The 71219-nt window shown below is 45.5% G+C and overlaps 2 protein-coding genes across 6 annotated transcripts; one reads left to right on the top strand and one right to left on the bottom strand.

Moving 5' to 3' along the window:
* Positions 1–21641: 21641 nt before the first annotated feature.
* Positions 21642–28334, top strand: PRKAG3 (protein kinase AMP-activated non-catalytic subunit gamma 3; the record flags this gene model as incomplete). 3 transcript variants are annotated; one of them, XM_079782553.1, is made up of 13 exons in its annotated part: positions 21733–21765; positions 22183–22222; positions 22624–22779; positions 23140–23492; positions 24454–24535; positions 24947–25005; positions 25124–25169; positions 25379–25433; positions 25625–25751; positions 25848–26013; positions 27511–27548; positions 27728–27874; positions 28218–28334. In XM_079782553.1, 13 exons carry the CDS (start codon positions 21733–21735, stop codon positions 28332–28334), a joined length of 1419 nt encoding a protein of 472 aa, XP_079638679.1. The 3 variants fall into 3 exon arrangements, with proteins under 3 accessions (XP_079638678.1, XP_079638679.1, XP_079638680.1); XM_079782552.1 differs by lacking the exon at positions 22183–22222 and having other exon boundaries at positions 21642–21765; XM_079782554.1 differs by lacking the exon at positions 21733–21765 and having other exon boundaries at positions 22146–22222; positions 22605–22779.
* Positions 28335–34655: 6321 nt separating this feature from the next.
* On the bottom strand, positions 34656–69165 carry CYP27A1 (cytochrome P450 family 27 subfamily A member 1). 3 transcript variants are annotated; one of them, XM_079782543.1, is made up of 10 exons: positions 68525–68640; positions 43297–43403; positions 41151–41341; positions 37168–37367; positions 36843–37040; positions 36505–36677; positions 35754–35920; positions 35468–35549; positions 35175–35387; positions 34656–35020 (listed from the first exon to the last, which is right to left on the bottom strand). In XM_079782543.1, exons 3-10 carry the CDS (start codon positions 41312–41314, stop codon positions 34901–34903), a joined length of 1317 nt encoding a protein of 438 aa, XP_079638669.1. In that variant the 5' UTR covers positions 41315–41341; positions 43297–43403; positions 68525–68640; the 3' UTR covers positions 34656–34900. The 3 variants fall into 3 exon arrangements, with proteins under 3 accessions (XP_079638669.1, XP_079638668.1, XP_079638670.1); XM_079782542.1 differs by lacking the exon at positions 43297–43403 and having other exon boundaries at positions 68525–69165; XM_079782544.1 differs by lacking the exons at positions 43297–43403; positions 68525–68640 and adding an exon at positions 68937–69165.
* Between the last annotated feature and the right edge of the window lie 2054 nt (positions 69166–71219).

Raw genomic sequence — 71219 nt, 5'->3', positions numbered from 1 at the left:
CCAAACCACCATTTTCTATCTAGAGTGGCCATCAACCTTTAGGAATGTATTGGGGTGGGGAGGGCAGATCTCGGACTTCAAGCCCGAGGTGCAGACACCTCAGGCTCCCACAGCAAGACTCCTGGTGGTTTGAGTGGGGGAGCCCCTGAACTTGGAGAGTTAAGCCACTTCCAAGAAAAACACCCGTGGTGAACAGAGAAGGCAAGATTCCGAGTTCCTCAGAGAGCAGAGACAAGTGGATCACGATGAGACTGGCGATGTGACAGAAGACCATGGGTGCCTACCCCACAGGAGGAGGCAGATCTGGGAAAGGAAAGGATGGGTGAGAAGTGTGAAAAGGAAATGGAGAAATGTTCACCTAGGCACCTAGGGAAGCCTCTGAGTTTGCTGGGAGCTCCACCCCAGGGCCCTGGTGTCTGGGCTGTGTTGGTCTAATTCCTGGGTACAGAGAGTTCTGGTGAGGGGCTGGGATACTCTCGAAGGGGAGGGGGCCCTGTGGGAGGAGCTGGTGGCTGAGGGAGTTAGTGAGGAGGACATGGTCCTAGTGCCGCCCTTTCCCATTTTAACCCTCCATAGCACCCAGATGCCACGCACAGCCTTGCACCCATTAATTCTGTACACGGTTGCTGTTTCTGCAAGGCAATGCCAACTCTGGGCGCTGCACACTTAAAGACATGCCCAGGTTAGGCACACACTCAGGCCAGATGGTGCCCGAACAGACTGTTGGGGGCTCTGTGGGGGTCCCTGGAGGCTGCAGGTGGCCAATGATCAGCCCCCCCTCCCATCCACTGCCTGGGTTCTGAACCCCCTGCCCCCACCCTGCTACTGTTATTGCAGATTATGAAATGCTCTCCCTATCCTGCATTCTTCTTGAAGGCAAGAATTTTAATGTATTTGTCTTTGTCATCAGGGGACCAGGGCTCTGGGACCGCCCTGCCTCTGCCTGAGGAGGGAGCGCCCCAAATCTGGTCCCAGCTGCCTCCAGACCCCAGCCTCTCTCCATTACCACCCCCTCATGCCCTAGCCCTGCCCCTCGCCTCCCCCTTCTAAGACACAGTCTCTCTGTGGGGTGGATAAAAATGATGTTATTGAAACAACAGAATTGGGAGCAGTGGCAGGGAGCAGGGATCAGCTCAGGAAACTGGGGTGTTTGCCAAGAAGCCTTCTCCCCCGCAGGCGGCCTTTCTGCCCCCCCCCCCACCTTTCCTACAAACACACACAGATAGCCCCACCCCTCCTGCAGTACTCTGTCTGGTCAGATCTTGCAGAATAGTTGGCCATCCCTGGACTCCCCAATTCCTTGTCCTCTCCTCCCACCCCAGAGTCCCATTCCAGAATCTATTGGCTCAGTGGTGCCTGCAGAAGCACTGGGGCAGTGCAGGTGTGGGCTGTAGTCTGTGATGGACAGGCTCCCAAAGCCTCAATTACCAGGGCCTGGGTTCCCAGGGAAACCTTGCCTCTGCTCACTTCCTTTTGCCTTCTCTGCATTCTCATCTAGGAGTTGGCTGGCATCTGGGCAGAGCCAGAGCAATGATTTCTGCCCTTATGCCCTCCAAACCTTCATGTAGATGAATTCAGAAGTTACTAAGACTTCAATCCATCACTATCACCCTGGAAGACTTTCCACAGAGAAGGACCAGGACATAGAGACAGAGACACACCAAGACAGATCAAGATGCATGCACCCCCCCCCACACACACACACACACATAAGTTGGCACAGACTTTCAGAGAACTCCACAGAAACCACAGGGCAGCCTCCCCTCCCCCAGACAATGCTGGATAACCCACACATATGGATGGACACACAGATGGGCTGGCTCAGGATGAGACTCATACCTGCTTCTCTGGAGATCAAATGTGTACACACACACACACACACACACCCCACCTCTGCACAGACATGCATGTAGAGAAAGGGTCACAAGAGATTGGAATGGGAACACAGCAGCCCAGACGTGAGCAACATGAATGGAATGGTGCCCCACTAATCCCCCTCTCTCTGTCCTCTGGGCACTGGGCACCCTCTACTCTTCCCCCCACTGCTCTGCCTTAAGTCCCAAGAACCTGTTCATTCCAAGTCTAGGCCCTGATGCAAAAGAGAGATGGGAAGGAGAGACACGGGTGTCTGGCTGTGGGTTTGGAGAGGAAGGAGGGGTAGAGTTGGGGACTGCAGAGGGGGAGAGAGGCACCTGGAGAAAGATAACATCAGAATTGCTGCAGGCACAAGCAGAGCCCTCTGTCTCTGTCGGATTCTCTCTCTCTTTCCGTGTCTTTTCACGTTTCTCCTGTCTCCATGATTCGGTCTCTATTTGTGTCTGTCTCTAAATCACTTTCTCTGTTTCTTTGTTTCTCAAAAGGACTGAAGCTGCAGGAGCCCAGGAATTTGGGCCTGTGACCCTTCCCCTCCCAATAACCTCTCTCTCTTCCTCCCTCCCCACAGCCCTCCCTCCCTTCTTTCCCAGCAATGGGACCTAACTCTCATTCCTTTAGGATGGTGGCAGGGCTTCAGAATTCCTCAGGGCCCTGGGTCTCCGGGTCCCAGGAGAACAGAGGAAAGGCCAACTCTCTAGAGAGATGGAGGGAAGGAAACAGATAGAAAAAAGAGTCACTTTCCTCTCCCTTCTGTACCCCAAATCCCTCCACTCCAGCTTTTCCCAGCCCACCTGAAGTCATCAGAATGCACCTTCCCAGCTGAGAGGGTGGGAATTCAAAAGTCCAAGCTTTAGCCAGGCTTGTCGCTGCCTTGCAGGCCAAGTTTCCTCTGAGACTCCCTCTGGGCCTTTGTCCAAGGGAACCCCCACTCCAGGCCCAGGTTCCCCACAGAGCCCACCTGCCTCCCATCTTCCACATCTCTCAACCCTATCCATGTCCCCAACCTTCCTATCACCCCATCAGTCAAAGGGAGAAAGAAGCGGGGGGGGGGGGGGGGGGCGGCGGGGGGGACGAGGGAGCAGGGGATGAGAGGGAGGGGCTGCTGGCCCACCAGGACTGGGCTAGGAAAAGCCAAGGAACATTTGTTTCCACTTAGCTCGGCCTCAGTGGCCCTGAGTGGGAGTGGTAGGACCCAGGAGCTTCTCCAGCCATCCCAGTCCAGGCCCAGCTCCTGCTTTATGGATAGTGGAGTGGGCAGGAGGACCCTGGGTATTCTAGGGGGAGCCCCTACCCTCTTCTCACTGCTCCATTCTTTTCCAAGTGACACCAGTTACCCGGCTGTGTCAGCTCTCACCTCTGAGGAAACCCGGGCTCCTCAATCAGTTCTTCAGACCCAGACTCTCTCCTAATTGTATTGGTGTCTGCTGGTTATCATCTCTCCCTGGGCAGCAGTCAGCAAACATTTAATCGAACACCTACTATGTACCAAACACCCAGCTAGATAGTGGAGAAACAATGGTGAGCAAAAGCAGACATAACACCTACCCTCAGGGAGCCGACAGTCATTAATCATAGCATCTCACAAACAATTGGAAAACCACAACCTTGACCTGTGAAGGAGAAAGGAGGGGGCTGTGAGAGGCTCTGGATGGGGGACTGGCCAAGTTGGGAAGGTGAAGAAGGCTTTTCTGAGAAGGGAGTGCTCCAATTGAGATACAAAAATAAGTTAAGGTTAACTGGGAGACACAACAGAGGGTAGAACATTCCAGGCAGAGGGAACAGCCTCTGCAAAAGCCCTGTGGGGCCCTGGCTAGTTTTGCTCAGTTGGTAGAATGTTGGCCCACAGACCAAAAGGTCATGGGTTTGATTCCTGGTCAAGGGCATGTACCTAGGTTGCAGGTTTAATCCCTCAGAAACCCTCCTTTCCCTCCTTCCCCTGCCAGCGAGCAGGAGGCGAGCAAGAGGCAACCAATCAAAGTGTCTCTCTCACATCAATGTTTCTTTCTCTCCTCTCTCTATCTCCCCCTCCCCCCTCCCTTCCACTCTCCCTAAAAATTAATGAAAGAAATATCCTCACTCCTGGGGTGAGGATTTTTTTTTAAGCCATGTGGGGATATGGAGAAGGTATGTGGGCACTGAATCAAGGTTGGCACTGAATCACAGGGTGGGAAAGAGTGAAAGGCAGCCTGGTGGGAGATGAGGCTGGAGGTATTTGGATGATCAGACCAAGTAAAGCCTTACAGGCATGGAAGGAAATTTTTTTCTTATTTTGAAAGCAATGGGAATTCTACAAGACAAATAAATACATTACAAGAGGGAAGAAAAAGAGATGGAAGGGGACCTCTAGTTTAAAGGAGAACTACAGACATCCTATATAATAAAGAGCTAATATGCTAATTAGACCAAACAGCAGAAGACCGTCCAGACGACCTTCTGGACGAAGCTGGGGTTGCAAGGTCCTAGCCCCTTGCACGAATTTCGTGCATCAGGCCTCTAGTATAAATTAAAAAACAAAACAAAGGTGAGCTATAGTATTTAGAAATGCATGCTTGATGGCAAAAATAAGTTGTCATAAAATTCAGGATAGTACTTGCTCTGGGGTTGAGGGAAGGAGGCAGTTCTATTTTGAGGGGTATGGCTGGCAAGATTCTGTCTCCTTTCATGGCAGTTGGTTTCAAATCTCTTCAATTTTACATTTGATCTGCGCTCTTTTCTGCATAATCTTAATCAAAGGGTTAAAGGTAAAAAGCAACAGGAAGCCCTGTGAAGATTTCACTGGGACAGTGAGTGACAGGGCTAGTTCTACATTTTGAAAAGATGGCTCTGGCCACAGTGTGGAGAGTGGATTGGAGCCAGAGTGGAAGCAGGAAGACCAGTTTGGAGGCTCTGTGTGGCCAAGGTGAAAAGCCCTTGAACCTTGGGCCCGGGTCAGTGGTGGAGGAGATGGAAAAAAAAGCCAGCAGTTCTGACTGGTATTGGGGAAGTAGAGGTGAGTGGACTTGGGGAGGGGGTGGAAATGGGGGTGAGGAAGAGAGAAGTGGCAAGGATGCCTCTGGACATTTAACTGGCCTAACAGGATGAATGGTGGTGTGTCTACTCAGCTAAGAACACTGGAAGGGGACCAGCATTAGGTGAGGTCGGATGGGGGAGTTTGGGACATGAATTAAAGATGCTTCCGAAACATTAGCAAGAGCTGTCGAGTAGGCAGTAGGATATATGGGTCTGCAGCTCCTAGGGGAGGCCTCGGCGAGTCATCTTGATGTAAGGTGTAATTAAGCCAGAGCAGAGCTGAGATGGCCCAGGGGAGAGTGAAGAGTGAGAAGAGCCATGATGAAGTGCGGTGTTTAATGGCTGCATGGGGAGGAAGAGGCTGCAAAGGGGGCGAAGGAGGGGCTCCAGAGGCAGGAGGGGAAAGAGCGCTGTGGTTCACAGGAAAGACAGCACTTGGAGAAGAAGAGAGCATGGAAAACCATCCCAACCACTTCTGAGATGGGAAGGAAAATGTATCTACAGAATACACGAGGAAAACCACTGAATCAGTTCAACCACAGCCTAAAGTTGCCAAAGCACAAATACCACCCCACCATTTTCTTGCTGTAAAACGTCCATGAGCATACCTTCACTTACAAAATCAAGTCCATGCTTCTTAGCTTGGCATTCAGGCCCCACCACACAGTTTGTCTCTTTGTCATCCCAGCCTCATCTTCCTTGTTGTTTCCACCTGCGCTCCAGGCTTACAGTGGCTCTTGGTCAGGCCTCCATATCCTGCCCCCACACTCTGCTGGCCCAGCTCAACCCCCACATCCTCCAAGACCCCACATACCTAAAGTTGGAGGCAATCACTCAGATTCCCAATAACTCATAGCACTTTGAACCTTTATAGGAAGTACAGCCTTTATACTTGATTTTGTTTGTATATTTTCTTCCACTTGTCTAGGAGTTTTTTGGAGGGTGAGAACTATGTCTGGCCTGCAGTGGACATTTCATAACCTTGGGTTCTGTTGAACTTCGAGAGAGTGAAAGATATGCTGGCTGGCAGGGCAAGGCCAACTCAGCAGGCGTGGTCTCAGCTCCTCACCAAAACCAAGTCTTCTGAACTCAGGTTGGAAACTGGGGCTTCAGAGGAGACCAGGAGATTTTTTAACATCCCCTCTCCTGCTGCATACATACAACCCACCCTGACCTCAGGGCTTCTTCTCAGGGAGCCTAAGCACAGGGTCACAGCGCCATCTCCTGCCAAGATGGGGCACTGTTCCTTAAGAAAGGTTATCTCCAAAGCAGAGAAATACAAATTAAAAATGAGAACCAGGAAGAACACCAACCTGTTAAATTACCAACAAAATTTTAGAAGGTGTAAAAGTCAAAATTGGAAGAGGTGAGGAGAAATTTCCGTGTGTTGCTGCTGGCACTATAAACTCGACCATGCTTTCTGGGGGTCACGTTGGCAAAACTGCTAATATACTTTGCATGATTTTACTTCTGGGGTGATAACCAGTGTAAGTTACTTAAGAGAAATAGCCCTAGCTGGTTTGGCTCACTGGATAGAGCGTTAGCCTGCAGACTGAAGGGTCCCGGGTTCGAGTCTGGTCAAGTACCTTGGTTGCAGGCTCATCCCTGGCTCGAGCCCTGGTCGAGGCTCTTGCAGCAACCAATTGATGTATTTCTCTCACATCAATGTTTCTCTCTGTCTTTCCTTCTCTCTTGCACTCTCCCTAAGAGTCAATGGGAAAATATCCTTGGGTGAGATTTAACAGAGAGAGAAGGAGGAGGAGCAGCTACTCAATGCATGCAAATGTAATTATTTATATTTTCTATATTAGCGGAGAGCTAGAAGCTTATATATGCCTAGCCAACAACAGGGTACAGCTAAAGTAGATATGATTTGAAACGAAGAATAATCTCTATAAAATAATTTCAAGTGACAAAAAGAGTACCCCAAATGTTATTTTTATAGTAAAGACTGTAAAATAGAAACAGTGCATGCAGCAATGGGGATCAGAAGAGGATTAAAAACCTTAGAAGCAGTTGATGTTCTTCAATACTGAAGACGAATTTTGAATTGTTTTTTGTTTTGCTTTGTTTTGGTTTTGCCTACTTATTTACTCTTCAGTTGAAGCTTGTTTTTTATTATCAAGGCTTCAGCTATTCAGTGAAAAGAAATCAAATAAGGAGGGAACCGATTAGGAAAATGTCCGAAACTCTTGGGGCTGAGGAGTCTCCCTTAAGGGCAATCAGGGTCAGAGACCCTCCCTGAGTCTTTTCTCCAAAACTGCCCACCTCCTAGCACAAGGTTGTGCACAAAGCATGTGCTCAATAAATGTCTGTGGAGCCACTAAATCAGGGGTGGGGAACCTTTTTTCTGCCAAGGGCCATTTGGAAATTTAAAACATCATTCATGGGCCATATAAAGTTATCCACTTAAAAATTAGCCTGCTATGGAAAAAAAAGGAGGGGGGGATTAGCATGCTATATTTGGTCAAACACTTAATTAACTCACCTCTAATGCCTTGTCAGGGCCAGACCAAATGATTTATCTGGCCTTATTAGCCTGTGGGCCGGACGTTCCCCACCCCTGCTCTAAATGAAAACGATTAACTGCCTGAAATATTGACCATCTTCCTCCTTGTCCTTCTTCTCTCAACAGCTCTGGAGGGAGGATTACCCACCAGAATGCCCCTGGCTGGATTGAAGTGGCTGGGCCTTTACACCCCTACCTCACTTGGTCACCAGAGAGGTGGGCAGCCACAAGAAAGGCAGAGTGTGTTCTCTGACGCTGACCCTGAAGAAGCTGTCAGCTGGAGACTGTTTGCTGTCCCCACTCCCTATAGCTGGGCAGCAAGTGCTTCCATGAAGGGGAACCTGGGCGGTGCAGCTCCGTGTTTACTATGGAACTTTTGACAAATGAGGAAACTGAGGCCAAGGTCAGAGTCATTGAGTAATAGAGCTAGGAATCCAGCTTGTACTTCTGCCTTATCCCCATCCTCCTCTGTCTGTCCACCAGTCACCCAACTCTACCCCAGGAGAAGGCCCAGGTGGAGTCACCCATTAGGAAGGTTCCCATGGAGCCAATGTTACAGACAGCATGTAAGTGATCAGAAGAGGCCACAGGGTACCCAGCAGCGTCAGTGACATCCCCCGGGGCATCAGAAAGGCAGGTCCTGGAATGCCCCTCAAATCCACTCCATCTCCTCTCTCTGTCTCTACTCCCAGGACTGGTGGCCCACCTGTCTCTGATCTTCCTATATTCCTATAGGCCAGGATATCACACCTCCTCATGCCTCTAGGACAGTGGTTCTCAACCTTTCTAATGCCGCGACACTTTAATACAGTTCCTCATGTTGTGGTGACCCCAACCATAAAATTATTTTCGTTGCTACTTCATAACTGTAATTTTGCTACTGTTAATGAATCGTAATGTAAATATCTGTGTTTTCTGATGGTCTTAGGCAACTCTGCTAGCGGTTCTCAACCTGTGGGTCGTGACTCTAGAGCCTAATGTTTACATTACGATTCATTAACAGTAGCAAAATTACAGTTATGAGGTAGCAACAAAAATAATTTTATGGTTGGGGGTCACCACAACATGAGGAACTGTATTAAAGCATCGCGGCATTAGAAAGGTTGAGAACCACTGCTCTAGGACAACACTCATATGTGCACCATCTGACTTCCTCCTGCACAACAAATCTCTCCATAGCACAGATGCTTCCCCAGTCATTATCTCATAACTACAGCTTTGCATAATTTTACCTTCTTTTCTTAATCCTCACCCGAGGATATTTTTCCATTGATTTTTAGAGAGAGAATGGGAGAGAGAAACATCGATGTAAGAGAAGCACATCAATCCGTTGCCTCTTACATTAGCCCTGGTCAGGGCTGGGGATGGAGCCTGCAACAGAGGTACGTGCCCTTGACTGGAATTGAACCCAGGATCCTTCAGTCTGTAGGTTGACGCTCTATCCACTGAGCCAAACCGGCTAGGGCTGCATCATTTTACTTTTAATTTCAAAAGACAAGCAAGTTCACATTGGTCGGCTTTGGAAATAGAGTAGGGTTAAATTCAGTCAACCACTTACCAACTGTAGGGCCTTGATCAAGTAACTAGCCTGTACATGCCTCGATTTCCCACCACTTGCAGCTGTAATGAGGACTGAACAATATGATGAAGACGCACAAGATCAGTGCCTGGAGGATACCAGGTTCTCATTTGCTAGCAATGCTTGTTTTTTAAGTGAAGAACTCAGGGTGAGGACCAAGTCTTCTTGCACTAAAGGTAGACAACAGGACTCCCAGACAATTCCTAAGCAACCAGATGCATCTACACGTTGCCACCCAGGGAAAGGTGATGCATTTCTTTTCACCTTTCAGTTTAAAATGAGACAATTTAAGAAAAGTATTAGGCAAATTATAGTCTAAGTGGTACGCGGATATGGCAAATCCATGAAGGGGCCAGAAAATTATGGTGTTTGGGGAAGCACGGCCTATGCTGAGGTCATTAAACCCATCCGTGCTCTAAGGGCAGAAATGAGGAGTCCCAGAGAAGGTGAAGGGCCCATTGCCCAAAGCACAGCAGAGTACAGCTAACATTTGTTCCTTTCAATCCTGGAAGCCAAGCAGGGGTCACCTGCTCCAGAGAGTTCCTGGGGGCATGTGTGGAAGGCAGATTCCCCAGCCTGGGAGCCAAAAGTACAAGCTGGACTCCTGATATGTCCTATGTTCTCATTCCCTCCGACAAAGGTATGCTGGGAGTCGTGCTGGCAGAAGAGTTAGAAGGCCTATGTTTTGGTTTGAGGAGCTGATTTGCTTTGTGTTTTTAAGCAAGTCACGTCCCCACTTGCTGTCTGTCTCAGTTTCCCCATATGACAGTAGGGTAGGGAATGGATGAGCTTTAAGGTGAGTGCAGGTCAGGCAGTCCCATAACGACTGTGGTGGGTCCTTAAGGCCAGCAGAGGGCAGCAGACCCTAAGGAGCAGATTCAAAGCAACCTTCAGACCATCCAGAAAGAACCCGGGTGAGACAGAGTGATGGGGTAATCCTACAGAGTGATGGGGTAATCCTACTGACTGGTGGAGGGACAGGGCTGCTCAGGAAAAAAAGCTCTGTGTAGGAACAGGGCCAGAGGTGCCGCAGCCCGGCTTGGGGCAAGGCACTTTATCTCCCTGGGCTAATGGCAATTAGAGACCAACTGGATGGTATTCAAAGGCAACATTTCATCCCAGTGCCAACTTCTCTTGGGGCCTCCACTATTGGATGACATTTGAAGATTAGATTCATGCATATTCTCTCTCTCCTTACAACAAATATTTTCAAATACTTGGGGAAAAGAAATGTCTCATCATGGGAAACTATCATGTTCTGCAGAAGATGCAAATGCCTCATTTTCACCTCATCTAAGTTCAAAGTGAATTTGTCATTTCAAGATGTTTAAACAAGACAACTTGTTAGCACATTACTGGTAACAGTAAAAACAACAATAAAAACCTGCCAAAAAACTAAAAACAACCTAAATACCATAAAATATAAACTCTCTACAGATACCAATGGGGTCAAGACATACTATTTGTGAAGAAAACAAGAACAATGCAGCAGGATAAATCCTGAAAAGGGTAAATTTCTGGGAGGAAACACAAGTAATTTAGCGCCCTGTTAACAGAGGCATTACCTTCTGGGACAATGGAAAAGGGAGATTTACTTCCCAGTTTTACTCTCCCATATACTGCTTTGGAACTTTCTAACAATGTGCGTGTATTATCATTTTAAAATGTCAACAGGGATTATCTGGTTGGAAGATTATGCATTATTTTTGTTTTTATCTTTATACTTTACATTTTAAAAATGTTTTGAATGTGTTACACATTATAAAGTCCAGAAAATCAGGACAGTATAATAAATCTTACTCCCACCTTGTTCAAATCTACCCCACTCTCTTAACTCCCCATCCCCCAGCCCATATTCTGCCAATCTGTTACTGGTCCAAAGTCCATGTGTTCAATGCTTTGAAAAACAAACTCAAAACGTCAGTGTTTGGAGTAAGGAAAGGTTTATTGATAAAAAAGGCACCAACTGAGAAGATGGAAGACTTCCTGGTGCCTCAAATCCATCTTAAGAAAGTACAGAGTTCAGGCTTCTTTTATGTCAAGGGAAAGGGAAATGGGAGGGACAAGATGTGATTGACGACTGCAGGCATCTGGGTGTTAGCAGGGGTTCATGTTAGTCCTGTGAGCCCAGTCGTAGTTTCCCGCACATATTTGATAAACAGTGTATACTTCCCTTGTCTCCCCAAGCTGAAAGCAGAATGTCTCTAATGATTAGCATGTCTTTATGCAAGACTAAGCAGAAGCTATTAGCCTGAAGGTTATGGGAACAAAGCAGGCTTGAACAAAAGCAGTCAGAGAGGCCAAACCTTTCAACTGTTACAAATTCTCAAGGTAAGCACTTCTATTGTTTCTTGTATCCTCCCAGTATTTCTTTGTGCAGAATAGACATACAAATGTATATTTTAGTCCCCTTTTCTTATACAAAAGGTGGCATTCTATGTCCACTGTTCTGCCTCTTGCTTTTTCTATTTAACAATGTGTCCTGGATATATTTCTATATCACTAAAAAAAAATCTCTCCCACCTTCCTCTTCTCCCCTTTTCTAATATAAGTATTTAGTGCTATAAATTTTCTTTTCAGCACTGTTTTAGCCATGTTAGGGATGTGGAAATCAAGACTCAGAGAAAGAAAATGATTTGCTAAAAGTCACACAGCTAGTGAGGCAATGTCTCTTAGCTGAGCAGAGCAGGAGCTCTGTTGAGGCCCAGACTCTTCTCAAAGGCTCTCTGTGGCCACTAGGTAAACAAAGACTTCTTGGGACAAATGTCCCCTGAGTTTGCATGCTACCCAGAGGCTCTGAAGGAGAAAACTTGAACTTGGCCTGTTATTAGCATTTAAACATGTGCAACAGGTGGAATGGGATTTTTCTGAAGAAGGTAGACTGAGAGAAGGGGAGAGAGAGGGAAGAATGGTAGGAGGGGGGGGGGGGGGGGAAAGGCAGGGAGAGAGAGCTCTAATGGGCCCTGGAGGCAAAGTTACTGTTATTGAAAGAAATCTGGCAGAAAAGGCTGTGCTGGGAAACAGGGCCAGGATGTTGGAGAGTGCTGTGAGTCCAGGTGGAAAGTGAGTCTGTGCTAGACAGTAATCCTGTACTCACTCCACACCCTGAGACTGGGAAGGAGAAGGCTTGGTACAAGGGAAAGTAGAGTACTACTAGGGGCTAGCAGCTTGACTGTGGAAAGGAGTTTTGAAATAGCTGATCTAAAGATCTAAATAGAATGTTTCTGTTGGCCAAAGAGGGAGACAGAAGCCACAGAGGTCTGTGGCCAGAGGAGTAAGGAAATGCACAAGCAGTGGTGTGGGTAGTAGGGTAGTCTTAGCCACCAGAGAGAAGAATGGCAAGAGCAGAAAGGAGCAAGGCCATGGGACTGCAGCCCAGCATGATAGTTCTGACTGTGTGTGGAATATACTCAAACTCCTAGAAGGAATAGGGGAGGAAGGGCTTAGTTCCAGAGGGAACATAACAGGTCTTTTTGCTACTCAAAGGAGTATAATTTTGAGCTCCAGGATTTTTGGTATATCATCTGCAAATGTGGCACATTTATTATGATAAGCAGGTGAGATATGAATAGACACAGCTCACATTGGTTTATTTTTTTGTCATTTATTTTATTTTAAATCAGTATCACAAGCTGCATAGGAGACATTATTATTATCATTGAATACATGAGGACACTGAAACTCAGAGTTTTCCAAGATTACATAATAAGAAATAATCACTTCATTCCTCTACCCAGTTTCTTTTAAATCCGGGTGTACATACTAGTAACTGACGATGGAGGGGACTACACATCTCCCAGAGGTCCTGGGTTTGCACCTGGATACAGAGTTGGATAAAGTTTGGGTGGTACTTTTTTAGAAGGGCCCAAGTGCATTTTATTAGGCATGGGGATTTCTGGAGTTGTGTGTAATATAGCTGGAGGTTACATATGAATATTTGGCAACTAAAGGGGAGGGTTATAGTTATAGTTTTTCTTCAGTGTCCACTCCATTTCTCCTTATTTTGTAGTAGTCATGCAATTGAGAGAACTGACCTTAGTCAAGGATGAGCCCTGAGGGGTATAAGTCAAATGTTTTCTCTGGGTGATGATTTTGGAATGAACATGTGGCCCACTTTGGGCTAATGAGATGCAAAAAGAAATTTGCCGAGGGGTTTTGGAAGATGTTTCCTTCTCTTAGAAGAAAGTACAGGAAAAGGGGGTCTCTGGGTATTGTTGGACATCAATAAAGGCCCCAGAACTGTTGCTCCCACCTCAGTACTTGAAGTCGGCACTGGAAGCGATCCGAACTAAGAGACTCAAAGGAAAATATATCAGAACCACTAGCTTAAATCAACCAGAAGCCCAACCAGCCCTGTTAAGTGAACCAATAAATCTCTATCTTGTTTAAACCAATTTAAATAGAGTTTTCTATTTCTTGTGCCTGAAATCGTCCTGACTGGTACAGCCTGCCCCCTGAGAAATTTAACCTCAATGAATTCAGGATCGCCTCAACTCCTCTGGGGTTGTGTCTAAGTCCCTGAGTTCTTATATTGGCTAAGATTTGGGGAGTGAGAGTAGGTATTTGGTCCTCATGTCTTTTCTGCTGGCTCTTGCTCATGACTCCTAGTTTCCTTGTATATCTAGTTATTTTCAACTATGTGCTGGATATTGTTGGAATAGTTTGTGGCTTTGGAAGAGGTAACTTTGCCCAGAGAACATTTATGCTTGCTTCATCTGGGCAAACATAAGGACCACCTCAAGCCAAGTTACTCTTTGATACTCTCTGAACCATTCAGATGAAGAAAACCTTGACTGTAAATCAATCTAAGAACTAGTTTGCTTCTGAAGTGCACTTCCTCTGAGGGTGTGGTTCTTTGAGAGCCCAGCTTTTTATAGGTTGGATTTTCTATTGTAATCCTAACTTGTATGGGTCCTGGGCCCCCATGACCCTACATGATTATTGTTAGAATTGGCAGTAACTTCACTGTGTGCCCATTTTTCTTCAGTTGGGCCTAATAAGTCATTACTATCTTGTCTTTTCGTTGCTTTTGAGAAGATGCTCTTTATATTTTATTCAGCATTTTTGTTGTTTTTAGTGGAATATGTTTTCTAAAAAACCCACCCCACCAAAATTTCCAAATCTCTTGTTTAAACCAAAGGTATTCCCTTTCCTCCAGAAGACCTCGCTTTTAAAACTCAAAAGCCAGAGGATGCTTTTTCTTCTTTGCAGGTATCATTTCTTCCCTGAGGCATTAAACAAGGAAATGCCAAGTTGGAGTGAGAAAAGGGCTAAGTGGTAGAAGGAAGTACACCTCAATTTGGCTAGTATTTCAAAACATCACTCCACCACCTATGTAAATTGCTTAACCCAGTGCCCAGCACATATTTAGGGTTGAGTAAATAGTTGCTGCTGTCATGATTATTATTTCTATATCCAAACTCACCTTCTTTAGGAAGTCTTCCTTCATTATCCTTGTCCCATTCCAATTCATCTTTTACTGTATTTTCTCAAAGTACCTTTTTGTCCCCATTGTCACCCTGTTGATTTACTCCAATTGCTTCTTCAAATGTGTACTTTTTCTGGGAAAAATGCAGTGACTGAATACAACCTCTAGAAGCCTTTGAAGGTGTCTAGATCTTGTTTCTTTAACTCTGGTATCAGAACTTCAACTGCAGGTGATGGAAGATTCATTTCAAACTGCATTAAATGAAAAAGATTCTATTGGTTAATGTAACTGAAAAAACTTCAGGTACCGTTTGATCTGGGGCTCATTCTCAGGCAGCTCCTGCATGGTGGTGGCAGGATCTCCACACTTATATTTTAGAGCTCCAAATCCAGTGGGAAAGAGTTCTCATTAGCTCCATCAAAAGTTCCAGAATTCGCCCCTTTGGGACTAATTATATCAATACCCCCCTCACTGTGGCCAGGGAAGTATGATGTGTTGATTGGATAAGTCTGAATCAGAGATATATTTCCTGGAACCCATAGCTAAGCCTTTTGGAAAACCATGTGCTCTGAGATTGGAGGAACTGTGGTTCCCTGAAGGACTTGTGGTTCCTTGGAGGGCTGCCATGAGAAGGTATAATAGATACTGAGTAGATAAAAGCACCATTTGTCCACTTCAATTTCCAACAGCCCACAGAAAAGGGCTCAGTAATGTGAGGCAGACTAAACTACATTAACAAGATTCTGAGTCTGTTTAGGTCCTTAGAACACTGTCATTGACACTGCTTAGTTTCAGCCACACACCGATAGGACAGGAGCTGGAGTGTCTGGGGACTGATATGACGGCTGCTCTCCCAGCCACTCTGGCACAGGGGACACCATTTACAACATATCAGTAAGGGGTCTCGTCCAGGTTACTCTGTTGGCCTCCTCAAGCTGTTTTTCTTTCACTAATATAAAAATAACACTTACAGAGGATCCCGACCCCATGTTCCAGACAAATAAGCTATCCAGAGATGGCAGCCAAATTCACCCCAGGGTCAGGATGCAGTGTTCTTATCACATCTCCTTTTGAGAGCAAGCCAAGAAACAGGGTTTCAAGAAATAAGATACCACGACCAGAAACTAAAACCAAACACCCAAGGAGTATTTGCTTCCCAACCAAAGCCAGTACCTTCTGCTGATTTGCCCTGTCAAAGAGGATGAGTGGTCTGGGATGGCAGCAAGAGCCAGTGTGGGAGCTCTGAGAGGTGAAGGGCTAGGGCAAGACAGAAAGCTCCTTTCTGACGACCAGAAAATCACTATGATTTTAGTGTTGAGCGGTGCTGGGGTCTGTCCCCAGCTAGAGCCCTCCTCCGTCCCACCCTTGATGCCACCACAAGATGACTAGTAAGGAGCCACTTCTTCAAAGCCTCATAGCTGGAGGTCTAAGAGGACTAGAAGCAGATGGCAAGGCAATCCTTTTAGTAACCACTTACTGAGCACATACTACATGCCAGGTCTCTGCTTTATTTACATGAAGCTTAGTGGTTGAAAGTGTGATACAAGAGTCCAGCAACACTGGGTTTGAGATTTTAATCAAGTTATTTAATCTCTTTGTGACCTGATTTTTCATTTGTAAAATTATAATAATAAAAGTATTTACCACATAGGATTGTCAGGGATTACATGGGATACTGCACACAACGTTAAGCACTGCATAAATGGGAAGCATCATTCTTTGCACTTGTAAAATCTAATCCTACCCTGATCCTGCAGTGTAAATGCATTGCTTAAAGAGAGGCTTGGCTGCTGTAGCAAAGGTTCCGATTGTCTATGGCTTCAACAAAATAGAAGTTTATTTCTCCTTATAACACAGCAGTCCAGAGGTAGGTAGGCAGGCCAGCACGAGGGTGGGAGGTTCTATCATGTTCAACTTGCATCTTCCACCATTAGGTTCAAATGGCTGCTTCAGCTCCCACCATCATATCTTAAGTCCAGTCAGCAGGAAAAGGGAAATCAACCCCTTCCATCTAACAGCACCCTTAAAGGTTACATATAACATTGCTGCTCAGATCCCATTGGCCAAACTTAGTCATATGGCCATCTTATCTGCAAAGGAAGCTGGGAAATATAATCTTGCTCTTAGTTAAAATTGTAAGGGTTTACTAATAGAGGAAGAAGAAAGGGAAAATAGATATTACTCTGCCAGAGTTCAACGTCTGTCCACCCCTTACAACGAGCACATTTAGCACCCCTCAGCGGGAGGAAAGGCAGGGTTCCCTCCAGACACAACACCAGCCCAGAGCCTAGGACCTCCGAGGGACCAGGTGTGGATGAGGTCCTCATGGTCTTGTGACTTGTAAAACAAAGGCAGGCAATCTGGCCCTCCCATTCCTCATAAACAACAGTGGAGAAGGAACAAGATAAACTCAAAACACCCACAAAAGGATAAAAAGACTGTAGGTCAGATATACATATATACAATAGAATATTACTCAGCCATAAAAAAAGAACAAAATCTTACCATTTGCAACACTTAAGTGATATAAGTCAGAAAAAATATATATGATTTCGCTTACATCTAAAGAACAATATAAATGAACAAACAAAACAGAAACAGACTCAGAGATACAGAAAAAAAACCTGATGGTTACCAGAAGGGAGTAAGGTTGGGGAACTGGGTGAAAAAAGTGAAGAGATTGAAAAGTACAGATTCGTAGCTACAAAATAGTCATGGGGATATAAATTACAGCATAGGAAATATAGTCAATAATCTATATATATAAAAGGCTAAGTGACCATCCAACCATCCGACCGGCCAGTACATATGATGCACACTGACTACCAGGGGGCAGATGCTCAACGCAGGAGCTGCCTAGCTTTGGTGACTTGGCAGTGGCAGTTCTTGGGTGATGCACCCTGGAACCAGAGAGGAGGGAGCCTGATTCCTCGCGGGGGCCATGTGATTCCACCTTCGGGCATTGGTTATGTTGTTGCTTGGGCACTGTCGGTCCTGAATCTCGTTTACTGCTGAGCTGCAGTAATTAATTTCCTTTCAATGTGCACAAATCCGTGCACTGGGCCACTAGTAATGTAATAACTATGTATGGTTCCAGTTGGGTACTTGAACTATCAGAGGGGATACTTTGTAAATTATATGATTGTCTAACTACTATGCTAATACACCTGAAACTAATACAAAGTAATACTTAATGTAAACTGTAATTGGAAAAAATTCTAATGATAAAAACAAACAAACACATTCACTCAACAAGAAAGAATGGCAAACATCCAGCAGTCACTGGATCTTAACAGTTACTAAATCCAGTCAGGTAGGAACTGCAAAGCTGCCTCCCAGCCATGGAGTAATTTGGGCAGTGCATCTGGCCACTCCTGCTTCTGCTGTCTGGGAGGATTTCCCTTGCCTACTCTCCCCTGTGGCCTCTGGCATTACCTCCTGGGAAGCTTTTCTTTACCCAAGATCCTCTGCAGCTGCATCAAAGAACATATCTGCCTTCTTGCAGACCTTACAACTTTCACAGCACTCTTCCTGCTGGTGCAGATTTGGGGGAGTGGGAATAACTGGGGGTGGGGATGTTGAACCAGGGTTTGCTGACCAGGATTGTGGTTTCTTTGTGAATACAATACCTTCAAAATCCTAGAAGTCTTCTGACTGGTTCCATATTTGAGTAACCACAGCCAATGAGCAAATCCTATCTAATAAAGAGGGAATATGCTAATTGACCACCACACCCTCACAAAGATGATGGTGCCCACAGCCAATAAGGAGGGAATATGCTAATTGACTGCCATGCCTTCAAAGATGGCCTCGCCCAGTCCCCTCAGCCCCACTGGGGCGGCAGGCATGCGGCAAGGCCGGGCCTGCCCCGTGTGCCTGCCTCTAGAGTCCCCCAGCCGCCCAGGGCCAGCCCGAGGCGCAGACAAGCCTCAGATGGTGGCTGCCCAGCCACCCAGGACTGCCTGAGGCTCAGGTAACCAGGGCAGGCTGAGGCTTGTGCTGCCAGCAGTGGCAATAGCAGAGGTGTGATGGGGCGTCACCTTCCCCTGATCACCAGGTCACCTCCCGCCCCTGAGGGCTCCCAGACTGTGAGAGGGGGCAGGCTGGGCTAAGGGACGCCCCCCCTCCAGTGCCTGAATTTTCATGCACTGGGCCTCTAGTATAGAGATAACTTTTATGCTTGAATATGCTGGACTTGGTGTACTTCCTAGTCTTTCTCTCACTGCTGGTGACTATCTTGAGGCCAGCTGAAACAAATATGCTTGGCTGTGAAGGGAACTCCCTTATTCTGCCCACTGAGCGAGCTTGCACTGTTTGCTGAACAGGGTGAGCTTGAGAAAGATTTGGGACCACAGATACAGCCCTTGCTAGGCCTGCCTGCTACAAACTACCTCTTAGAACTAGCCTGAATGCATCTGTCTTGTAGGACTTTGCTTGTAGCAGCAAGCAACAGCTAATACACACCAACAATCTCAGTGTTTCTGCTCAGTTTCCATGAGTGTTTACATATGCTTTACCTTTCAAGGGATCATAGATGACAGACTTGTCCTATGTTTTGCTGTAACATAACAATGGTCACCAGTTTACCTGCATACAATATTTTTCTTTGCTTTCTTCTGTCCATTCTTTAAACCAATGACACTTGTCTTAGGCTTTTAAAGCAGTGCTGCTTCCAGATACCAAATTTTGCATTAGTTAGTATACATTTGGTTGTTGTTGCAAAGACCCTTTTTATTTATTTTTTATTTTTTTTAAATATATTTTATTGATTTTTTACAGAGAGGAAGGGAGAGGGATAGAGAGTTAGAAACATCGATGAGAGAGAAACATCAATCAGCTGCCTCCTGCACACCTACTACTGGGGATGTGCCCACAACCAAGGTACATGCCCTTGACCGGAATCGAACCTGGGACCTTTCAGTCCACAGGCCGACACTCTGTCCACTGAGCCAAACCGGTTAGGGCTATGTTTATTTTTTTAAGTGTGGGGAACCCCTAGGACTGGGCCCCCAGGAGTTCTTTTTCATTTTCATTTTTATTGATTTCAGAGAGGAAAGGAGAGGGAGAGATAGAAACATCAATGATGAGAGAAAATCATTGATTGGTTGCCTCTTTCACGCCCCCTACTGGGGATCAAGCCTGCAACCGGGCATGTGCCCTGACCGGAATTAAACCCAGCACCCTTCAGTCCGCAGGCCGACACTCTATCCACTGAGCCAAACTGGCTAGGGCTCAAAGATCCAATTTAAATGACTTAAGAACGTTTATATTTCTTTCTTATAAGAGTTTATAGACAATCCAAAGCCGGTAGGGTGACTCTGAAACCCTTAATAAACATCTTTCATCATTGGTATAAGATAGCTGTTCTAGCTCCTGCCATCACATTAGCGTTCCAGTCAGCAGAGGGTGAAAAGGAGAACTCAGGTTTCTTTTTTTTAAGGCCTGACCTGGAAGTTGCTCACATCACTTCCACTCATATAGGTCACTGGCAAAATTTAGCCACAAGGCCATATTTAGCTGCAAGATAGGTGGGAACTTGTGTTTATAATAGGCAGCCATTCCAGCTAAAATTCAAGTGATTCTATTACTAAAGGAAGAAGAGGAAAATAGATTTTGGGAGGCAACTGGTAGTCTCTGCCACCTAATGTCTTTATCCTCATTTTACATTTGTGGAAACAGGCGGGGAGAAAGTGAGCAATGCTTGCCAAGGTCATATGGCCAGCCAACGGCAGAGCATACATTTTCATCAGGTCCATCTGACCCCCAAACAGGTTTTGCATCACATCCAGCCAACAAATTTAATCATCAAGGTGCCCACTGTTTACTTAGAGATAAAAGGTATTTGCATGTGATTCGTTATGTAAAGGCCAGTCCAGTGCACGCTGAGATGCGTCCACAGAACACTCACTGTCAGACCATTGCAGTGAGGGTGATGCAATTAGGGAAGACTGAAAAGGAGCCTACTGGCCCTGTAGGTAAACCATGTTTGAGGTGGAGGGACAACAGAGTATTGCAAGAGAAGGTAATGGTGTGAGCTGATGTGTATCTGGCTCGTCTGTGTGGGTGGCCTGGGGAGCAAAAGGGGGTAAGGGTTTTCCAAGTCTGATGCATCGGATACCTCCAGGGATGGTCCACTTGATCTTTCTACCATTTGAGGCGTCCCATTAGCTGTGCCTTAGAAGTTCCATCATCTGACAGGGATCCTGTGGCAGGAGAGCTGCACTCACCCCTGCACTATCCAAGACACACATGGATGGGCACAGTCCCTTCCCTGCTGTGTTCTCCCCCACCCCCATCCTTAGGCAGGTCAGGGGCTTTGAGGGACGATGGAAAATACATTCAATGAATTCAGCAAGAAATCCAGTAATCCATTAGCAAGTGTCCACTCCAGGGCCAGAGACTGAGATGGAAGAGACTGAAAGAAAAAGAGGAAAGGAGGGGCAGAGAGAGAGGAGCTAGAGCAACTGGGTCAGCATTCCTGATTTGGACATTGACTCAGACTCCAGGAATGCCAAGGGAGCGGGGTGGGCAGCCACCAGAGCCAGGTTGGGATCCTGTTGGCACCAGAAGATGTAGAGACAGGAGACACAGCAGGATGAGGGCCTTGGGCTGCTGCACACCTAGACTTACCTTCAAACCACAGGCAGAAACAGGTGTCTCTCACCCTGTGGACAAGTGTAGGTCCCAAGCCCTCAAGCCCATGGCACACCTTCAAGAGGATCATCACAGGTTCCCACCTGCCTGAACCATCCCAATCCTCCACCAGAGAGAGAGGGACAGACTCCCGGGACTCAAATGGGGACATCCGTACACATATTGGCCACTCTCCCGGAACCACCCACAAACCCCGTATCCCTACCCTCCCAGCTAGCTGGCTGCAACTGCCCTTTCTAACTCTAGCACCACCCCTGACTGAAATTGGTACAAGGAAGAAAGGTAAGCTCAACCCACCTCTATTTTCCTTCTTTTGGCATCTGACAAAGATGAGAGAGGCCCTCAGAGGAGGAACCCACTTCCTACCCCCCAGTGCCCCACATTGCTCCAAGCCACCCCTCCCCGCACACACACACAGCAGGGTCCTTCCTGCTTGTCCTCAGAGATCTAGAAGGCGGCCCAGGACCAGATATCAAGATTCCAGGTTGCTCCAGTCCTCTCCACCCTGCCCCCAGGCTGCTGGGCTGGAGCAGCTGAGCCGGTGGACCCCTCCCTCCCAGCTGCCTGACACCCAGAGAGAAACTGATATGGGAGGGCAGGATGCCAGGGGCCAGGCCCAGAATAGTGCTGCCCAGCCACAGCGGCCAGCACTTGCTCTGCGTAGGCCCAGCTGGCCCCATGGAGCCCGAGCTGGAGCACTCACTACGCACGGTACAGGGGTCCCAGGGAGGCCGTGAGGGGGGAATACACCACACTGTGTGAATGTGTGCGCGTATGCGGGTGTGTGTGTGTGTGTGTGTGTGTGTGTGTGTGTGTGTGTGTGTTTGACCTGGATTTCCTCAGTATAGAGCATGTGGGTGTCTGTGTGTATATATTCGTTGTGTAAGTCAGTGTACCTGGGAATGGTTGCATTTGTTTGTTTCTGAGTGTGTATTAGTATTTGTGTATTTGTGTATGGGTATGTGTGTTTATGTGTGTTTGTGGGGTGAGTGTTTATATGTTTATATGTGTATGTGTTTGTGAGGTGCATGTGTATATGTGTTTACGTGTGCACCATGGGAAGGGAAGGACCTGTGCTCCAGAACGTAGGGCATTCTCCCACCCCTTCAGACATTCTTCTCCCCACAGACCCCATCCTGGAGCAGCCTTGTGGGTTCTCAGCACCAAGGTAGGTGGGCAGTCCCCTCCTGGTGGGCCCAGTCTCTTTTCTCTGGGCCCCCAATCTCTCCCACTCCACTAGCCTGGCTTTGGTCTTCCTCCCCTTTTCTTTGTTTTGTTCCTCTTGGTTTCTTCTTCCTTTTCTTCACCTGCTCCTTCCTCTTTCAAATGACGAGAAGGTGGACCTATAGTCTGAAGACGTAGGCCCTGGTTCTGACTTTACCCCTTACTAGCTGTGTGATTTGTGGCAAATTGTTTAACCTCTCTAACCTTGCTATGAGGTTTGGATGAGAAATGTTGGAGAAAAGCCCTTTGAAAGCTTGCAAATATTAAACATTACTATTATAATATTTTAATTGATCCTGTTATGCTTTTCCCTATTAACCAAACAGGCCCCCTTCCCTCTTCCAGAGATGAGCGTCCTGGAGCAAGGAGATAGCACTTCTTGGCCGTCACCTGCCATGACCACCAGGTCAGAAAGAAGCCGTAGGAAGCGGAGGGCCAAGGCCTCAAGATGGACAAGGCAGGAAGCTGTGGAGGAAGATGACCTCCCAGGCCTGGGGGAAGGTGAGGCCAAGACCAGTTCTAGGGAGAATGGGGGCGGGGTGCACGCAGTGTGAAGCCCCAGAGCCTGGGGCCTGGGTTTTGTCCTTGATTCTTCCAAAACACAGAGTTGGGCGCAACCCTCGTCTTGCAGCCTCAGTCTCCCCACATGGAAGAGAACTACCACATTGCAGAGCCAGGGACTCAACATGGGTTATTCGGGACAGAAACTATGTCATGTGACTCCCTGAGACTCAGCTTTCTCATCTGCAAAATGGGGCCCCCAACATCCAGGCTTCCCAAGGCTGCTCTGAGGGTAAACTGAGACAGCACATAATAAGGCATTTTGGATGATGGAATTACTGTCCTCTCCCCCTCAAACAGGTCCCCAATCCAGGCCAGCTGCTGAGTTCATTGGGCTGGAGTCCACATTCCCCAAGGCCACACCCTTGGCCCAGGCTGCTCCCTGGGACATCCTCCCCTCTGAGTGCGCAGTCTCAGCCACCGGCTCCAGCAAAGAGTTCCCAGCCACAGTAGCTTGCAGGTCTGAGCTCAGCCTGGTGGGAGAGAGGCCTGCCAGGTGCCCATCCCCGCAGGCCCCGTTACCCAAGCAGGGCTTGGACGATGAACTGCAGAAGCCGGGAGCCCAGGTCTACATGCACTTCATGCAGAGGCACACCTGCTACGATGCCATGGCAACCAGCTCCAAGCTGGTCATCTTCGACACCGCGCTGGAGGTGAGGCCACGGCTCTGCTCACCTCCATCCTCATGGGGCTGCACCACCACTCACACACTCCAGGATACCTAGCCAGGCCAGGCCTCCCAGCGTGTCCCCTTCCAAGCTCCTTCTTAGCACCCTGGAGACCAGTGTGGGGAGGGCTGCTCCTCTCTGTGAGCAACCCCTAACTGTCATCACAGCTCTGCCACTTAGTATCTTGGGGTCTTGGGTCAGCCACGTGACCTCTCTCATCTCTACAATGGGGGTAGGAATGCAAAGGACTCCTAGGACAACCCAGGATAGGTTGGAACACTTTGCAAACCCTGAAGGATGTGGAAGATATTCCAGAATGGCTTAGGACACAGAGGAGGGGACTTTCATACCAGATAAATAAGATGAGCTCTGGCCCCTGTTCTTCCTTTGGCTGAGCTACAAAATGCCTATAATTCCATTCATATCATCACGTGTAGTAAAACAGTGTTTCCCAAAGCAGGGCATATGTGTCGTCCACAGGACATGATTTGATTCTAGGGACTTGTGAATAGATATATTTATATTAGTAGCTTTGTATTTATTTTAATATGTATTAGAAATACAACCAGCATGTTTAGATAGCATTGCTTAGGTAAGGCCAAAATGAGTCCATGTAAAATTTATTTAGATAAAAGTATTTTGTAAATCTACAAAATAATTATACCTCTAGTACTTATATTAGCAAAATTATACCGTGTGTGTCTGTGCTCACATGACTTCTGAGTGGGAACACAGTTGTTTTCACACCCTGGTGCGTGGTGAGGGGATCACCCCAGTGCCTCTGGCCGCCAGCAGCCTTATCTCTGTAACAAACATCCCTGACAGGGATTATGAGAAAGGCAGGCTAGCTGGTGTGGAGGGGGACCTGTGAGAAGGGAACCCTGGTCGGGACAGGGTACCACCGGGGACAGTGAGAGACTCACCTTGGCTTCTCCCTGACCCTCAGATCAAGAAGGCCTTCTTCGCCCTGGTGGCCAATGGTGTCCGGGCCGCACCTCTGTGGGACAGCAAGAAGCAGAGCTTTGTGGGTGAGGAGGGCTTGGAGGCAGAGGGCTGGGGAAGGGTCCCTCAGAGGAGGGACCTTGTGTGGTGGTTCTGCATTTAATTTTCCCATCTGGGGAGGAGTGACCAGCTGACCTCTCTAGCTTTATTGCCCCAGGGTCCCAGGTCATAAGTGCTAGGTAGAAAAAGGGAAAAGGGAAAGGAAGAACGTGGGAGAATAGAAAAGGATGAGGGGGGAGGAGAGAAATTGGAGAAGAAAGGGAGAACCCCATTCCTCAGGCACAGGAGGGGCTGTTCTACTCCCCTCCTCCCACAACTCCCACTGCTGTCTCAGTACTAGGACATTGGAGGGCCCAAGAGGGGAGTCTGGCCCCTCACCCTGCCTCCCACCACAAGGCCCCAGGCTGATGCCCCAATACCCCACCCCCACCCCACAGGGATGCTGACCATCACAGACTTCATCTTGGTGCTGCATCGCTATTACAGGTCCCCCCTGGTGAGGAATGGGCTGCGAGTCCAGTGGGCACCCATCTGGGCTGGGTGGTGGGGAGTTCAGGGAGCCTGGTGCCCCAGGGGCTTGTGTCTGACTTCTGAAGGCCTGTCTATGTCTCTAGGTCCAGATCTATGAGATTGAAGAACATAAGATTGAGACCTGGAGGGGTGAGCGGCCCGAGGGGACCTGGAAAGGGGCTGAGGGTGTGGGTGTGGGACCAAGGAGCGTGGGAGAGGATAGGCTGTGGGGATTTCCTGGACGAAGCAGAGGAAGGGTGACAGGGAGCCTAGGGGGCCTGAGGGAGGGGATGCACTGGTGGGCTATGTGGTAAGGCAGGTGAGCCGGTTCCCTTGGCCTGACTCAGCTTTTTCTTCAGAGATCTACCTTCAAGGCTGCATCAAGCCTCTGGTCTCCATCTCTCCCAATGACAGGTAAGCATCCCAACCACCCACCTGAGCCTCCTTGCTCTACACAGTCCCCTTCCCCACCCCTCAGTTCTGAACACACCTCTCATCCTGGGAGGCCCACAAGGCAGCCTCAGCACCTGACCTCCCGTCTAGGGAGCTGGGATGCAGGGTCTCTCTCCCCAGGCTGCCTCAGGCTCACTGTTCCCACCCCTCAGCCTATTTGAAGCCGTCTACACCCTCATCAAGAACCGGATACACCGCCTGCCTGTCCTGGACCCGGTATCAGGCGACGTGCTCCACATCATCACACACAAGCGGCTACTCAAGTTCCTGCACATCTTTGTGAGCCTAGGGGTGACCTGATCATTGGGAAGGGGGCAACTGGGAGCCCTGGAGGCTGCTCACCCTGATGGCACCACCTGTCCCCAACCCAATCAGGGCGATCTGCTGCCCCGGCCCTCATTCCTCTACCGAACCATCCGAGATTTGGGCATCGGCACATTCCGAGACTTGGCTGTGGTGCTTGAAACAGCACCCATCCTGACCGCACTGGATATCTTTGTGGACCGGCATGTGTCTGCACTGCCTGTGATCAACGAAGATGGTACTCACGCCAGGATAGGACTTGGGGGTGCAGGGGCCCATGAGGGGCAGAGGTCTATGTGGCATCCGCTCAGGGCCCAGGGTAGAGTCTGGGTTAGAAGTCTCTGCCTGCTTTGAGCCTTGGATCAGTTACTTAGCCTCTCTGTGCCTCAGTTTCCTCATGTATAAAGTGGGCATCTTAACAACACCCATCTTCTGACTTCAAAGGACTATTTTATTTTTTTATTTTTTAACATATTTTTATTGACTTCAGAGAGGAAGGGAGAGGGAAGAGAAAGAAATATCAATGATGAATCATTGCTTGGCTGCCTTCTGCACACCCCCTACTGGGGATCAAGCCCACAATCTGGGAATGTGCCCTTGACTGGAATTGAACCTGGGACTCTTCAGTCCACAGGCCGATGCTCTATCCACTGAGCCAAACCGGCTAGGGCCAAAGGATGATTTTAAAGGTTTATGTGCCATCAAATGAACATAATGAGAGGAAATAGTAGATAAGGTTTTTCATTTTAATTAACCCTAAAATGGACCATGGGACCTTGTCAGACCTCAATTTCTTACTCTGAAAAAGGGTCAGAGAAATTACAAGACCACTTCTTTGGTAAACCATGGTTATAAATTATTTAAAAGTTAAAATTGCCACAATGAAGCTACATATCAAGAAGTATTCTAATTTATTTTTTTATTATGAAAAATTTCAAATGCATGAAAATGGTAGAAAACCCTGTATAATGAATCCCACATAACCATTGCATAGATTGACAGTTAACATATTGCCATAATCAGTTCTTTCCTTTTGCTGAAGTAATTTAAAATAAAATTATAGACATTATGTCATTTCACACCTAAACATTTCAGTTTGCATCTCTTAAAATATTTCCTCTATCACCTAACAAAACTATAAATAATTTATTAATGTTATCTAATATCCAATTCTAATTCTCATTTCCCTATTTTCCCCAAGAACAAATACATACAGTTGATTTGTTCAAACCAGGATCAATTAAGGCCTATATTTTTCTCTTTTTGTCCTTTAAATCTTTTAACTCAAAACAGTTCCCTCCCCACTTAATTTTTATGATATTGATGATGAAAAGCCTGAGTCAGTTGTCCTATAGAGTGTTCCATCCACCCCCAGCTCTGCCTGTTTGCTTCCTACAGGTGGCCTTTACCTGGTCCTCTATTCCTGTTTCCTGTAAACCAGAAATTAGATTTAAGGTTCTATCAGATCCAGGCTAGAATATTTCATAGGTGACTCGACGTGCTCATATTGTGTCAGGAGGCATGATGGCAGGTTGTCTGTCTCTGTGATGCTGTGTGATCTTGGTCCAGATAGTGGCCACCTGATGCTTCATGATAAAGCTAGTAGTCTAAGGGTGGGTGGGGTGGGTATCGAGGAGTTTATTCCAAAAGCCCAGCCCAAGCCCTCGCACAGCATCCTGGTTCTGATCTGAACCTCTTCCCTGTCTCTTTCTCTCCCCACCCACCACTCCTGCAGGTCAGGTCGTGGGCCTCTACTCCCGCTTCGATGTGATCGTAAGTGTCTGTGGGGAATGGAGGGGAGCTGGAGCTGAGGGTGCTGCAGGGAGGCTGTGGGTGTGAGAATCACAGGCATCTGTGGAACAGGGGGACCTTTTTGAGTGTGTAGCAGATATCCACTGGGCTAGAGCCTGGTTGAAGGGGTGACTAAGAGCGATACTTCCCTCCCTGCCCAGCACCTGGCTGCCCAGCATACCTACAACCACCTAGATATGAGTGTGGGAGAAGCACTGAGGCAGAGGACGCTGTGTCTGGAGGGAGTCCTTTCCTGCCAGCCCAAAGAGAACTTGGGGGAAGTCATCGACCGGATTGTCCGGGAGCAGGTACCCCATGCCCTTCATACATGCTTCTAACACATATGGTCCAATCCTTCTCATGAACTGCTCCAGCTCTTCCTACACATCAAGCACCTGCCCTGTCCTCCTATTTCATGGCCAAGCTTTTGGTGTCCATACGGGTCTGCAGCTGGTCCTATCCATTGGCCCATGTTCCATGGGCCACAGCCATCTGATCACACAGAGAGGTCAGAACCTTAACTGGTTTCTAAGAGGCACTCTCTTGCTCTCCCAGTTATGACCAGTTGTTGCCCCTGATTCTTGATGCCAACCTCACTGGTGCCAGAGCTTCATGGCCCTGCCCCCTTATCCAACCTCTGTGGACCCACAGGTACACCGGTTGGTGCTAGTGGATGAGAACCAGCATCTCCTGGGCGTGGTGTCCCTATCCGACATCCTTCAGGCACTGGTGCTCAGCCCTGCTGGCATTGAGGCCCTCAGTGCCTGAGAATATCTGAGTCCTCATTCCCAGACCGCCTTCCACAACCGGAGCCAATGAAGGGAGCCGGGCGTCGGCCTTCATCTTCCCCCACCCCCATTAGCTGGTTCGACTCTGGTTCAGGTAGGCTCTACCCTGGGCTTTTGGGCTCAGCATCAGCCCCTTGGTCTTTCTGGTCTCCCAGATCTCAGATTGAGGCACCCTGAGGATGGAAGTGGCCCAACTCATAGCTGAGTAGCCCTGTGAAAACTATGAGTGTCAGGACTCACCATGGGGCCACCACTTTGTTCCATTCTTTTTTTAAATATATTTTTATTGATTTCAGAGAGGAAGGGAGAGGGAGAGAGAGATAGAAACATCAATGATGAGAGAATCATTGATTGGCTGCTTCCTGCATGCCCCCTACTGGGGACTGAGCCTGCAATCGGATATATGACTTGACTGGAAATTGAACTGTGATCTCCTGGTTCATAGGTCGATGCTCAACCACTGAGCCACATCAGCCGGGCATTTTGTTCCATTCTTTAGTTGAGGTCCTAGAGCCCCTCATAAGAGGGGTGCACTGGGGCCAAGGTAAAGACAAGGGCAGTGTGATGTGATGTCAGGCACTCTGAGGAGATTAACCTGCCCGCTCACAAATCAATTCCCACCTGCTTGAAATTCCATTACTGGAAGGAAGCAAGTTAATAAACATTTGTTGAATGAATGGAATTTCCCTGCTCAGTGAGAATTAAGGCTAAAAGGAGGGAGTTTCTAAATACTCATCTCAGTAAATTCGACGTGATCTCAGACTTTTTCCTGGGAGTGTGTTTGCTAAGGGTTGGCATAAGGTTGGGACGAAAATTTCGCCTACTTGGCAGTGAATGGCAAGACTGAGGTTCCCCAATTGGAAAGACAACCTCCTCTCCGAGGCCATTTAGTCACCATCTTCTTCTCTTTTCCTCACAGGCTTCTCCAGCCCTCCCTAAATGCCCTTGCCCTGACTATGCTCCCAGAAGCCCTCGGGAATGCCCAGTGCACTATGGGATGATGCAGCTGAGTCAAGCCTAGAGGTCCCTGAACCAGAGGCACTGGGATTGCCCTAAGGCCCACTGCTCCCTGTCCACCCACATCACCTTCCCCCACCTGGGTCATGACTGGCCCCAGTGGGGCCGCGAGCCCTCAGCCTCTGGGTATAGTCAGGGGCTCTGGATTCTTCGGAGCTCCTGAGAGTCCCAGCTCTTCTTCCCCCGGGATAACCTCTGACCTCCTACTCCCCCTGCATTGTCGTTTCAGGACTGCTGGGGGCACCATGGAGCAGCAGTTATTTGTAGAGCTGCCTGTTAGAGTGGCCCTCCCTCCATTCTCTTCCTCAGCTCTCACTTGCAAACAGTGTTCTAGGTTCCCAGTGATGGCCCTGTATTCAGATCACTGACGATGAACAACAGAGAAAACAAAAACAAAAAGAACAACCCATAAATTTAGGTTTTATACGTTTCGCTCAGAAAATGCTACAGTCATTTGATCTTGTGGCAAGATCCCTGCACTTTCTGAATTCGAAGACACAGAAGGAAAATCTGTAATTGGCCAACACTGCAAGTGGCGTTTCTTTTGTGCACAGAGTGTTATTCAACCAAAATGTCTTTTTCATCTTTTATTTATAGCAAAACCATAAAGAAAATATTAGTCACTTACATAGTAGCTACAACTCACACCATAAACTCTATTCTGCAAAAAACATAACTTTATTTTTCTAACACTGAATGTAATTTCTATTATGAAGCCCCATTTACCAGGTGGTAGAAATTAATCTCAGTCAGTTTTGGGTTCCCCTTCCAACTTTTCTTGGGGTTAAGTTCGGTGATGGGGGAAGGCTTTCAATAGTATAAGAATTTGTTCCTCAGTCTTCTTCAACCATCCACGTCAGCTCCTGCTAAAATATCCCCATTCCATCTGGTTGTCACTTGGTTGGTCATAGGTGGGCATGGCCCCTGGTTGGTGCCCCCTCACTCCTTACCATGCAGCCTCATTGGGCCTGCCTGCTCTTGGGGCATAAGAACATCCTAGCTCCTGGCCCTGCACCCTCTGGGCTTTAGGAAGCTCTGTGGGGCTGTACCAAGCCCATCTGCTGAGATGCACAGCAAGTGGCCTGTTCTACTCTGAGACGTACAGTTTTCCCAGACTTTACCCAGGAAATATGGGGCCCAGGGCTCTTCTACCCTTTCCTCTCCAAACTTCTCTGGAAGTCATTCTTCCCCCTCCCTTCAGACACAGCTCCTTCTCAGGGACTCCAGAAGCGCCCACCCTCTTTGCTTCCCCAAACCTCACAGTCTGTGGGAAAGAGAAGGCATTTTTCTCCAACCCATCATATATTCTTCCAGATCCACTGTGTGTGTCTTGAGTTTCTGCCAATATATCTAAAGTTTGCCCCCACCCCATTTGCCTCACAGAGCAACATGATGGGTCAGGTAGTAAATGAAGGCATTTTCTCAGACTCTCAGCTTCTGTTTCTGATTTTGCTCTGCTCTGGCCCTACCTGGGAAGGTCTCAGGCTCAAGTGGAAGGATAGGAGGGGGTGCTTGCTCACTCAAGAGACAGTGTCCTGGGGGGCTGCCTCTAGCTGCGCTGGCTCCAGGGAAAGCGCAGAAGGTCAGTCTTTGGGTGGTGCCCTGGGTTGCTCAGCATGAGCAGACCTTCAGAGGCCACAGCACAGGCTTTAGGTGAAAGGGCAGCCCAAGGAAGGCGGTCTTCCGCCTTCAGAGCAGATATGTCGGCCCACCTGGGCCCACCATCCGAGGTCCAGCAGTTCACCCGCCTGGGGAGAACGTTCTTTCAGTCAAAGGTACTTTTGCTGTGCTGAGTGCACGTTTACTCAGTTATCCTCAATCCTATTGTTCTTTCCTTACAGTCAGGTTGGGTGGGTTATCAAGGAGCCTCACTGTGACATCCTTCACTGTGACTTCTGGGGACAGCCCAGAGTCCCTGAGACCCCAGATGCTGGAAGTGTGCCTCGTCACTGGCCACTGATGGACGTTGTGCCAAACCTCAAACCAGAGCTGGTGTTTTTCACCCCCCAGAGAGAATAGTGCAAAGGAAAGAGCTCATGCTATTACATCACATCCATCCTGTCAAAGAAACTTACATTAGACAAGTCTTGTCCGGGCATTGTGCTGGAATTTTAACCGTCAGAGGCCATTTTCAAGCCCCCAAGACAAGCAAAAGAACTTCATGTGCACATCTGGTGTATGTGCATTGTTCTGCAGGTATATTATATTTCTATAAAAAACATAAAAATTAGCCTGGCCAGTGTTGCTCAGTGGTTGAGCATCGGCCCACGAACCAGGAGGTCATGGTTTGATTCTCAGTCAGGATACATGCCTGGGTTGCAGGCTCCATCCCCAGTAAGGGGCTTGCAGGAGGCAACCAATTGATGATTCTCATCATTGTTGTTTCTATCCCCCTCTCCCTCTCCCTGAAATCAATAAAAACGTATTTTTAAAAAATGTTATAACCTTATAAAAATTAAATTTAAAAAAAGAACCTCTAGTACAAAGAGAAAACTTCTTTGGCCATGTTGTATTTTGTTTTACTCTGTTCGGGGTAGAAGTTTCTGATTATTTTCTTCCCAGTGCTATGTCTGAGGGCAAGGTTTTGTAGTTGTGCTAATAGCTCTTCAGCTCTTATGTCTTGTGGGATACGACGTTCACTTGTCACGGATGGCAAGGCTTTTTGGGGGGAGCCTCTGAAGCTGTGCCTACTTCAGTAGCCTGCTTAGCTCTTGTTTGGGCTCTGCATTTCCGATTTCCGATTGGAGGTTGGACTTTAAGTCCTATAGGTCCTGCACAGCAGAACAGTGCCGCCTCAGAATTTCCTGTGGTGCCTCTAGAGGTACTGCTTCCATCGGCAGCTATTTCTACCAACTCATCTCCATAGATTTCTTTCAATTGAGATACAATTCAGATACCATTTAAATTCATTCTTTCAAAGTGTACAATTTAGTGGTATTTAATACATTCACAAAGTTGTGCAACCATCATCACTATCTAATTTCAGACCATATTCATCATTCAAAAGAAACTCCATATTCATTAACAATCTCTTCTCACTCTCCCTTCCCCTTGGCTTCTGGCAACTACTATACTAATCTACTTTTTGTCCCTATGGATTTGCCTATTCTGGACATTTCATGTAAATAGAATAATACAAGATGTGGTCTTTTCCAAATATATGGTGACAGAAGATGATTTCACTTTGGGTGATGGGCACACAAGGCAATATATAGATCATGTATTATAGCTATCTACACTTGAAACCTGTGTGATCTTATTAACCAATATCACCCCAATAAATTTAATAAAAATATGTGGTCTTTTGTGTCTGGTTTCCTTTATTGACATAATGTTTTCAAGGTTTGTCCATGATGTGGCATGAATCAGTACATCATTCCTTTTTTATGGCTGAATAATATTCTATCTATGGATATACAAGATCTTCATAGATTTTAATGGGGAATTAGCCTATATGTTCATTAACTGAGCTGTAGATCATGAACGTTGACCCTCTTGGGTATATGCTACAAAACCCCACTTCCAAGCCACATCACACCAACATTCCCCCACCCATATGCCAGCACTAAGGGGTTCATGTTGCTTGGACAGCTCACCTTTGGTGGTCTGAAGGAACAACACACTGGGAAAGGCAGAAGTCTGCTTTGGTTGGCATTGTGACAGGGATCCTGGCACCCTCTGAGCCCAGCCCCAATCCTCTGCATTTATAAGGAGCTCTCACAGGTGAACCCCTACACAGGTAGGGTTGAGATCCACATCTTTATAATCTGGAATTCCTTCCAGTTATCTCCAGGTTTCTCTTCTTAATATGGAAAGTTCATATCCATCCCTGTCCTTCCATTTCCTTCCTCTAATTCCAGTCTCTGCTCATTAAATAAACATTTATTAATCACCTCCTAAGTGCTAGACACAGAGTTAGACACTGGGATCCAAACTGAAAGGAGCTTGATCTGTGCCCTCCACGGAGTTCACAGCTGGATGGGGAGACAGTCATGTCTACAAGGTGAACAAACTGAGGGCTCAGTTCTGTAAGAGGAGGCAGATAGGGGAAAGCACAAAAGGCAGTGCTCACAATCACCCAGAGAGGTCAGGGAAAGCTTTGCAGAGGCGTGACATTTGAGGTGAGTCCTAAGGAAAAGCAAGTTCTCTGGGATTACATGACAGTAGGTGAAGACATGGTTCGAAGGAGAGGGGATATTAAGTACAAAGTATTGAGACCGAAAGAGCATAAGGTGCTCAGGAAAATACAAAGAATTTGGGCTCAGCTGTGGCAAGAGTATCTGGGTTGGGAGGGGAAGGAGAGAGTATGGAGGGTAGGGTGCCAGGACATGAGTCTTCTAAACCCACTAAGGAGCTTGAAATTTGCCTGAGTGCTAAGGGTGTGTGTGTGTTGTTGTTGTTGTTGTTGTTGTTGTTGTTTTGGGGGGGGGGACACTGAAGGATTTTAATCAGGACAATTATGTGTTTTTTAATGAGTTCAAACTCAAATCCCCACAGACATAAGAAATTTGACTCTTGTTCTCTATGACTCAGCAGACATTTACAACTGGGACTGGGACTCTGTGAAGTTGGGACTCACTGAGTCCTCAGGCTTGCGATATGGTACATTGGATCTCAATGCAAAACTGCTTTCCTTCTAGTTGGCGTTCTATACTAAAGAGGCTTGAAAGCTAAAAATAATAATCCCCAGACTCCCTTGCAGCTAGAGTTCCAAGTGGGACTTAGGCTCCACCTCTCAGATGTATATGAGAGTGATTTGTAAGGTGGTTGTGAGGCAGAGGCCATGCTTCTGCTGCCTCTGATCTTTCTGGAAGCATTAGCAGAGGTCCAAGTCCTAGGACCAACAGTTGTAGTGAGAGCTTCCCAACTCTCATCCTCATGAGTGTGGCTAATGTGGTGCTCCCCAGGCTGGTCAGTGCCTTGGTGATGTCCTAGAAGTCACTCCTGTAGACCTAGCCTAGAGTTCTTCCAAAAATTTGTATAGCACCTTGTAGTGTATATATCTAAGAAGTTTCTGCTCAAAAGAGGGTGCTATTCTCAGTGTCTAGGAGTATCTCTGCAGCTCCTGCTCAGGTGGGGCCTCAACCAATTCCAGGTGAAGCCAAGGCCTGTCTGGGAGGTCTGGGAAAGCATATGGTGTTCTCAATTTCCATGGGGGGAGGTGGTTTTGCCTCCCACCAAGATTCCTAAGTGGGGAGAGAGCATTTCCTAAACACAGAAAGGGGTTCAGATGCTGAATCATCAAAAAGAATGACCAAGGACTCCAATTATCAATAAAAGTCCCTTTATTCTATATTTCCCCAAGGAAAGCAATGTAACAAGGGGATGGCCTTTTATCTAAGAGGGAGATGAGCACATGATAAAAGTAGCAAAATCTCAGGGTTTTATAGGAAGTGCACTGAGTTTCTCCAACCTTTGGTATCTGGCAGCCCACTTTGCTCCTCCTCATCTGAGCCACAGCAATGATCAGAAATCGCTGTGACAGGGCCAGGGTCTCCAGGGCAAGCCCCAGGATGGCAGAAGCCCAGCTCAGCAGGGTCTCTGCAGGAAACGCAGGCCCACATTCTTATTAGGAACCAGGACAATGCGGGCCACACTCTTCACCTCCCCTGTCTCAGGGGCCAGGACCACCTTGTACTGCTGCATCAGCTAGGAGGTAAAATGCGTATGGGGTGGTTAAAGTCTGTGATCTTCATCTACTGCCCTCCTTCACATGCTCCCACTCTGTGCCTCCCTTCCTCTCTTCCCCAACGCCTTCTTTACCCCTCCCTGGACCACATACCACCTGCCTCTCCCCACTCACCCTTGCCAGCAGCAGTTGCATCTCCAGCTCTGCAATCCTGCGACCCAGGCAACCCCGGACCCCATAGCCGAAGGGCACAGAGCCAAATGGGTGTTGGACCCCGAGTGTGTCAGGCTGACTCTTCTTCAGCCAGCGATGGGGTTGGAAGCTTTCCGGCTCAGGGAAGATGCTAGGGTCCCGGGACACCACATAGTGGCAGAGCACAAACTGGGTCTTTAGAGGAAGAATGGGCAGCACATCAGCTTAGGGTTATGGGGCACCCCTGGGAACCCCAGATCTCTAGCTCCACTCACATTCTTGGGGAAGAGGAAACCACCAACTTCAATTTCTTTTTCCACGATTACCCGGGAATTTATGGGGACCACAGGGTAGAGACTGTAGGGAAAAGAAAATGCAGGCCTGCTCTGGATCCAAGAAGGGACAGAGTGCTCACCCCTTCAATCCTACCTCTCCGGTCCCCCAGGCCCTTCCTCCCATCCCACCCCTGGCCCTACCCTCAGCCCACTAGGCCCCACTTCCCACTCCTGTCTCTGAGTCATCCCACACACAGACCCTGTGTTCCCGAAAACAGCAGCTTACCGCAGGGTCTCCTTCAGCACAGCTTTGAGCAGGGGCATGTGAGCAAAGTCCTTGTGTTGGGGTGCCTGCCCAGCTGGCACCACACCTACCACTTCTTCATGCAAGGCCTTCTGGATCTCTGGGTTCTTTGAAAGATGGTACAGGGCCCACGTCAGGGTGTTGGATGTCTAGGAAATAGAGTGAGAGATGAAATGAAGAGTGATTTCTAGGAAAGAAGCCAGTTAGGTAGTGGGAGAGTGGGTGAATGGGTGATGCAAAATGCAGGAGAAAAACGAATTTCCCATAAGTATGGAAGGATGAGAGGGTTCATGGGACCCTCCACACTAAGCATGATTCAACAGTGGGATGAGGACCAATGATGTAGGATCACACTCTAACAACACAGGAGGCTGTAATGTAGAGAAACCCGACATGACAAAAGGACCGAAAGGACATCCAACAAAGAAGGATCTTGGTGGACAAGCTTTCAACTCGCCATTAAATTACAGCACGAGAGAGTTGATTTAGATGTGAGATGAAACTCCCAGCTGTCAGCAAGGCTCCAAGGGGATGGGATCCCACTACAAAAGGACAATTCCCTGCCCACCTCTCCTGGGCTGAACGACACCCCCCTCCCTATTTTCCTTCTAGCTCTACATCCATGTTACAGAAAGAGAAGCAGGTACCTGGAGGGACGAAGGTCAGGTGAGGGATAGTGGGGAATTGGATCAGGATGGGAGCCCCGATCTCCTCGCTGGCCCCCCTCACGCACCGTGTCTACTCCAGCCATGAGCAGCTCAGGGAGGCTGCCCATGGCCTCCTGAGGACTGAGCTGTCCACTGGTCAACAGGAAGTGCAGGTAGCCAGATATCTGGACCCCTTCTGGCCCTCCTGTCTGCAGTTGGGCCTCTATCTCTTTGAGTTTCTGATCAATCAGTTTCTTCCCTACAAGGACAATGGACAACAGGGGAGGGCAAGGTCAAAAGTCATGCTCTCCATGAACCAAGCGCCACTCCGACAGCTGGCATTATGAGGGAGAAGATCCTGGGAGAGATTGCTAATTCCTAGTCCCTGGGACCTACCCCCAACTTCATTTCCTGGGTTCCTCACCAAAAGAGAAGATGGTGTTCCAGCCATCCAGGTATCGCTTCCAGAAGGGCAGCAGGGGACGGGTCCACTTGGGGAGGAAGGTGGCATAGAGCGAGTTCTGGAACATGAGCCCGACAGATCTGACGAAGGCCGCAGTGTCCTGGGGGATGGAGCTCTCCAGGCAGCCAATACGTTTCTCAAACAGGATGTAGCAAATAGCTGGCAGTGCACAAAGACCAACACAGGAGGCGGTGCCATGGCACACAGAACCCAGGGGGCTTTGAGGAGGGCAAGCACAACCTCCCCGTGACCAATGCCCACCCAGCCCCTCTCCCCACATAGGTACCTTCCAAGGCAAAGTAGTAGAAAAGGTGAGCCATGTCAGGCACCTGATCCCCAGAGACACTCTCTGCCCGAATCTGGTTCAGTCGAGCCATGAAGCTGTCAATCACTTCATTCAGAGCATCCGTGTAGAGCGCAGCCTCAGCTGGCTTCAGCATCCGCTGGTTCAGAACCTGGCGCAGCTGGTACCAGTGATGTCCTTGCCTGTGGGGAACAAAGGAGCAGCACCAATGTGAGTATCTAATGGGGGTTAAATTAGAAGGCATCTTCCCACCATGAGACCACTATGGAGTCTAGGAAAATCTCATTTTGAGGTTGAAAATGATACAATCACCGAACTTTCAAATGATGGACTCTTTGAATCACAAAACTTTAGAATCTCACTACAGCAGAGTGGAAGTGGTTAAGGTGGGCATCTAGAACCAGACTGCCTAGGTAGGGGCAAATCCCAGGTATAATGATTACTGGCTGAGTGACCTTAGGCAGGCTGAACTGAACACCTTTGTGCCTCAGTTCCCCCTTCTGTAAAATGGGGATAATAAGAGTGTCTATTATAGTAGGGTTGTTTAGATAATTAACGCACTTAGATTAATTAGTGCCTGGCACATGGCGAATGCTTACTGATTGTTAACTATGATTATCTTAGAATTATATAACTCCAGAACCTTCTGTACGTGAAATGTGGGGGTGATGTAGTGGTACAGTCCTTCTGTGTGGAAGATGAGGAATGAAGGAGGAGACAATTAGGGTTCCAGGGTTCTCAGATTCTGGACCTTCATGCTCTTCTTGGCTCAGCAGGCCAAAGGGACAGGGAACCCCACTAGGCTGATGCTCCAAACCCTCTTGCCACAGCCATCCAGTAGGTGGTTTGGTCCCCACTCTGGTTAGGCAGGGATGCTCACGTTGTTGGGTGCACACTTCCTATGGGGGTGCTTAATGTTCAGGGGCTGCCCCACCCTCAGATATTCCCCAAACCTATTACCTTCCCTAAGCAAGTTGGGACGAGTTTTTTTTTTTTTTTTAATAAGCTAGTTGCAGAATAATAAGTACAATATGGTCCAATTTAAAAAGGAAGAGGGGAAACCCTTCCTGTCCACATGTATATTTGCATGTTTCTACATAAAGTAGGGAAGAATACACACCAAACTGTCAGGATTACTTAGGAGGAGGGGATGGGAGTGAGAGGTAGAAAGTCAATATTTTATTATTGGAGTTTTTACAATAAGTATTAACTTTTGAAAACTAATAAGGTATTTTAAAAAGAAAGACATGAAAAGTCTTAAGTCAAGAATCAGATGTTTTATTTTTAAAAATTATTTGTTTAAAGAAACATAAAACCCCAAGAGTTTTCTTTATTATATTAGGGAAAACCTGAAAAAATGTAAACAAAAAGTGTTGCTGAGAAATAAATGAAAACCAGAACAGATGCACTTATTAAAAATTCAGTATGTAGGGGCTTCTCCAAGGGTAAAAATCTCCAACAGTGGGACTCAGATTTGAGGAACTTAAGTTAGAGCATTTCTGTGGTTGATAAAATACATATTTCTTGGGGGGAAAATACTTCATAAGATAAAATCTAAAAATATAAATATTAAAACAAAAACACCCTTATTATCATAGGTCAGCAAAGTAGCTTTAAATACATATATATGGTATAATATATATAGGAATTAGGCTTTAGAGTAAAAATGTATAAATCAATGACAAAGGGGTGTATGTAAAGTTCAGTTTCAATTCTAAATTTGAGCCTTGAAGTCCAGCGGTGGCCTGACTTGGCAAGAGCCTGTGACCCAGATCTTGCCTTTAGGGTCAGGCATCAAGTTAAAGATTTCTTGAAGAACAGTCATTCCCTATTCTCTTCCCAGAACTTTGAATAACAGGAATTGTTAAGTTCTGAAACTATCCACCTGTGAAGGAACCAGGAAAAAGATAGAAAACCATGCAATGGGAGAATGAGTGTCTAGGCATCAAAGAGAGGGGAAATGAACCCCCCACCCAAAGAGCTGAGGCAATAAGTTCTTGAGTTCCAGAATCAGAGATCTGCTCCACCACTGGCTGGTGGGGTCACCTCTGGAAAGTGGTGCAAAAACCTCTCTAGGCCTCAGTTTCTTCATCTATAAACTAGGAATAAAAATCTCCTTCATGGGCAAGTTGTGAGGATAAAATGAAATAATGTAAAGAGACTATCCTTGGCCTGGCATGTCATAAATACATAGTTACTTACTGTCATTGTTGCTGCTACTACTACCACTACCAGGAATGACTTTAATCCCTTAAGAAATGACTAAAACATGGACACCAAGCCACTAGGAAAAATAAAAAGCCATTCATTGTTTTTGGAGCTCTGTTAACATATATGGGGTGGGGGAAATGCCTGTAATATATCCAATTACAACCTGTGGCATTGGGAATAATTTATCACCAGTGACTCTCAATTATTTACCTCGATTGGCATATGGGTATATAGCATACTCAGCCCATCCTTTAATTTGTCACTGCCAAAATAACCTGAACTTTTCTAGATATAACTTCAAGACTGAAACCTAAATCTGTCTCTGTATGAAGAGCATCCATGAGACATATCCAACAACAAGCATACAATACATAATTTAGGAAACATTTTAAAAATGAAATTGAGCCCTCCCAGCTAATATGGTAATGATGTTTTTTCAATTATAAACGGATATGTCCCATTACAATTTTTTTTATTGAGGTATTATATGTGTACATATCTTACCATTACCCCCCCACACCCCACACCCACACATGCCCTCACCCCCCAGAGTTTTGCGTCCATTGTTTATGCTTATATGCATGCATACAAGTCCTTCGTTTGATTTCTTATCTACCCCCCCTCTCCCTAACTTTCCCCCTGTAATTTGAAAGTCTGTTTGTTGCTTTAATGTCTCTGTAACTATCTTTTTGTTCATCAGTTTATAATGTTCTTCATTATAATTTGAGTTGGTGTATTTTCAACCATAATGTAGAATAATGGAGCTAGAAAGGCCCTAGCGTTCCCTTGGAGATACTCTAGTCCAGCAGTCACCAACCGGTGGTCCACGGACCACTGGTGGTCCATGAGGTCTGAAAGGTTGGCGACTGCTGGTTTAAGGAAACCTTTGGAGCAGCGGTCCCCAACTGGTGGTCTGTGAGGTCCGAAAGGTTGGCAACTGCTGCTTTAGTCCAAACTTCCCATTTTATATATGAGAAACACTAGAGGCCCTGTGCACAACATTTGGGGGTCTCTCAGCCCGGCCTGCACCCTCTCGCAGTCTGGGACCCCTCAGGGATGTCCGCCAAGGGGTCCTTAGCGCTGCCAGAGGTGGGAGAGGCTCCCACCACCTCCGCTGCACTCGCCAGCTTTGAGCCGGGCTTCTGGTTGAGCAGCGCTCCCCCTGTCAGAGTGCACTGACCACCAGGGGGCAGCTCCTGCGTTGAGCGTCTGCCCCCTGGTGGTCAGTGCACGTCATAGCTACCGGTCGTTCCACCGTTCGATTGATTTGCATATTAGGGTTTTATTATATAGGAAAAGGCCAAGGAAGGGAAAATTATTCATTTGTCCAAAATCACAATATACTAGTGGAAAAGTCAGTGAATGGTCCCCAGGGTTTAGTCCCGTGGTCGGCAAACTGTGGCTCGCGAGCCACATGCAGCTCTTTGGCCCCTTGAGTGTGGCTCTTCCACAAAATACCACGGCCTGGGCGAATCTATTTTGAAGAAGTGGCGTTAGAAGAAGTTTAAGCTTAAAAAATTTGGCTCTCAAAAGAAATTTCAATCGTTGTACTGTTGATATTTGGCTCTGTTGACTAATGAGTTTGCCGACCACTGGTTTAGTCCATCCCAACCACTGCTTTCTAGACTGAGTATCAGGTTCAGAGGTTGCAGGGAGAGCCTACCCTGCCCATGATCTACTGGTTGCCCAGTGCCACTGTTCTTTGGACCCGGCCCTCTGGGGCCCTGTTCCAGTCCCGTCAGGCCCCAGCTCACGTGGTAAAGGGCCCATATGCCAGGCCCTGCAGGTCCCGGTGCTCCTTCCATAGATCCATGTCATTCCGTACTGGGTACTTGCCCTCTTGCCGCATCACTTGCTCCAGGAGTGGGGCACTGGCCAGGTTCACATGGGTCTGAGGTCCTACACGGGTTATCCACATTGGACCATACTTGGCCTTGCTCAGCACCTGTAGGGTTCAACCAAAGCTGAATAAACCATGCCCAACCAGGCAGGTACTTCATGGAGAGAAGATGAGATGGGAGAGTGTCTGATGGCCACACCACAGCAAGTGGGCTGGGCAAAACCACATTATGTAGGTAGGCACTGGGATGGCCTATAGTTCCAAAAGGAGAACACTGAAAACAATGAGCACACAGGAGTTGAAAGAATGAGTACCTGATGAAACTGGGGGAACTGAGGTCCTTGGAGGAATGAGATTTGGGAAAAATGGGATATGTTTGCAAACTGGGGTATGCTGAGGTATAGATATTTGGGGTTCAGGGTTTTAGAGAAACTGAGCCCTTTGGTGAGGTATAGCAGAATGTCTATGGCTCTTCTATAGAAGCATTTAAATCTACTGCAGCTTGCTGTCAATGGGAAAAAGATAAATATTTCATGTAATCAACAATTGGAAACTCCAGGAAAAAAAACAAGAAGCTGATAAGAAGGAATACAAATATGAAGTAAACTATGCAGTGTGCATTTTTTAAATAAAAAATTATTAGCTGTGTTAATTAATGTAATTCTCAAATATTTATCTTAGAATTTCAAAAGCACTTGACAACACCCATAGCATCTATGAAATTGACATTTCTATGATGTCTTTATACCTGCTGAAAAATGAGGAAGAAACTAGATATATTTTGGTTTGGGGGGAGGGTAAAATTTTAAAAGAATCCACAAATATTGAGACTAAAATTTACTGATTAATTTACACTTGCAAACTGAAAGCAAATGAAACAGTGATTTCCCAGGTACTTCGTCTTTCACAATCTGTTACTAAGGAGATTTCAAGAGAATCAGAATCTGCTCCAGCATTGACATTAGACCAATGGGTTCTGTAAAAGAGACCTCAAAGTTATAGAGATCTGCCCGGCCGATGTGGCTCAGTGGTTGAGCATCAACCTATGAACCACAAGGTCAGGGCACATGCCCAGGTTTGGGCTCGATCCCCAGTAGGAAGTGTGCAGGAGGCAGCCAATCGATGATTGTCTCTCATTGTTGATTTTTAAAAAAATATATTTTATTGATTTTTTACAGAGAGGAAGAGAGAGGGATAGAGAGCTAGAAACATCGATGAGAGAGAAACATCAATCAGCTGCTTCCTGCACACCCCCCACTGGGGATGTGCCCGCAACCAAGGCACATGCCCCTGACCGGAATCGAACCTGGGACCCTTGAGTCCGCAGGCTGACGCTCTATCCACTGAGCCAAACCGGTTTCGGCTCATTGTTGATGTTTTTATCTCTCTCTCCCTCTCCCTTCCTCTCTGAAATAGAAAAAAAAAATTATAGAGATATATCATTCATATTATAGAAGGAACTTCACCTAACTCATAGTCTAGAAAAACACCAGTTTTACTGGGTCTTACTATTGGCATTAAAAACTGGATCCTCTTAGAACCAATGCAACATGATTGCCTCAGTATATATTATCCAATTCAGAATCCACCCTGAGTAACAGTTTATTCTGCCAGTTCCTAGGAAGGCAACTTTGACAAGCCCCAGCATCCATTTAGGCTGTTTCCACTTCTACCTCCCAGTAATGCCTGCCAGTGTGGTATGATTTGGAACAGTTGATTGTCTGTATACTATATGATTCTTGGAGAGAAACTGGTGGGAGTATACTAGTAAAATGACACAACCCTACATGGAGGACACTTTGTTAATATCTATAAAAATTACAAACACATTTATAAACCAAGTAGGAGACATCTACATAATTGACTACTATTTCACCTTAAAAGAGAATAAAGCAACTCCCTGTGCACTAACATAGACAGAGATAACCAAGATAGATTGTTAAATGGAAAAGTATGATATCTTTTGTCTAAGAAAGAAGAGCTAAATAAGAATACACAGCATTTGCATTTGCTTTTATGCAGAAACATTGGATTGATCAGAAACTAATTAAACTGATTACCTGTGGGAGGGTGGAGGGAATAGCAGTGGGAGTAAGACTGTGCACTGTAGATCTTGTTTTATTGTTTTGAGTTTTGAACTATGAGAACGCATTCAAATTTTTTTAATCTAAAGGAGGAAAAGAAGAAAGTGTTTTCTGAAACAGTACGTCACCCATCAGGTAATTCAAGAAAACAGGAAAGCCTTACTGAATCTCTGAATTCATGTATACACTCCTGAGATTTAGAAGTGGGCCCTACATAGTCATTTCATTTACTTTTCTTAAAATTTCCATTAAAAAATACTTTACTTCTATATCTATTTTTGTCTACTAAATTCCACAGGAGAATTATCCTAAAAGTAAGCTTAATTTGTGTTTTCTGTTTGGTTTATTTAAGATATGAATAACTTAATAGTATTAGTAGTAATGATAATAGGAAATATTTCTACAGAGCTTAGTATAAACCAGACTCTGTCCCAAGCATTTTAATTATATTATGTCATTCAGTCCTTGCTATAGCTCTATGATGTAGGTTTAACATGACCACAGTTTTGTAGATGAGAAAACTAAGGCCCAAAGAGATTACTCAAGGTCACTTTACTGGTGAATCAGAGTTCAAGCTCAGACCACCTGCTAGAGGCCGTGCTCTCGACCACTTACTCCACTGGTCCCTGAGAAAACTACCTTACTAACCAGAAACAAACTTGGGCCCTTTAAAACTATGTGCTATTTAAAACACCACAACTATGCACTAACCCACGGTGTCTCACAGCACTGTTGACACTCTGGGCTGGATAATCCTTTGTTGTGGAGCCTGCCCTGTGCATTATAGAATGTTCAGCAGCATCCCGGGCCTTTACCCACCAGCACCCTCCCAAGTATGACAACCAAAAATGTCTCCAGATATTGTCAAAATGTCCCCAGAGGGGTAAAATCACCCCAACTTGAGAACCTCTGCAATAACCCCAACTTCCTAATATGTCTCTTAATTATTTAATTTTAAAGGAATCTTTTTGAGAAATAAGATCTCATTTTGAAGAAATATTTATTTGAAATTTGGTTTCTTTTCCTTCTGTTAAGTACAAGTCAAATTACATGTCACATATTTATAAAACCGCAAACACAGGTTATCTCTGAGTCAGCTTATAGTAGTTTCCTTTCTTCTTTATACCCTGATTTTTAAAATTTTTACCATGAACTTGGAATGAGGGGGAAATGTTATGTTTTAAAAGACTAGACCAAAAGCCATTTACTTGGGCTTCTTCCCTGGAATCCAAAGACCCTGACACCATGTCCCAGCTATCAGTTTGGAGGTTTCTGGGACATTTCCCCCTTGTCCATGCCCTGCTTTCTGTCGTCCTCTTCTTCTTCTCAGTTAGTTTACTCAGTGGAACTTAATGAGGATCTATTTATGTAAGAACTTATTTTAGAAAGACACCAGAACACTTGCTGAGAGATGTGAGCTGTGTCTGTGTGCCAACCATTAGACCGTAACCTGAGCCAGTTAGAAAGCCCCAAGTTCTCAGATGGGTTCTGTCTAAGTACCACTTAGCAGAACAGAACCTCCTAAGCCAGTGGTTCTCAACCTTTCTAATGCCACGACCCTTTAATACTGTTCCTCATGTTGTGGTGACCCCCAACCATAAAATTATTTTTGTTGCTACTTCATAACTGTAATTTTGCTACTGTTAATGAATCGTAATGTAAATATCTGTGTTTTCCGATGGTCTACAGCAGCTGTAGAGCCTAGGACCATCAGAAAACACAGATATTTACATTACGATTCATAACAGTAGCAAAATTACAGTTATGAAGTAGCAACAAAAATAGTTTTATGGTTGGGGGTCACCACAACATGAGGAACTGTATTAAAGGGTCGTGGCATTAGAAAGGTTGAGAACCACTGTCTAAGAAGGGATCCTCTCCAGGATGAATGGCAGGGCTGGCCTCTGGCAGGTGACATTCCAAAGAGGAAGGGTATTGAATTCATTCATTAAAACAAAAGTGTTTACTGACATAGAAAGATATTCATATTTCTTTTTTAGTAAATGACAAATAACGAAAGAGAGTATAGGGTATGCTTTCATTTTTAAAAACAGGTTATTTGTAGATGACACATGGGGAGAGTGTGGAAGTCTATTCACCAAGGACAAAGCAAGCAAGAACAATGCCTACTTATTCTCAGGATCATGTGTGTATTTACAGGTTCATTTCACAAATGCTTATCCTGAACTGCACATCCCCTAATGTGTGCAAGACACTCTGACACATGCAGGGTGTTAGGGTTAGGAAAGATTTGGGATTTTCTTCTTTTTGTGTCCTTATATTTTCTGATTTCTGGAAATAATTTCAACTAAATCAAAGTGATACTCTCTTTTAAATGTGGTATGAAATCACAAATAATTCGCATGTAACTCATATTTATGTGATTTTTTTAAAAAACAAGGGTAATTTTTATAGGGAAAAATATTGCCTGTCTCATGGTCATGTGATTTCGTCTGAGCTCAGTCATCCTCGGCTGGCAGCAGTTGAGGAATCAGGGACTACTTGGCAGTAGATTTTGTTCTAGCTCCAGCCCCAACACTAACAGCCTTTGTCACTTTGTTGGGTAATAGCTCCGCCATGGCACCCTCCCTGTGTCCATATACACAAAGGCTTGGACGCATCCTTCTCTGATCTTCAGGCTGACTGCCCTGCAATCCTCCAGGAATGCCAGAGCCTGGATGCCTGCTCAGAGCTGCCTTGAGGCCACCTGGCACTGAACTGCCTATGTCCCCTAGGAGACAGCTTCTCTTGCTCTGTGGGTTCTGATGGAGTGTAGACTTTCCGCCTTATCCCCGAGAAAAGAGGGGGGCTCCGTAACAATGGGTTACTCCATTACTTGCATTGCACTCATCTGGCCCCTTTTGTTTCAGGGTTGTCCTTCTCTGTGGGGGACAATGATATTGGCAAACTGGGATCCATTCTTCTTTTCACTCTCTAGGTAAGCAATGAACTAAATCTAAATGTGCCCCACTGTATCTTTCCCGGAAGAAATCTTAAGACTTGGCCTTGCCTTGTGTTGTGTGTGAACTCGACACGTTTGATGTCCAACATGTGGCTGGTAAAGCTACAATGCTCTTTTAAGACCTGGCCAAGTAGGAGATAAATGGATTTCCCCATCCTAGTTTATGTGGGGAAGGGTGGGGGGTGGGGGTGAGAGAGGGGGTGGGGGGAGGGTGAGGCAGGGGAAGGATATTCCCATTAGGGGATGTGCAGTTCCGGGTAAGACAAATAAGACTAGCCAAATAAGACTAACATGCAGAGTAGGGGTCTCCCCACAGTCATAACTATCTGTCAATAAGTGGCCACTGAAAACTGAAAGTAAGCATAATACTGCGCTTTCCGCTAAGCACCCCCCAATTCCCTCCCCACCCGGATTTCCTGAGCTTCTAGCTACTGCATAATTCCAGAAGTGCCTGTGTTAAAACCTTTAGTCCAAGTTTCTGTAAAAAGTGACGAATAGTTTGGGGCAAGAATTGCCGTGAAGAGAGAACAAAAGGGAAAGTGATTCTGTGAGTGAGAAGCTTGTGAGCCCATTGCCTCCTACACTTGCAAAAATGTGAGACCAGTAACAAACGTTTAATTGTGAGTGTTACCAAAGTGCTAGGAAAATTCCTCTGATAGCCAAAGTTTTCATTGTATAATGTCTTGTTGATTGGCAAGTTGAAAGTCCCAAGGTCCATGTTGGGAGTGGTTTTCTGGAAACAATGTTGTGGAATGACAACACTGAATCCCTTGGCAATCAAAGAAAAACTGCTTTTACCAACTGAAACACAGATGTTCCTGATATAAAAGTTGCACCCCGTGATCCTGAAGATCATCTCCAAGGGATTTTTATTTTTTTTTAAATGTATTTTATTGATTTTTTTTTTTTTTTTTTTTTTTTTTTTTTACAGAGAGGAAGGGAGAAGGATAGAGAGTTAGAAACATCGATGAGAGAGAAACATAGATCAGCTGCCTCCTGCACACCCCCTACTGGGGATGTGCCCGAAACCAAGGTGCATGCCCTTGACCAGAATTGAACCTGGAACCCTTCAGTCCGCAGGCCGACACTCTATCCACTGAGCCAAACCAGTTAGGGCTCCAGGGGGTTTTAACCCCTTCCTCCTCAAAGTTGATAAGGTCACAACATATTTTTGGAAAATAGACAGAGACCCCACCAGGCAGATTAGCAAGGTATAGAACAGGATCCCTGCAGGTATTAGCAGACCTGCTATGTTTAGTGACAAGGTGATGAGGGTCTTTGATCATTGTTCCTGAGAGCCCTGGTGAGTTGGTTTTGTTGGTGTTTAGAATAAAAGAGGAGAAGGCCCCATAACAAATTTAAAAAGCATTTCATGGTTGTTCTTATCCTGAAAGTGAAATTGCTTTGCTTGGACAGGTAGCTGTGATCACAGATAAAATACTCCCTGGTCTTCAAGGACAGTTAGTTCCTCAGAGATATCCTGAGGTCCCTGCTTACAAAGAGCAGGAATGGAGATATTAGAGACAAGTTTGGGCAAAAACCTAATGAAACACTAGAAGTCTGGTTGCACTGACTTGCAGAAGGGAAATCCACACCAGTTCTGCTGAAGGAATGGAAATCAATTCATCACCTAATGACTGCGCCCATGCTCCTAGTCACATTGGCCACGAACGGCTTAGCTGATGACATGAGCATGGAGGACGAATAAGTAAAGATGGATCACGGCTGGTTGTGATGAGTCTTTACATCTATAATGAAACCATCATCTGATAAGCACCACACATGATCACAGGGGAAAATATAACCCAGCCCAGATTTATAATGGAAAACAAGAGTGCCCAGATGTTGAGATAGTCACTTAGGGTTAGATTCAGTGGTTTGTTTAAAGGGCACCAACAGGCCTTTGAAGACAGTTAAATCTTCTCAGGCACCCCAAAGACAGACTCTGGAAAACTAGCTCTGGGCAACAAACTTCCCAGAATGGAAGCCTGGACACGGACCAAGATAAATGCCTTTCAGGCTAAGGGGGTGCTTTGAGTTGAATTGTGTCTCTCTCCCCGCCCCCAATTCATAAGTTTAAGTCCTAATTCCCAGTACCTCACAAAGTGGCCTTATGTTAAGAAAGAATCTTTACAGAAGTGATACAGTTAAAGTGAGGTCATTAGGGTGGGCAAAATTCAGTATGACTAATGCCCTCATAAAAGGAGGAGATTTGGATGCTGACACACGTGCATACAGGGAGAATGCCAAATGAGCGTGAAGACAGTCATGTACCGGCAACAAAAGAGGCTCCACTCACAGCCCTTAGAAGAAACTAACCCTGCCAACACCTTGATCTGGGGCTTCTGGCCTCCAGAACTGTGGCACAATATATTTCTGTTGCTTAAGCCACTCAGTTTGTGGTGCTTTGTTATAGCAGCCCTGGCAAATTAATACGGGGGCAGAAGGCAGGAATACAGGCATCCAGAATGGTGAAATGCCATAGGAACTGAACTCTCGTTTATATCAATTAGCCTAGGTAAAAGTGGTTGTTTTCCTTAAAGTTGCAGAATCTAGTGACGTGTTAAGTGGGGACTTACTGAATATCTTTGTATAAAGAGATTTATTTTAAGGAACTGGCTCATGCGGTGGTGGAGGCTAGCAAGTCTAAAATTTGCAGGGTAGGCCAGAAGTCTGGAAATTCCAGCAGGAGCCAATGTTGCAGTCTTGAGTCTGAAGGCAGGCTAGGGGCAGAATTCCTTCCTGTTCTGGAGTCTTTTCACTGAAAGGCCTTCACTCACATTATGGAGGGCAAATTGTTTTACTCAAAGTCTACCTTGACAACATCATAGCCAAGCCAAGTTGACATATAAAAGGTTCACAGTGGATAAGACTTTTTGGACCAATACACACTCAAGTGGTGCTGAATGTATTGTGGGAATAGACATGTTCAATGCATGTAATTCTTCTCTTGATGGTAAAGCAAGTCCCCATTGAGGAATTGCCCCATTTAGAACAGTGGTAGTGGGTTGAGGGGACCATCAGGAGTCCACCTAGTTCTCCCAGCTCAGCCATGTGGTATCAATAAAGTAATGTAGGATTTCAGGGAAAGGGAAGGGGTAGAAGGGAAGATCACTGTCTTGATCAAAGAACTAGACTGACATGCTTAAGACACTCTTAAGCACCTCCTCTCAAGTGTACTCTTGGGAATTGACTGTAGTAGACACCTTTCCAAGGTATGGCACTGCCATCTCCATCCACATAGCAGGTGGATACCCATGGAAAAGGTCTCCTTGAATGGAACATCAATGAAATCCACAAGTTGAGATCTGTTAAGAAAACTATCCAACACACTGTACAGATTGCCCTTCTACTTGGGCCAGTCAGAGCTCATGAGACTTTTGAACAACACATGCCAGTGACTAACAATTCTACAGACTGGAGCCTGTGGCAAGAAATGTAGCATTTATGTAATGGCTCCCTAGGGTTTTGTTTTTTTTTTTGTTTTGTTTTGTTTTTTTTTAATATATTTTATTGACTTTTTACAGAGAGGAAGGGAGAGAGATAGAGAGTCAGAAACATCGATGAGAGAGAAACATCGATCAGCTGCCTCCTGCACACCCCTACTGGGGATGTGCCCGCAACCAAGGTACATGCCCTTGACCGGAATCGAACCTGGGACCTTTCAGTCCGCAGGCCGACACTCTATCCACTGAGCCAAACCGGTTTCGGCTCCCTAGGGTTTTGGATGTGACATTTGCCTTATATCAGCACCCAGAATTTCCCATTTGGGAGACAAATGAGTGCTTGTGGATACCGAGAGAGTACCAAACAAAGTGTTGCTACCTATCATGAAATGGGGCAGAAATGAGAAGAGCAACCAAGTGAGTATTGCCTAACAAGTCATGTGTGGAAGTGATACTTCCAGGAAAAGAAGTACACTGAGCATTAAGTGGTTGGTTGCCCTCCAGATGTGCTGATTAAGATGCAAAGTCTATGCCAACATCTCAGGTTTCTTGGGAGCTTCGCCACACTGAGGCTCTTGACAAAGCTTGGGTACACTGAGGACGTTAGTACACTGAGGATGACTATTTCATGGATGAATCAGCTAAATTGAAGGCCATTAGGGTATACTGAACTGCTGCTGCTGTGCAACATCCCAAAAAATGATTAAAACTATGCCTGGAAAAGAGAACTCTGTTCAATAGGTACAGCTGTAAGCTGGGTACTTGCCCTCCCAAATTTCAACTTGTTACATTTTCACTGGTTCATGATGGTATGGGCTGGTGCCTGGCAGCAGAGTGCCTGGATGAGCAAATCTTAGCCTCCTGGGGGATGAGCATTATGGCAGCACATCACCCAAGATTCACACCTTCTGTTTGAGACCCAGGTGGATGCTCCTGGAAAAGATCTCCTTGGATGAAACATCAATAGAACCGGCAAGTTGATGAGATTTGTGGTGCTCATATAAAGACCATGGCCACCTGGATACACCATTTCATAAGTCATGATAATCCATCTACAATTCAAGACAGGGATCCAAAACAATGACTCCAGCACATGAAATCAAGGAAGCATGGCAAGTATGCCCAGACTCCCAGCTACATAGTCCAGTGATAAAGCAAACTGAGCCACTTAGTGAGAGGTACCAGACTTGGCTGGTCCAGGCAAACAGATTGTATAGGTCCCCTACCATCCTCTCAAGGGTATTCTTGGGCATTTACTTGCAGTAGACACCTTTTCAAGGTATGGCACTGCCATCTCCATCCACATAGCAGATGGGGGGGGGGCACACTATTCAAAGACCCTTCCCTAGATAACTGTGCTACATATTCAAATCCACCAAGAGCATCCAATCAGACAATGGTGCCACCTTTGTAGTAAAAAGTACCCAGCAGTGGGCAGCTCCCTGGGATATTCACTGGATCTTTCATGCCCTGGATCATCCCCAGGCAACAGGGGAGATTGAAAGATGGAATGGACTCTTAAAGGGGAAACTGAAAAAGATAACTCGACAACTAAGACTCAGCTCCCAGGGGAGCACACACTTTAGAAAGTTTGGACTATAAATGTGGCAATTCACCAGAAGGGTACCTCCCATTTAAACAGAATTTTTCATTATGAGTTGGGGAGGTGAGAAGAGGCCCAGATAGGCTATAAGAGACCCAAGCCACATAATTAACTTTCTCCCTCTACTACTTTTCTTCCCACACCTACCCCTGGGAAATCAGGTTACTGGAATCTGCAAGTAGCAAAAAGAGTCAGGGAATCTTCTTGCTTCTTTTGCCACTGGCTATGCTTCCTGCTCTTGGAAAATCATGCATTTTGATAATAATGATCATGTAAATGACATGACAAAATGCCAGGAATAGGAGATATTCTAGGATGGTATGAGGTATACAAGGAGGAAATGGCTGAGGCACCTCGGGAGAAACCAGGGTTCACATGAGGGTAAGTCACAAGTAGGACATGGCATGAAGTAATTACTGGAAGGACTGATCACACTGATGACATGGCTGTGGAAAGAGTAACACCTCTGGCTGGGGGGATATAGGGGTCAATCCTGATTGTTTAAGGGATAAAGAAGGAACTGTTAACCTCTTTTACTCAGCTCGTGTCTACAAGGTATATGGCCAATTTGACCAGACTGCCACCATCTACCCTCAACTGACTGCTAACCAAAGAGAATCTGAGCCTAAAAACTCTTAGAAACTTCCCAAGAGCCACTGGCTTCAGAAGGGATCTGTTTCCACTAAAGATGACAGAACAAGATTAACTTTCTGTTCTTTAGCCTCATTCTGTCATAGGTTCTTCTCAATTCTTCAGCCTGGGTAGTAAAAGGCAATTGTACTGACCAGGACTTCTGGGGTCAGCCAAGGCAGGTATGCAGGTTGCTGACACCTCTAGTTGCCCTCCCCATGGGGAGACTGGCTGCAGCCTATACTCCAAATAGGCTTTGGGTTGTGATAAAAATTCTCTCCTTAACTAAATTCAAGTCAGTAATGCTGTGACCTAAAATTGAAGTTCTCCATAGGATGTAATAGACACTCTCAATAGTGTCTATTTTGTCCTGAAGAGATATATGATTAAAAAATAATAATAATAATAAATAAAAATAAATTCAAGTCAGGATCCCCTCTACCCTCTTCTCAACTAGGCCTCAACCTTGGCCTAGAAAAACGTGAACACATCAACATAGTTTCCAACAACTCCAGGTCCCATCCCTAGGATGACCTTCACCCTTAGGATGAATCCTCCCTTAAAGTGCCTGCCTGAGGAAACTCAAGGCTGCCAAAAGAATTTGCTATTTGTTCCAGGCAACACCTGAAGATAGTGTCCCTGTCTCCCAGTCCCAGTGGGGTCATGGGCGCCTGACTTCAATAAGATAAGCACTATTTAGCAAACCCAGATGAGTTTCATGTGAACCAAGCTTCCCTTCCTGCTTTTGTAAGTTTTCACTTCCTTGACTCTACTCAAGCCCCTGCTGGTCCCCCTCCCCACTCCTTCACACTCCCTTTAAATCACCTTCTGTACAATTGGAATGGAGTTCATCTCTTTCCCCTGTTGTCAGTAGTTGCTGAATAAAAGGAATTTTTACCACTTTAAGTAATACCTTTGACAGTTGCATACCTTGAAAACTCAAAAAGTACTACATAAGCCAAAAAGTGGAAACAACCCAAATGTCAACAGATCAATGAACAAATTGCAGTAAACTCCTACAATGGAGTATTACCCAGCCATATAAAGGAACAAAGTAGTGATACTTGATATTGCTACCAATGGATGAACCTTGAAAACATCATGCTAAGCGAAAGAAGCCTTTCACAACAGACGACATATTGAATGAGTCCATTCATGTGAAATGTTCATAATAAACAGAAAGTAGATTAGTGGTCGCCAGGGGATGATGAGAGAGGTCAACAGCATAGGGAATGTAGTCATAAGGAGAAAAGGGGAAGTGACTGCTAATGAGTACAAGGTTTCTTTCTGAGGTGATGAAAATATTCTAAAATTGATGTGATGGTGGAAAACTTTGTCAATTAAAAAACATTTAGTTGTTAAATGGGTGAATTTTATGGTATGTGACTATATCTCAGTAAAGCGGTTACCAAAAGAAAAATAAGAAAAGTAAAATCACCTGGCCCGGCCAGCTTGGCTCAGTGATTAAGCATCAACCTATGAACCAGGATTTCACGGTTCAATTCTCAGTCAGGGCACAAGCCTGGGTTATGGGCTCGATCCCCAGTGTGGGGCGTGCAGGAGGCAGCCAATCAATGATTCTCTCTCATCACTGATGTTTCTATCTCTCTCTCCCTTTCCCTTCCTCTCTGAAATCAATTAAAATATATATATATATATTTAAAATCACCTAAAAATTTCCTCCTGAAAAAAGTGATACTGCATTCGATGTTCTGTTCTACTTGGTGGCCTGTGTAGTGTACTGATAGAGTGCTTCTTAGGGAGCATGTCAGCACAGCAAAACAACAAGAACACAGTAAGTAAACAGCCTGAGGACAAAAGTGAGCTCACAAATACCAAGTACTGTTCTGACAGTATCAACAAACCTGACCCTAAAAGCTGGCAGCCACCAGTTGGATAAACAGGCAGATGTAACTTCAGGCACAGGCCACTCTTTTGATGCCAGAAAAAAAGGCCCACTCAGGGTCAAAGGTGAAAAGGACAGTGTTGTCAAAGTGTTGTCAGGGGTTTAGCCTAACCCCCTCACACAAGTGAAATTCACATTTCAAAGACACAGGAGGTGTTAGATAATTAACAGCATTCTCAGGTTCTCCTTGCTCCAAACTTTGCCTTGAATGATCTCCTCCAAGATCAGACCAAGTCAGTGGCACCATTTGGACTCAAGATGAGCAAAATTACTTGTATTTTTTTTACTATGAATATTTTAATGTGGATAATTAAATAAAATAACATTATAACCACCCATGCCCCACCTTCTAGAATTAAGATTTGTCATATTTACTTCACATCTTTTTAAAAATGAAAACATTTCAGATACAAATTCATCATCTTATCCTTCCCTCCACAAAGCAATTACTATCCTGAACTTGAAGTGCAGTCTTTCTGTCAATGTTTATATAATTTTACTACATATACGTATCCAATGATGGCTTATAGTATTTTTGTATTTTATAGTAACACTATTCTACTGTACATATTATTCTATACTCAACTTTGTTTTCTATATTGATACATAAAAATCTTGTGCATTCATTCTAACTGTATTCCATTATATGAATGTTGCAATTTATTTACCTTTTGGATGGGCATTTAACTTGTTTCTGAATTTTTTATTTTACAAACAAAGCTGCAAAAAGAATTTTGTGCATGTGTGCGGCTATTACTTCAATAACAGTAAGATGTGTTTTTGTGCAACAAGGCAGGACCGTCATAAGTTACCAGGTAGTTGGACAGTAAGAATTTCCTTCTGATTTTGCACTCTAGAGAAACACTAGGTTGAGGGTAGAGGAAGATCCAAGAAAAGGCTTTGCCTGGGATGACCTCAGAGAGGCCATCAGGCAAACAGAAGCAGTGCTCACCCACCATCTGCAGCCCTCACACACCCAGAAGCAAACCTCAGTATACTGAGCACACTTTGCCTAAAAGTTGGGCTGGGCTGGAGTGAAGCAATGAGAATATTTCAAGAACAAGGAGTAGATGATCAGCAACAGATGTAGAACTGAAAAGAGGATGTCGACACAGAAGTGGACATCAAAAGTAAGGGCCCCAAACCAGACTTAAGTACAACAGAAAGGGCCATCAGAAGATCTCAAAATATTATGTTGGACCAGGAAGCACTTGGTTAGACATCTGTTTATCTCCTGCTCTCCATTCTTTTGCTGTTTATGCCTGGCAGGGTAAAGCCAGAAGAAACTCTGGTGGCGGTCCATAACAATCCTGCAATAAAAATTAAGTCTTTCTCCTAGTTCTCACCTCCAGACTCAAAGACCCCTACACAGAGGCAACCATCATTACCAATTTCTTGTGTGTCTTCCCAGAGATATTTTATGTGTATACAAACATATAAATGCATATATACCTCACACTCTTTTTTATCCACATAAGATGGCATATTATATACTTTTGCACCTTACTTTCTTTCCATCACTTAGCAAGTGATTCATGTTAATACCCATAGATCTGCCCCCATTCTTTTTAATGGTTGCATAAAATTTCATCATACAAATATATTATAACTTATTTAATTAGTCCCCGACTAGAACATGGAAGTCATTCTAATCTTTCCCAATCAGAAATATTGCTACCTTGAATATACTGGAATATTCCTTTATCTGTAAGATGAAAACTGGCAGTGCAGTTGATAAGTTGGTATGATTCATATTTTTGACTTCAACACCTAGTTTCAAATTACCGATCCTGAGGCTTAAAGACAGTACACCTAATTCTGCTATAGCTTCAACGGCACCTGTAAATGTCTGCCAGATGAGACTGAAAAACACTTAAGCCAAGTCAGGGTAACTGGAGGATAATCCTGGAAGGCTTGATGGTAATGTGAGTTCTGAGGAAGAAAATCCTTAATCAATGGTATTAGCCAAACTGAAGAAAGAATGTGTTAACAGAATAGGAGTGGCCATTATAAACTCCAGAAGATGGGAGCCAAACAGCAAGAATTTGGCAGCATTTATCTCTCAAGAGAGCGATACTTTATGTAATAAACAGACACCAGAGCCCTAGCTGGTTTGGCTCAATGGATACAGCATAGGCCTGCGGACCAAAGGGTCCCGGGGTTCAATTCTGGTTGTAGGCTCCTCCCTGGCCCGGGCCTGGTGGGGGCACGTGCAGGAGGCAACCAATGGATGTGTTTCTCTCACATTGATGTTTCTCTCTGTCTTTCCCTCTCTCTTCCACTCTCCCTAAAAATTAATGGAAAAATATCCTGGGGTGAGGATTAAAAAAATAAACAAACAAACAGACACCAGAGAAGCATATTCAACCACGTTTCTCTAAGGCCTAGATGAAATTTCCTTCATACATTTATATTCCTTTAGTTATGGGGTCCCCTGCATGCCAGCAGTCCACTAGGGTAGTTAGTAATTTCTTTCCCTAGGTACCTAAATCATAGGAAGAGGATGTAGTGGATTAAAGATAGCCACAGTCTGGCTGATGTGGCTCAGTTGATTGAGTATTATCCCATGAACAAGGAAGTCACTGGTTCGGTTCCCAATCAGGGTACTTGCCCAGGTTGTGGGCTTGATCCCCAGTGGGTGGCATGCAGGATGTAGCTGATTGATGTTTCTCATCGATGTTTTTACCTCTCTCTCCCTTTTTCTTCCTCCCTCTCTCAAATCAATAAAAACACATTTTATAAAACTAAAATATAGCCCTAACCGGTTTGGCTCAGTGGATAGAGCATCGGTCTGTGGACTCAGGGTCCCAGGTTCGATTCCGGTCAAGGGCATGTACCTTGGTTTCGGGCAAATCCCCAGTGTGGGGTGTGCAAGAGGCAGCTGATCGATGTTTCTCTCTCATTGATGTTTCTAACTCTCTATCCCTCTCCCTTCCTCTCTGTAAAAAATCAATAAAATATATTTTTTAAAAAAATAATAATAATAAAAATATATAGTCACAGCTTCTTTGACATCCCTCCCATTAAGAGGTAAGGTCTACATCTTCTCCTCCAGAGTTTAGATGGGCTCTGTAACAGATTTAATGGGCAGAATACAATGGAAATACTACTGTGCCAGCTTCCAGGCCCAGGACTTAAGAAACTGGCAACTTCCACTTTCTATCTTTTGGGACATTCACTTTGGAGAAAGCTAGCACTCTGGAAGAAGTTCGACTATCCAAAGACCATCATACTATAAGGAAGCCCAAGCTAGCTACATGGAGAGAAAGAAATACTCAGCTGTTCTAACCAAACCATCCCAGACACCAAACATGAAATTTAAAAAGCCACCTTGGAAATTCCAATTCTGGCAGATGTAACATGGAAAAAAAGTGAGGAAGCCAGCCAAAAGCCAGACCCTAGGTTCAACATATGGTCCCAATTAAGCCAGTCTAGTGATCTTTAGCTATTTGAACTGAAGCCACACTCTATTGTGAAGCAGAGATGAGCCATGTCTAAAGTGCACAGCCCAAATTATTGACCCACAAAATCATACTAGTAAGTATAACAAAATGTTGTTTTAAGCCACTATGTTTTAGGATAGTTTGTTATGCAACAATAGATAATAGAATAGGGAGTTTCTATGTGATGGAATATTATGATCCCTGGGAGGGTTAATTTCCTCAGTAAAGAAACATGTGGTCACTCTAGTCCACAATTTGTTTCTGTGGATTTGGCCAATGTGAGACAGTCCCCAGTAGTCTATCCATGCTGAATATGCTAACAAAATTTAGTATCTGAGCCTGGAAATCTGAGATCTGAAGGGCAAGGCTTAATCAATCTGCCCATCTCCCTTATTACCTTATTTCACTCTATCTTATGACAAACAACCCAGATGAAGGAGCTGAGAAGAGTCTCACAAAGAAGTTTACCATCAGATATAGCCACTGCTCAACACCATCAGAGCCCTTTGGCTGGTCTATGAAATTTATTCGTTTATCAAACAGTACTGAGAACCTCCCCTGTGCTCATTCATGGCTGTGCCTGGCACTGGGGGACCCAAAGGTGGGAAAGACATAGGCTCAGCTCTCACAGCTTCACAGCCAGTTTCTAACCATATACATAGGTTATGATAAGAAATAATTTACTAAATATATAAAGTAAATATTAACAGACACAAAGGGATGGCCACACAATAATAGTAGGTGACTTTAATACTGTACTTTCGTCAATGAATAGATATCATCCAGACAGAAAATGAATAAGGAAACATTGGCCTTAAACGACACATTAGACCAGATAGACTTAACAGATATATTCAGAATAGTCCATCCAAAAGCACCAGAGATGGGAATGCAGACTGGTGCAACCATTATGAAAAACAGTATGGAGTTTCTTCAAAAAATTAAATATGGATCTGCCATTTGACCCAGTTATCCCACTTCTAGAAATATTTCCTAAGAAACCCGAATGTATGGACATTTTTTATAGTAGCACAATTTACAATAGCTAAGATCTGGAAACAGCCCAATTGTCCATCAGTAGATGAGTGGATAAAAAAATTTTGGTATATTTATACCATGGAATACTATGCAGCGGTAAAAAAAAGAAGAATCTCTTACCCTTTGAGACAGCATGGAGGGATCTGGAGCATATCATGCTAAGTGAGATAAGTCAGTCAGAGAAAGACAAGTTATCACATGATCGCACTCATATGTGGAATCTAAGTAACAAAATAAACTGATGAATGGAGTGGATCCAGAGATTCGAAGCATGGAACAGAGTGCGGAATCTCGGAGAGAAGGCGGTGGGTGGATGGGAGGCAATCAACCAAAGGCCTTATATGCATATATGCATAATCCATGGGCATAGACAATAGGGTGCTGAAGGCCTGGGGTGGGGGGAGGGAGCAGGGGCGGGCTGTAGAGGGAAAATTGCGGGGGAGGACATATGTAATACTTTCAACAATAAAGAATTATTTTTAAAAAGAAAACAAAAGCACCAGAGAAGGTAGATTTGAGGCACTATTAGGTCTTCCACCTTCTAGGTTGGTGCCTTCTCGGTCAATAAACCTTTCCTTGGGCAAAGGATCTAAATAGACACTTTTAAAAAGAGGACATACAGAAGGCCCAGAGACATATGAAAACATGCTCAAAGTCACTAATCAAAACAACAATGAGATACCATCTCACACCTGTCAGAATTGCTTTCATCAACAAATCAACAAACTGACAAGTGCTGGAGAGGATGTGGAGAAAAGGAACCCTCCTGCACTGCTGGTGGGAATGCAGACTGGAGCAGACACTGTGGAAGACAGTATGGAGTTTCCTTAAAAAGTTAAAAATGGAACTCCCATTTGACCCAGTAATCCCACTCCTATGACTATATCCCAAGAAACCAGAAACACCAATCAGAAAAGATATATGTACCCCTATGTTCATAGCAGTGCAATTTACAATAGCTAAGATTTGGAAACAGCCTAAGTGCCCATCAGCAGATGAATGGATTAAAAACTATGGTACATCTACACAATGGAATACCATGCTGTTATAAAAAAAGAAGGAACTTTTACCATTTGCAACAGCATGGATGGAACTGGAGAGCATTATGCTAAGCAAAATAAGCCGGTTGGAGAAAGATACATATCACATGTTCTCACTCATATGTGGCATATAATGATCTACATAATTTGATGAACAAGAATAGATCCAGAGACAAATGGCAGGGGAGAGAGGTGGTTAGAGAGCAACCAAAGGACTTGTATGCATGCATATTAGCATAACCAATGGACACAGACACTGGTGGGGGGGAGGAGGGCTTGCCCGGGGTTGGGAATGGCTTGGGGGGGGGATTAATTGGGGGGAAAGGAGACATATGTAAAACTTTAGACAATAAAAAAATAAATGGAAAAAAATCTTTCCTTACTCCAAACTCTGATACTTTTGAGTTTTGGCCTTTTGAAGCATTGGGCACACAAACTTGGGTTCGGTAACAATTTGGTGAGCCAGCCAGAAGCCCTTGGCAGCCCAACCCCAGCTGGGGTTCCCCTACATGAGTGCTGAGCAGCTGCCAAGGCAGTTTCCCTTGGGGGCTCTGGAGGGTCTTTCCCTGGCAGGCACTGGCCACCCTTGGCACACAGCTCAATTGGAATAAATAAACATCTTTGGAATTCGGTTTACCATTGGTTTTGTTTCGGGGTAAGTTGCTCCATTTCTGGGCATGAGCAGCCGGAATCCTTCTTCTCTATCTGGGCATGCTCTCCCTTGGGACAGAAACTAACCCATATGCTTTTTAGATTCACATGATCCGGGAAAATATTTGATATTAAAGCTGGTTTTGAGTTTGGTTTGGTTATCTTCAGAATCATCAGCTTAAATAATACTTTTATTCTACCTGGTTTTACTAGTAAAATAAGCACATGTTATCTCTTGGCCTCTCCTGGGCACCTCCAAGCCCAGTATAAGTAGCAGCCATCTTCAGAGCACTCTGTAGTTGTGCCGGGTGATCCCAGGCAGGGCACAAGTGGTGGCTGACTTTGTACTTCCTGGAAGGCCCCAGAGCCAGGGAATTCAGTGGACAGCTTCAGACCATGCCAGATTACAACTCTACCACTTCCACAAATGACACATTTAAGGAGTGGACTCGGTGAGCACCAAAGCCCCACTGAAGCAAGTCCTGCTCCATATAGTCAACTCCTGCACAGCAGCTTCTCCACTGTAGTTGCAGCGGGTCCTTACAGCCCAATTGGCCTGGGGCGGGGAGTGGTCAATCCCTCCCAGTGATGCCAACAGCAATCAAGGCTCAACTACAACAGGACAGTGCACATAGCCCACACAGGAGCACGCTTGGAGTACCCAGCTCAGGTGAATGGGGAGGTTGTGCAACTAAGCCCTAAAGGACACCTATTACACAAGGTCACTTTACCAACTCCAGGAGACATAGCAGCTCTACCTAATACATAGAAACAAACATAGGGAAGCAGCCAAAATGTGGAGATAAAGAAACATGCCCCAAATGAAAGAACAGGAGAAATCTTCAGAAAAAGAAGTATATTAAATGGAGGCAAGCAAACTACCGGATACAGAGTTCAAAACAATGGTTATAAGGATGCTCAGGAACTTATTTAGAACTTCAAGGAACCCAGTGAGAACTTTAACAGCATGAGAAAGGACATAGAAATGACAAAAAGGAACCAGTAAGAAATAAAGGACACTCTAGCTGGTTTGGCTCAGTGGATAAAACGTTAGCCTGCAGATCAAAGCATCCCTGGTTCAATTCCATTCAAGGGCATGTGCTCGGGCTCAATCCCCAGTAGGGAGCATGCAGGAGGCAGCCAATCAATGATTCTCTCTCATCATTGATGTTTCTAACTCTCTCTCCTCTCCCTTCCTCTCTGAAATCAATAAAAATACGTGTGTGTTTTTTTAAGAAATAAAGGATACACTAACTGAAATGAAGAGTAATTTATAGGTTATCAACAGTAGATGATGCCAAAAATCAAATCAGTGATTTGAAATATAAAGAAGCAAAATACACCCAATCAAAATAGCAGAAAGAAAAAAGAATCCATGCCCAGCCAAGATAGATCAATGGCTGAAAATTGACCTATTAACCAGGAGGTCATGGTCCGATTCCCAGTCAAGGCACATGCACGGATTGTGGGCTCGATCCCAGTAGGGAGGCAGCCAATCAATGATTCTCCTTCTACCTCACTCTTCCTCTCTGAAATCAATAAAATATTTAAAAATAAATAAATAAAACATAGTTCTAATGTCGGGGAACTCTTAAAGCTAGGAGCAAAGCAAGTAGCTATCAAAACCCAAACTTATTTTTTCCCCAATGATCTTCATGAGGATTATCATCATGGTTTGGGTCCTGGAGGACATAACAAAAGTTACTCTTTATTCTTTATCTCATATTAAGATACAGGTATCCTGGCCTGCTGCTACCTCTATTGATTCTATGATCTCTGCTTGTAAATGAACACCTAGAATGTCCCCTTCAAGGCTCAGGGACCATCACAGAAGAAGTGGGTTCATGAGATTGTAAGAGTAGGGTAAGAGGGGCACAATGGGCAGACAAATCTGACTCTATATTAAAGTAAATCCTCCCTCTTAATTGAACCTGGACCCAGTTGCCCTATTTCCCTCAAGTTTGAGGAATGAGCCCTAACTGGTTTGGCTCAGTGGATAGAGTGTCGGCCTGTGGACTGAGGGGTCCCAGGTTCGATTCCGGTCAAGGGCATGTACCTTGGTTGTGGGCACATCCCCAGTAGAGAGTGTGCAGGAGGCAGCTGATTGATGTTTCTAACTCTCTATCCCTCTCCCTTCCTCTCTGTAAAAAATCAATAAAATATATATTTTTTAAAAAGCTTGAGAAATGAGCAACAAAAAGAGGAGATTTGTAACCATAGAATCAGCTCAACATGGTCCTATCCTGTTTAAAGAGATACTGAGTTGCTTTTCAGAGACAATAAACCCAAACCACAAGTCATGCAGCCAAAGCACGTGCAAAGGCGAAAACTCTGACCTGCCGGCTGCACACTATACACACATACATGGAAACAAAGAACCTGGACATAACTAGAATTTGAATACCGGAATCCTTTCAGAAGAACCCTTTCTTGTCCAGAAAAATCCAGTGTTGATGCCCACTACCATAAATGGCCAAGTTCCTAGGTCCACCAGTAAAAACTTGCTCCATCAGTACTTCTGCATACCCATTCCCCTTAACCCCTTAGAAACCCTTAACCTGGTCTAGCAAGCAAGATGGATTTAAGGCACTATTAGGTCTCCCATCTTCTCAATTGATCAATAATCTTTCCTTAAAAAAAAAAAAAAAAAGCAACAGAATACACATTCCTCTCAAGCACACATGGAATATTCTCCAGGACAGATCATAAATAAATTTTAAAAGATTCAAATAATATCAAGCATTTTTTCTCAATAACAAGAAGAAAACTGAAAAATTCACAAATATGTGGAGATTAAACAACATGCTACTGAATAACCACTGGGTCAAAGAAGAAATCAAAAGAGACATAAAAAGAGAACCAAGATGGAGGCATAGGTAAACACCTGTACTTGCTGCCTCCCACAGCCACATCAAAATTACAACTAAAAGGCAGAACAACTATCATCCAGAACTGTGGGAAAGCTGTGGGAAAGTTGTGTTTGGAAGTTCCACAACTAGCGAGGTGAAGAAAGAGCATTGAGACTGGTAGGAGGTGCAGAGGCACGGAAAGTGCTGGCATCCAGGTGTGCTGCTTTTTTAATCACGAGGGAGATACAAGCTCCAGCTTGCTCTGAACTCCAGTTCTGGGCAAGACTCTGGGGGACCCAGACACATACGGGGAGAAACTGGACTGTCTGGCATCAGGACAGGAATGCGAAGGCGGCTTTCTCTCAGAGGAGCTTGCAGCGATTATTGTTCCTGTGCGGGGACATGGGAACCTCTCCAGTGCAGGGCTGACTGGCAGCCATTGCTATTTGCTCCGCCCTGGTAATTCCCTGAGATCCCGCCCCACCCAATTTAAAGTACTTTTGGTGTTTCTCTTGGGAAAAAAAGAGAGAGAGAGAGAGAGAGAGCCATAAAAAAAAACTAAAGGCAAATGGAAATGGAAATGCAGCATTCCAAAACATAAAGGGAGGGGTGCTTGGGAAAGAAGGCTGGGGTCTCAAATGTCCATGTGAGGAGTTTAAAGCTGATTCCCCAAGCCTGTGGAGATTCCTGAGCAGGGGAGCAATATAATCAAACATGCTCTTTGGGGCACTGATGTGGCAGTGGTGCATGAGTAGATTGCAGAGGCAGATCAAGCAGCAAGGGAGACCAAGCCCAGGCACCATTTCTTCCCAGAGTCAAGATGGTGCTGTTCATGCTGTCAGCTGAGTCACAGATAAGCAAGGAAGGTGACCTAGTGGAGCTGCTGGAGCAGCTGGAGCTGGAAAAACAATCCTCTGTGTTGGGCAGAACAGCTTCCACAGTTCAGGAAGTCACAGATCATCTGGCCTTTTGATGCTGATGTCCAATGGAGAGTGGGAATGGAGGCTTTAGGTCATGGGTAGGGAACATTTTTTCTGTCAAAGGCCATTTGGATATTTATAACATCATTCTAGGGCCACACAAAATTATCAACTTAAAAATTAGCCTGCTAGAACATCCAGGTCTCATTCACATCTTCCTTGGGAAGGTGTGTCTTATTGGAGAGGAAGTTAGGGATGAGGTCGTGAAGAAGTCTGGGATGAGGAAGAGGATGAGGAAGTAGGTCAATCTCTTTTCGCCTTGCTGTATGAGGGGTGGGGGAGAGATAGGGCCAGAGAGGAGATTTGTCTGCCTATAAACACCTTCTGACCTGCTCCTTCGTGCTGAAAGTTTTATAGGGGCAAGCTGCGTTTTTTCAGCCTTCACATGCCTACTTCTGGGATTCAGTAATAAAAAGCTCACTGTTGCTGTCCACGTAAGCCACGTTCTCCAGTCTGAGAATGATCAAAAATAAAGGTGATTATTTTCATCTCCCCCCTGCCCCCAAAAAATTAGCCTGCTATATTTGGTCAAGCATTTAATTAACCCACCCCTAATGCCTTGGCAGGGCCAGACCAAATGATTTTGTAGGCCTTTTAAGGCCCGCAGGCCTGATATTCCCCACCCCGGCTTAGGTGAAAGATGCAAAAAGTGGTAAAAGTCAGACTTTATGGGATGCAGCAAAGCATCCTAAGAGGAATGTTCACAGCAATAAATGTGTACATTAAGAAATAAGAATGATCTCAAATAAACAACCCAACTCTATACCTCAAGGAACTTGCAAAAAGGAGAACAAACTAACTCAAGAGTTAATAGAAGGAAAGAAATAACAAAGCTCACAGGGGAAACAATTGAAATTGAAACTAAAAAGATAAGAGAAAAGATCAGTGAAACTAAGAGCTGTTCTTTCTTTTTTTAATGCTAACCAAAATAGACAAGCCTTGGCTAGGTTCACCAAGACAAAAAGATAAGAGGACTCAGATAATAAAATCAGAAATGAAATATTATTTAGCCATAAAAAGAAGGAAATCTTGCCATTTACAACCACATGTATGGGCCTTAAGAACATTATGCTAGCTGAAATAAATCCCACAGAGAAATACAAATACTGAATGATTTCACTTATAAGTAGAATCTAAAACAAAACAGAATCAAACTCATAGATACAGAGAACAGATTGGTGGTTACCAGAGTCAGGGGCTGGGAGGGTGGGCAAAATGATTGAATGTGGTCAAAAGGTACAAACTCTCAATTATAAAATAAACTAGAGGCCCAGTGCACAAAATTCGTGCACTGGGGAGGAGGGGTATCCCTCAGCCCAGCCTGCACCTTCTGCATTCTGGGACCCCTCGAGGGATGTCTGACTGCTGGTTTAGGCTCGATCCCTGCAGGTGAAACAGTCAGACATCCCTCTCACAATCTGGGACTGCTGGCTCCCAACTGCTCACCTGGCTGACTGCCCCTAACCACTTCTGCCTGCCAGCCTGATCACCCCTAACCACTCACCTACTAGCCTGATTGACACCTATCTGCTCCCCTGCCGGTCCAATTGCCCCCAACTGCTCTCCCCTGCCAGCCCGGTCACCTCCAACTACCCTCCCCTGCCAGCCTGGTTGCCCCTAACTGTCCTCCCCTGAAGGCCCAATCGCCCCCAACTGCCCTCCCCTGCCGGCCTGATTGCCCCCAACTGCCCTCCCCTGCTGGCCTGGTCGCCCCTAACTGCCCTGCCCTACCATCCTGGTTGCCCCTAACTGCCCTCCCCTGCAGGCCCGGTCGCCCCCAACTGCCTTCCCCTGTTGGCCCGGTTGTCCCTAACTGCCCTCCCCTGCCAGCCTGGTACCCCCAACTGCCTTCCCCTGAAGGCCTGGTTGCCCCTAACTGCCCTCTCCTGCAGGACTGGTCACCCCCAACTGCCCTCCTCTGCTGGCCTGGTTGCCCCCAACTGCTCTCTCCTGCAGGCCTGGTTGCCCCTAACTGCCCTCCCCTACAGGCCCAGTCACCCCCAACTGCCTTCCCCTGCAGGCCTGGTCACCCCTAACTGTCCTCCCCTGTAGGCCTGGTTCCCCCCAACTGCCCTCCGCTGCAGGCCTGGTCCCTCACAACTGCCCTCCCCTGCAGGCCTGGTCACCCACAACTGCCCTCCCCTGCTGGCCTGATCGCCCACATCTGCCCTCCCCTGCTGGCCATCTTGTGACAGCCATCTTGTGACCATATGGGGGTGGTCATCTTGTGACCATATGGGGGTGGCCATCTTGTGACCACATGGGGGCGGCCATCTTATGTGAGGGCATAATGGTCAATTTGCATATTACCTCTTTATTATATAGGATAAGTCCTATGGATATAATGTACAGCATGGTGACTATAATTAATAATACTGTATTATATTTGAAAGTTGCTAAGAGAGTAGATCTTAACAGTTCTCATCACAAGAAATATTTGGTAACTATAAAAAAGAAGCATGAAATGACAAGTATGTGCATGGGGCATTAGAGGGTTCACCAATCCAGGAAGTCCACCATAAAAGCTACAGAACAGATGACTGATCTCATTATTCTAAAGGTTGGCATCTCTAAAAGAGATCAATGTACTATAAACATACATATAAATTTAATATCTATTCACATTTCATTTTTCCAACACTCTGGATGGACATTATTTTGGTTAAGAAAGAGAAAGAAGCTAGCGTTTATGGACTAGCCTGATTTACACATGTCTCAATTCCCACTCTACCCCCTTAAGTCCTACAATGCATACTTAAGCTGATTTGATTATTTTTATGCATTCTATGCAATTTTTGACAACTGAGGGTGCAGGGAGCATTGTGGTGAGGAGGCCCTATATCAATTACAGTCCTCCCCTTTGTACAGTAGCCACCTGGTTTAGAGGGGAAGACCCAACCCCAGATTTAGGGGTGAGCCTGTTTGGGTCTAAGCTAATTAAAATATGTATGTGGCCACTATGATGTGTTCAGGGATGGACAATTAACCCAACCCAGTCAACTAATTTCTGCAAGACAGCCGGGCCAAGAGAACTGCAAAAAAAACAACACTGTAGTTTTGATGATTTTACAAATTTCTAGAGCAAATTATACCTGAAGGACACCCAACTATTAGACTTTTCAGTTATGTGAACCAATAAAGCTGCTTTATAGTTTAAGCCAGTGTGAGTAGAAACCAATGGAATTTGAACTGATACAAAGTGGGTCACTGGAATGCATCCTATTCTTCAATAGAGTTATTAACTGGGTTTTATAGATGTACAGGACTCTGCCCTTTATTAACTCACATAAGCCACGTGTAGTGAGTGGGAAGGGCTAATATATTTCCCATGGAACATCCCAGGCTCACATGACTCCAGAGCTTTGGGATATAAAGGCTAGAATCAGGGGACTCTCCTAAATCCTAGCCATGGCCTCTCATTTAAAAGGACACACATTCCTGGCTTTCTTCTGCTTCTTGCTCCCCCTCCTAAAGCCAGCTAGGATTTCTTTCGTAGTTACTGTTCTAGAGACAATCCTGAGCAAAACCTCCCAGTAATCTCCCCCTGAGAAATTATGAGAAATTCTCAGCCACCACCCTGGACCATTCACTGGGCCTCTCAAATTTCCAGAGGTCAAATCAAGCAGAGGAAGTATACAGGACTCTGGTTTCTTGGCTTATTTAGTTCCTTAGAGCTGAGCTTAAAAGGAATAATTTTTTAAGCATCTCTGAGTACCTTAGGACCTGCCTACCAAGTCTCAGAAACAGGGAAGGTCCCTATCCTTTTATGGAGGATAAAATGACTCCATAAAGGAAGCCATAGGCCTGAGGATACAGGAGCAGAGCAGGGCTGTTGAGGACAGGACATAGTGGACATCGCTCATTCATAGGGTCACCAGGAGTTGGAGCCAACTCAATGGCATGTACAACACGCCTCCCTCTTCCACAAAGGAGTATATAAACCCCATGAGGGTGATGGCTTTATCTCATTGAATTCTAACACTTGGGAAAATGCCTGGGGCAGAGTGGGTGCATTAATTCAGTTCATTTCCTTAAAAACTTCTCCAACTAAACCAATATTGGGGTTTTTAGCCTCTGTCCATTGACAATAGGCTATCCATTCATTCCTGCCTCATATCAGTGTTCAAATGGATAAATCCTTCTTACTGGAAATTGACAAAAAAGTTGCCTTTTCCTTAATGTCCATGATTTCCTTAATGTCTAATGTCCCTGAGAAATGACATCTTTTTTCCCCTAAGGGTTGATTTACCAGGTTAAGTGCTAAACCCCTGTAATCCTCCTGAAGCCATTTCCTTTGGAAGACATCTATAGTAGCCAATATAACCACAGAATTAAATAGTGGATCTATAGCATCTGGTAGCTTATATACTTGCATCTACCATTCTGTTACCAAGACAGTTCCCTCCTCTCTCAAGCTCTGTCCACTTTAAACCTAGCCTCCTTTCTGGTGCCCTCCTGGTTCTTAACACTCCTAGACCTGTTCATTTCAGTTCCAAGGGCTGTCTACCCTTTGCACATAACCCCTACAGGACCCCAGTGGGTGCCCGGCTAAGTTCCCACGTTCTTCACTTTTTGTCCAACGTCTCACCATCCCCAGCTTCTGTCCCAGTGCTCATTCACCTCCCATTCCGCAGTCCCGAGGCCCTGCTGGCTTACCTGGAGCTGGTGCAAGTGCAGAACGTAGCCTTGCACCAACAGCTGGAATAAGAAGCGCAGCTGCCCTGGTCCTGAAAGCTCCTCCAGGCTCCGCAGCCTCCGGTCGCCAGGCCCGGTTTCGGGAGCCTCGGCTGCGTCGGCCGCCGGGAGGGCGCTGGGGAGCGAGGCCTTGGCTCTGGCCCCGAGTGGACCAAGGCCAGGGCGGGCCACCCGCGTCCCCAGCAGCGCCCACCGCAGCCTCGTGCAGCTCACCGCGGCAATGCGATTCATAGCTCACGCAGCCGTGCCTGCGGGTCGGGCCGCGAGTGCGGAGCGCCTGGAGCCCGCCCAGGGACAGATCAGGATGGGCGGGTTCAAGGGCAATGTTCCCTTTGCCTTGTTCAATCCCTCCACCGGGAACTACAGTACTCACAGAAGCCGCCTTCCACAGCTGTAAGCCTCCCGGCCCAGCCCGGGGGAGGGACCAGCTAACCCTATGGCAGGCGATGCACAGGACTTAGGGAGACCCGGAGCGCTCTGACCATGGCCGCCTCTTCCGCGACTCCCCACATCGCACTTCCGAGAACTGTAAAGGAGAACTTGAAGTTCGCTTGGTCCGAACTCAGAGCAATAGTGCCCAAAGTTGTCGGAAATCCCCGAGGCTTCCAGAGGACCCGGACGGGTTGGGGGTTGGGGGGGGGGGGGGGCGGGGGTTGGGGGGGCGGAGGGCACACCCAGTGAAACGGGCCCTCGCCTGACTTGCGGGTTCATCACCCCAGGAACCCGCCGCTGAGATTTAAGGAGCTGAGGGGCCTTTCCTAAGGCATCCCCTCCACCGCCACCCCCAATTGATCCCGCAGACCTAGCGCTGAGAGACAAGAGAACACAAAACAAAACAAAAAGGGCCCAGTGTCGGAGGGCATCTGATTCCTGGATGGGGAAGCCAAACAAACAGACCAACAAACAAATTTAAAGAGGTTTTTAAAATGCAATTCTACCCATTCCCCCTCTTGCTCCCCACCCCTCACCGGCCCTAAGTGTGCTAAGGCAGAGTTTTTCAAACTGCTGGTTGAGATCAGATTAGTGTGTAAGCAGAATTATTTTTCAGTAAGATGGAAAAAAATAATACAGAAAATATTGCAAGAAGAAAAAGTATTGTTTCATGAATTCTTTCATATATATTCAAAAGTATAAACATGACATACAAATATAAAATAAATACAGGGTCACAGTTATTTAACCCATTAGTGACAGAACCAGCAAAATAGTAAAGTTTGTTCTAAGAGCATTTGAAGAGTTGGTTATTTATAGGCAGCCAGAGGGGGGAAAGGGGCATATTAAGTTCAAAGGCACAATTAGACTGACAGCTGATATGGCTAGGTATGGATTTCTTTATACTTATCCTGCCTTAGGGGTCATAGAGTTTCTTGAATCTGTGATTTAATGTCTTCATCAGTTTAGGAAGTTTTTCAGGCATTAACTGTTCATTGTTTCTGTTGGAGATGGGGGTGGGGTGGGGTAAAGGCACCAGGTCTTAGACCTGTGGGGTCAGACCAGAGTTCAGCAACTTTGGTACTTAAGTTCTAGCTAAGAAAGAATTCAGAGTCAAGACTCAAACTATAAGAGAACATTTCAACTGGCTGGTCCAAAAGTCACACAAGAGCCGTAGCTGGTTTGGCTCAGAGGATAGAGCATTGGCCTGTAGGCCTCAATTCCAGTCAAGGGCATGTACCTTGGTTGCAGGCTCCTTGGGCCCTGGCCCTGGTCGGGTTCGTGCAGGAGGCTACCAATCAATGTTTCTCTCACATCGATATTTCTCTATGCCTTTCCCTCTCTCTTCCACTCTCCCTAAAAATCAATGGAAAAATATACTCCGGTGAGGATTAACAAAAAAAACAAAAACAAAGAAAAGTCACACAACATTTTCTTTTGAAATTTCTGGAAATTTGCTTCCCAAAGTTGTCTGATTGTCCATTATCTTGGTCACCAGACCCAGGAACTTTTGTGAAAACAATAATAATGTATTAAAATAATTCAATCCTTCCCTGCCTGGTATGGTTCAGTTGGTTGGGTGTCATGCTGTGCAACGAAGGTCTCTGGTTCAATTCTTGGTCGGGATACGTACCAGGGGCAATGGATTGATGTTTCTCTCTCACATTGATGTTTTTCTCTTTCTCCCTCCCCCTTCCTCTTGCTCTAAAATCAGTAAGAACATATTTTTTAAAAGATAATATATAAATATAACACCTTAATTTTCCTTTCCCTTTTTTTTTTTTTAGGGGGAAGGAATCTCCAAAAAGAAGTATGTTATGGAAAATGTATAATTGAAGATATCTATGAATTCAGTACAAGGACAAATAGTGTGCATAAAAATTGATGTGCAGACCAATGCTCTACCACTGAGCCAGGGCAGGGTGTCTTTTATTTTGTTGCTTTATATAAATTTTTCAAGTGGTGGAATAATGAGTGATTTTTACTTTGGGGATTTTTTCTGTATAGTTAAAATTCTTTTTAAAGCAATTGTAAACATAAATTTTCCACTTTTAGGAGGTGTAGAACATTTTTGTTTTATTTTCAAAATCACAAAATGTATGTTAATCAGATCAGTTTTATCTACTCTCACATCTCAAACCAGTGGAAAAAAATATCCTCAGGTGAGGATTTAAAAAAAAAGACCCCCTGCTCTGCTTCCCCAATTATATTGCCTCAAAATTAA

Source organism: Cnephaeus nilssonii (assembly GCF_951640355.1).
Source record: "Cnephaeus nilssonii genome assembly, chromosome: 10".
Lineage (NCBI taxonomy): Eukaryota > Metazoa > Chordata > Mammalia > Chiroptera > Vespertilionidae > Cnephaeus > Cnephaeus nilssonii.
The sequence above is the reverse complement of the archived record's forward strand: the minus strand, read 5'-3'. Positions and strand labels throughout refer to the sequence as shown.

Excerpts from the sequence above, each read along its gene's own strand:
- CYP27A1 (XM_079782542.1), bottom strand. The coding sequence starts at position 68,794 with ATGAATCGCATTGCCGCGGTGAGCTGCACGAGGCTGCGGTGGGCGCTG. Across the intron at positions 37,368-41,150 it reads GCATATGGGCCCTTTACCAC|GCAAGGACATCACTGGTACC; the intron begins GTGAGCTGGGGC and ends TGTTCCCCACAG. Across the intron at positions 35,550-35,753 it reads GTGCTGAAGGAGACCCTGCG|TCTCTACCCTGTGGTCCCCA; the intron begins GTAAGCTGCTGT and ends TTTTCCCTACAG.